General features: G+C 41.1%; 1 protein-coding gene across 5 annotated transcripts; it reads left to right on the top strand.

The window, feature by feature from the left end:
- Positions 1 to 34,533: 34,533 nt before the first annotated feature.
- Eed (embryonic ectoderm development) lies at positions 34,534 to 65,571 on the top strand. Of its 5 annotated transcripts, none has more exons than XM_076937702.1 (12): positions 34,534 to 35,668; positions 38,310 to 38,462; positions 42,888 to 42,980; positions 44,116 to 44,181; positions 47,602 to 47,727; positions 48,618 to 48,699; positions 50,719 to 50,810; positions 54,335 to 54,468; positions 56,730 to 56,835; positions 63,948 to 64,106; positions 64,766 to 64,839; positions 65,179 to 65,571. In XM_076937702.1, the coding sequence occupies exons 1-12, from the start codon at positions 35,660 to 35,662 to the stop codon at positions 65,303 to 65,305; spliced, it is 1,221 nt and encodes a 406-aa protein (XP_076793817.1). In that variant the 5' UTR covers positions 34,534 to 35,659; the 3' UTR covers positions 65,306 to 65,571. The 5 variants fall into 5 exon arrangements, 4 of the variants coding, with proteins under 4 accessions (XP_076793817.1, XP_034374918.1, XP_034374909.1 ...); XM_034519027.2 differs by having other exon boundaries at positions 34,774 to 35,330; positions 63,948 to 64,017; XM_034519018.2 differs by having other exon boundaries at positions 34,774 to 35,330.
- Positions 65,572 to 72,089: the final 6,518 nt, after the last annotated feature.

The raw sequence follows: 72,089 nt of genomic DNA, 5'->3' as shown, positions 1-72,089 counted from the left end.
CTACTCTCCCTTTGTATCAGAATTCCACAGAATGCCCTTTGAATCTTCGATCAGATGATCGTGGACACCCCCTGCATTAAGAATTTTTTGTTTGGTTTTGGTTAGGTTTCATTTGGTTTTGTACATAATTCTTTTATCCATGATATTCATACTAATAGTTGAATGGCAGGCAGTACACAGCGAGCATTGTTAACTATATTTTGATACTATATTGATACCATATTTTGATACTATATTTGATGCTATATTTTGAGAACCTGACTGCTAGTTTTAGTTACATTGAAGTATATCTTGGTCCACAATTACATGCATTAGATTTTTGCTTATATTCAGAAAAAAGAAATTTGCTTCAAATACATTAAAATACATTTTTTCTCATTACTTTTCTACTCATTTCTTGTGCTGTAGTATAGTCTTATTGTTTATAATTCATACCACACTAATCTTCTTCCTCTCCTTTTTCTTCTTCTTTTTCTCCTTCCTCCTCCTCCTCTTCCTCTTCTTCTTTGAATAGAACCCTTTTCTACTGAGATAGAATAACAACAAAAACAAATAATTTCCGGGGCTAGAGAGAAGGCTCAGTGGTTATGAGCATTGGCTGCTCTTCCAGAGGACTTAAGTTCAGTTCCTGGCACTCACATGGCGGCTCACAACAGAATGTAACTCAAACTCCAAGGATTCTGACACCCTCTCCTGGCCTACATAGGCACCAGGCATGCATGTAGTACACAGATATCCATGGAGGCAAAACATCCAAACATATGAAATTAAAAATTACAACAGACATGCAAATAACCTCAGTGATGCCTGTGCTAGGGACCTTCATTCTAATATTATGGAACTTAATCCTAGGAGAGAAAAACAAACAATTGTTTCCAGTCCAGTCTTGGGGAGGAGTAAGCAAGCTCAGAAGGTTGAGACCTCAACCAGTATGGGGTGTGTGTGTGTGTGTGTGTGTGTGTGTGTGTGTGTGTGTGTGATGTAGACCAGGTTTGCCTCTGCCTCCTGAGTGCTGGGATTGAATGCATGTGCCTCCATATTCCATTCCACATCAACCAGTGGACTACGCTTAGAATCTCCAAGAATGCCTGGTGAGATGGGAGAAGGTGGCACTCCAAAACCGTTTTATAAACCTGAAGAGTTCTGTGAATGACAAGAGAGTGATGTGGCTCTCATTTGAGACATCATTCACTTCTTCTCTTCCTCTTAGGACATCACGGAAGGACATTTTCATTTCCTGGTACTGTGGATCCTCAGAAAGTAGAATAATGCTGGCCAAACAGCTCAGTGAGTAAAGGTGCCTGTCCCAGGACCCACATGATTCAAGGAGAGAACCAGCTCACAAGTTGCCCTGTCTTCTCTTCATTTGATATAATGGTGAAGTGTTTAAACTGCTCTGAGCTCCTGATGAGTGGTCCCATGCTTAATGCAGCCTGCCCCAGATGCTCTGGAGCCGGATTAAAACAGAGAGAGAGAGAGAGAGAGAGAGAGAGAGAGAGAGAGAGAGAGAGAGAGAGAGAGAGAGAAACATTTGAAGTTCTGCTCCATGCTCCTGGAAGGTGTGTGTGCCTCTTCTGCATATGCCTAAGAGCTCCGGATTCAAGAATGGAACACACAACACACACACACACACACACACACACACATCGGCTTATTTTTAATATGCCTTAAGCTAGCTCAACGGCTGTGCCACTCCTGAACCTCCACATGGCTAACACATTCTCCTCAGGTATTCTTGAGTTACCCCAGACCTAAAAGGGGAAGGGGGCCGCTTATCCCTGATTCTTTCATGGTTGGTTCTCTTGAACACTATGTAGCACCGGCTTAATCCTGACTTGAAGCACACCCGATTGTCTTCCACAACTCTCATGTTTGTATCCTCTTCCTTCCTTCTGCCCTGGTGATTCTTCTTTCTGCTGTGTTTCCTCTGTGGGAATCCTCAAAGCCCTGCCTCTGTCCTCCTGCCCAACCATTGGCTGCTGGCTTTTTATTGGCCAGTCAAAAAACCAGTTTTTGGAAGGAACCTGCAGTGGACGTGTAAATTCCCATGTAAGCATAAATCAAATCCCCAACAGATGGTACACAGAGAGAGAGAGAGAGAGAGAGAGAGAGAGAGAGAGAGAGAGAGAGACATAAACACACACAGAGAGAGAAAGAAACACATAGCTATGCATACACACACATAGGCATGCACACACAAATAAATAATACATAAATGAAATTCATATATACATACATACATACACACATATATATAATATATAATATATATTATATATATATATGAGAGAGAGAGGGGCTCCTATTATTTTACTGCAACACCTTCTGGAAGACAGGAAAGTTTAGCCAAAGGATGAAAGCTGAAACCACCTCACCCTACACTACTTTGTAGAAACCGAAGTAAATGCTCTACAGTGCCTTATGTCCAGACTTTCATGGCCCTCTACCAGGATGCAAGTCTATACAAAGACAAGACAAAAAAAATGGCCACTCCTGATACTCTAGATTACCTCTGATGTGTTTTTTAAAAGATAAAGAGAGGGGGGACATGTTTTAGTGGAGATGTAGTCAGGTATGGGGGAAGGGGGTGCCTCCGTAAGCCCATGCTGAGGCATCCTTGCCCCATGAAGAACCAGCCACATGACAGTATAGTATAGAATAGAGTTTATTCAGGGCATGGGGAGGAGAGTTGAGAGGGTAGAAAGGCAGAGAGAGAGAGAGAGAGAGAGAGAGAGAGAGAGAGAGAGAGAGGAAGAAGAAGAGGAGGAGGAGGAAGAAGAGGAGGAAGAAGAGGAGGAGGAGGCAGGCCATAAGCATGTGGGGGGGGAGGGGAATGGGGAGAGAGAGGGGAAGGGGTGAGGAGACAGAGTGGGAGCAGGAAGGCAAGAGCCCCCTTGAGGAGGGGGCAAGCAGCCCTTTTTATAGTGAGTCAGGTATACCTGGCTGTTTCCAAGTAACTATGGTGTGGAGCTTAGACAAAATGCTAACAACCTCTGTATCCAAATCCTGTCCCCAGAGGAGAACAGGAGAAACCAGACTCAGAACATCAAATCTTTTTTTCCACTCAGTAAAGCTCCATGCCTACTCCACACACACCTACTTAACCAGGGAGACCAAGCCCTGAACTTCCTGCTATACTCCTATGCTTATAGGACTCCCTGTATGGGAAATGCTTAGACCCTTGAGGACATTTAGAATCCATATCCCTTTCTCAATGTTGTAACTTTGCAACACTAAGAGAAAATGGGAAGTTACTTTGAGGATATTTCTCAATTTACTAGTAACTTACAGACCTGAGCTTTGCCTTTTGATCTTCTGTGGGTGACCTAGTCTTAGTGCTAACTACTTGTTGAACTACTGAGAAGAAACACAAGACATGGAAGGAAACTTGCAAACACACACACACAAGCTATGCCCTTGGAATCCTACTGGGCTAGAGTGCAGACACTTTAAGACCAGAAAGCAGCTGATGGAGATAACATAGCAGGAATCTGCAGATGTAGGATGATGATACAGTCTCATCACAGGGGCAAAAAAAAATTGTATTCAGAAACCTGTTGGGCTAGAGAGATGGCTCTGTGCTTAAGGATATTTACTGAGCTTACTTGAGTGAAGGCTTTAAGGAAGTAGCAGTGGAAGGGTATGACTAGCCTGTCACAATGCTGCCATCATGAGACAAGCCCGTGAAATGTAAACACAGTGAGGGAGGAAACAGAAACTCCTAGTGAAGACCATATGGCCAAGAGCTGCAGAGCCCTGCGAGATTTCTCTTTATTTACAGCATGGACATCAAATGCACCTTGTGAAAGGGCCCACTTCTAGCCTGACTAGATGCACATCAAAAGTTGAAGCATAAATCTGTACTCTTCCATTCATATGAACTTACTCAGATTTTAAGTTGATTTCAGCAGCACTGACAAAATGTACACAATAGCTATTCTCCATGGAAGTATATAATAAGGATACATTTATATATTTTTGGTTCCTGGCACACAGCTCCTAAAATGCTAGGGACTGATGGAATTGTATGTATCTTTACTATGCTAATTAGATAGCTGGTAGTTGGGAGTCCTTCGGCAGCTTCTGGATAGGGACTAGCAGGTTAAAAGTCTTGAAGTGTGAAGCTTTCAGGCCTGTGCCTTATCTCTGGGGCAGAGAGGCTGGGGATTGAACTCAGTCACCAAAGACAAAATGATTTAGTGATCACATCTACTTAATGTAGATCAGATCTACAGAGCAAGTTCCAGGACAGCCAGGGCTACACAGTAAAACTCTTGTCTCAAAAAAACAAACCAAACCAAAAAAAAAAAAAAAAAAACTAAACCAAAACAAGCAAACAAAAAAAAAAGAAAGAAAGAAAAAAGAGAAAGAAAGAAAGAAGAAAAAAGAAAAACCCCGAGAAATATAAAGAATGAGCCTACCTAAGTTCTGTGAAACATTCTTGCAAATATCAAGCCCCACAACAAAGTGAAATAAAGAAAATGAGCCAAGGACACAACCAGATCAGGAACACACCTTCAGTGGCCCGTTTCTTCTGAGTGGACTCCATCTTCAAAAGTTTCTTCGATCTCTCAGTGATGCCACCTGTGACTCTGCCAGTGGATCAGCCCATATACGAAGGCATAATCTTCATGACCCAACACGTCCCAAAACCATACCTCTGAGCTCTGCACCAGAGACCACTGCAAGCATTGCACCATGAGGCTTCTAAGAGGAAAAGTAAGATCTAAACCATCAGATTACTTAACAGACTTCACAGAGATGTAAAAGTGGCCAACAGTTACATAAAAAAATTTCTCAACCTCACTAATCATCAGAGAAACGCAAAGTAAAACCACAATGATGGGCTGGAGAGGTGGCTCCATGATTAAGAGCACATGCTGGTCTTGCAGAGGACCTGGGTTCAGTTCCCAGCATCCATGTAGTAGTTCACAACTGTCTATTTCTCCAGCTTCAGGTGATCCAATGCCTCTTCTGGCCACTGTGGGCACAAGGCATGCATATGGCGCTTGTGCACGCACACATAGAGGCAAAGAGTTCCATAAAAATTTTTAAAAACTTAAAAAAATATAAATATTACCTCACACCTGTTAGAATAGCTATTATTAAGAAGGCAAAAACTAGTGTATGTGAGACTTACAAAAAAGGAAACTGCCATACACTGTTGGTCAGTGTGTGAATTGATGCAAGCAGTATAAAAAGATATGTAGAAGTGCCTCAAAAATTAAAATTAGAACTTCTATATGATCCAGAAATCTCACTACTGGCTATATACAGAACCAAAGGAAATGAGATCAATGTGCCAAAGAAATGCTTGTATTCACCTTTGCAGTATTATTTATAGTAGCCAAGATATGGAACCAAGTATCTGTCAACCGATGAAGAGATAGAAGAAATGTGATACAGTTACCATTTGTGACAGTTCACATTAAGTTGCAGGATATTATGCTAAGTAAAACCAGCCAGGTGTAGAAAGACAAACATGTAAGGTCTCTCTTATATGTGCAAATTGAAAAGGGTGAACTCAAGAAGCCACATGCAGCCGGGCGGTGGTGGCGCACGCCTTTGATCCCAGCACTTGGGAGGCAGAGGCAGGTGGATTTCTGAGTTCGAGGCCAGCCTGCTCTACAGAGTGAGTTCCAGGTCAGCCAGGGCTATACAGAGAAACCCTGTCTGGAAAAACAAAAAACAACAACAACAAAAAGAAGCCACATGTAGAATGATGGTTACCAGAGTCTAGAGGTGAAAGAAGAGGAATACAGAGATACTGGCCAGAATCCAGTTGTGTTGTTGTTATTGTTGTTGTTGTTGTTGTTTTGGTTTCTTTTTTTCCTGAGACAGGGTTTCTCTGTGTATCCCGGGCTGTCCTGAAACTCACTCTGTAGACCAGGCTGGCCTCGAACTTGGAAAACCGCCTGCCTCTGCCTCCCAAGTGCTGGGATTAAAGGTGTGTGCTACCACTGCCTGGCCAGAGTCCAGTTTTAACTGGACAGGGTGGTCAGGATCCTGAGTTCTATCATATAGCATGGTGACCATAGTTAATATGTTATATGCTTGAAAGTTTCTAAAAGAGTAGATCATAGTGTTCTTACCACACACAAAAATGTGTGATGGGTAGATCTGTCAGTGTGTACAATTCTCAAATCCTCAGTTTTCACTCATTACTTAGCCCCATGGTGGAGAATGGAGACGCCTCGGTGATCTAACCTGGTGACTGGCAGCTGAAATGAGGCCGATCTTGTGCAGCTGAGCTGTAACCTGGAGTCTCATGCTAACTCCTGGTAATTAACGTCAGACTTAAATGAATTGTTGGAGACACTGTTAGTGTCCAAAGAGCAGGGGGACTGGTTGCTATGAAGAGGGGAAGTGTGTATATTTGGTTAGTAAAAATAGATCACTCGTCTTGGAGGAAATATATCTGTTTGGTTAGGAAAACAAACAAAACCAACACTAGTACAAGAATTCCCAGAATTTCACAAACATTCTCTCCTCTCTCCCTCCCTTGCTCTCTTTGTGTGTGCGTGTGTGTGTGTGTGTGTGTGTGCGTGCGTGCGTGTGTGTGTGTGTGTGCGTGTGTGTGCGTGTGTGTGTGTGTGTGTGCGTGTGTGTGTGTGTGTGTGTGCGTGTGTGTGTGTGTGTGCGCGTGTGTGTGCGTGTGTGTGTGTGTGTCTGCGTGTGTGCGTGCGTGTGTGCGTGCGTGTGTGCGTGTGTGCGTGCGTGTGTGTGTGTGTGTGCGTGCGTGTGTGTGCGTGTGTGTGTGTGTGTGTATGTGTGTGTGTGTTTGTGTGTGTGTGTGTGTGTGTGTGCGTGTGTGTGTGTGCGTGTGTGCGCGTGTGTGCGTGTGTGTGTGTGTATGTGTGTGTGTTTGTGTGCGTGTGTGTGCGTGTGTGTGTGTGTATGTGTGTGTGTGTTTGTGTGCGTGTGTGTGCGTGTGTGTGTGTGTGCGTGTGCGTGCGCGTGCGTGTGCGTGTGCGTGTGCGTGCGCGTGCGCGTGCGTGTGCGTGTGCGCGTGTGCGTGTGTGTGTGTGTGCGTGCGTGTGTGCGTGCGTGTGTGTGTGTGTGTGTGTGTGTGTGTGTACATAAGGGCTTAGGAATAATGAATGCTTTTAGTAGATGTTGTGGTACACTGCATTACTTTTCCCCAAATATTCCAGGTCAAGATTTAATATTTGCTTTGTTTTTTCTACTCCATTTCTTTTATTTACTTCTCGCAAATGTCAAACAAACTCACTGTTGTTGGGAGCCGACTTTTAGCAGAAAGCGGCTATCAGCTTTGCAGCCATCTTGAGCCATATACCCTGACATGAGACTTGGATTACAATAGCCTACAACAGCTGAGCACACTCTGATAATCTTGGTTTAGATACCTTGAGATTAAAGGTGCGTGAGATTAAAGGTGTGTGAGATTAAAGGTGTGTGACTTAATAGTATACTTAGAAGTATAGAGATCAGAGTTAGAGACAAGACCTAAGGGCATGATTAAAGGTGTAACTTAGAGGCGTGGCTTAGAAGTGAGACATATAAAAGGCAGAGACAGAACAGATCAGAATTGAGACGATAGAAGACAGAACCAGAGATCAGAGAATATAGACTGAGATCAGAGACTATAGAGGGATCATCAGAGACGAATCTCAGACATTAGGTAGAATCTGCCGTCACCCTCGCTCTTGCTGAACCCCCGACCTGCAGACCGGAGCGGCAGCTTGGGCCGGGATACAGTGGCCGCCCAAACGTGGGTCGGCCCGGGCCTCAACATTTTGCTCAGGCCGAGACATTTTTTGGCCACCCCAACGTGGGACTAGTGCGGTCCCCAACACACTGTGTTAGAAAATCCACATTGACTCCATTCAACTCATCCACATCTCCTCTTAGTTCTATTATGTACTCCGTTTTCTAGTACATCCTTTATGGCAGTAATGGAAATTAAACTTTGAAAAAAATGGTGAACGTTGCCATGTGATTTGAGAAGGCCCCACAGAACACAAAATTGAAGACAGAATTCTCTAAAGTGTATATTTCCCATGGCTAGCCATGTTGATCTTTGATATCTACTTCTTTATTTCTTTTTAGACTTCCAAGGCCCCCACAAAGGTCACTCTAGACTTCCCTCTCTATACTCACATGTATTTGTCACCACACCATTCCTTCCCTGCCATCTAGAATGGTCCCTCATTGGAGTGGGAGGTGTTTTAGCTGCATGAATGTCTATGTACCACTTGCGTGCCTAACACCCATGGAGGCCAGAAAAGGGTGTTAGACCCCCTGAGACCTGACTTATAAATGGTTGTCAGTCTCCATGTGGGTACTAGGAATTGAACCTGGATCCTCTGGAAAAGCAGCCAGTGCTCTTAACTGAGCCATCTCTCAGCCCTATCTCATTGGTCTTTACTCTGCTGCATCATCTTCTTTCTTGCTCCATCTGCTTGCTATTTCACTCCACAGATCCAACTCTTTGGTTTTTTACAAAATACAAAACCCTGTGGAGCCATCTCAAGAGACATACATGTGTCTTAGCATTTGTAACCCTACAATTGATGTACAGTAGATTTTCTTTTCCTTTCCTTTCCTTTCCTGTCCTGTCCTGTCCTGTCCTGTCCTGTCCTGTCTTGTCTTGTCTTTTCTTTTAAGATGGGGTCTTACTGTGTATCCCTGGCTGGTTTAGAACTTGTTATAGACAGCAGACTGGCCTCAAGTTCACAGGGATCCAAACACTTCTGCCACTACACACAGGCTCTACAGTAGACTTTTAATCCACAGGTGTTGAAAGAATTAATGATAGTGTTAGTGTGATCATCTTAATAATGGCCACTCAAGCTAACTAAGAGAGCAGATACTTACAAGTGAGCAAGCCTTTAATTATACTTATAAAAAAATTCAAGGATGACATGTTATATGTCTATATGTTATGACCTTGTTTTGAAATATCGCAAAATGAGCCATTTTTTTTGACAATGGAGTATAATGAGTTTCCATTATATAGCAGACCATATAGTTGTATATGTTCTCAAAATGATATAAAGTAATTTTTATTGTGTGTATGATCCCTCTCCCATCATTAGTTTTTGTTGTTGTTTTACAGATAAAAAGATGGCTACTCAGAAGATACGATGTCCAAGTTCCTGTGGCCCATGGATAGGTGCATCAGGATCTGAACCTAGCTTTATCTTCTTTAAAAGCACAGGGCCATTTCTTCTCACTGTACTACTGTTGGGTTAATCCAAAGAACCTTTTATAAGACTAAGCAGGTTGTCAGAAAATCCTGTTAAATATACAAGTAAGGTCAGATCTGAATGATTAAAAATGATCCCATGACAAACTGAGCCTGTATGGTACACATCATCAAACTTTCGCTTTAAAGTACGTTAGGGCTGAAAGCACAGCTTAGTCTGTGAAGTGTTTATCTTGCAGGCATGAGTACTTAAGTTCTATAACTAGAATCTGTATAGTAAAGTTCAAAAGCCAGCTGTAGTGACACACACCTGTAATCCCAGCACTGGAGAATCGGAGAAAAGTGGATCCCAGGGCTCATTGGGCAACCAGTCCAACTCTCAAGGAGCACCAAGGCCAAATGAAAGACCATGTTTTCAAAAACAAGGTGGGCAGCACCTGAAGAGTGACACCCAGGATTATCCTCTGGCCTCTACCTGCACCCTACACCCTTACACATGTATACACACACACACACACACACACACACACACACACACACACACACACCCCTAATAGATGTTCTCTCAGTCTCTAGTTACTTGTTTGTTTGTTGTCCTGTTTTGAGCTGAGATCTCATGTAGCCCTGGTGGACCTCAAACTCACTATGTAATGTCAACTGGCCTTAAACTCCTAACCCTCCTGCTTCTGTCTGTCAAGTGCTTCCACGACAGGCCTGAGTCACAGTGCATTCTTCTGTTATTTCTGAAGAGCATAATTTAGAGGGCTAGCAACTCTGTGGCTAACTCAGCCAACCACACTGGGTAAGAATGTAGAGTTGAAGCCAAGCAGTGGTGACAGCACACGCCTTTAATCCAGCACTCAGGAGGCAGAGGCAGGCGGATCTCTGGGTTCCAGGCCAGCCTGGTCTACACAGAGAAAGCTATCTCACAAAACAAAACAAAAAGTTTAACAAGTAGACAACTAGAAAGTAAGCCAGGGCCAAATTCAAAATCCAATTCCAGAGTTATTAGGATGTGCTACAAGTAGGCCAGATGTCTTGAAAAAATATCCACATAACTCCATAACTTTATGGATAGATATGAGGATAAGAGTTAAGTAGTTATACACTCAGGAACAAGAGGCTTGGTTATTCCATATATACCATATTCTGTGTAGTATAGGCAACTTCTCCCAAACACCTAGACACTCTGCATTAGTGGCTGAGCTAATTAACCCATGGTGTCAGAAGGATGTTTCTGAGTGATTCAAATTTCCAGAGTCAATGTTGGATCCTTCTTTGCCCAATTGGCACAACATGCTCTCTACCCTAGTCTTAGATCTGCTTATTTCCTTGCTAATTTTTTTCAGGCAGGATCTTGCTCTGTCGCTTTGGTTACTTTGGAACTTGTGATCCTCCTGCCTCAGCCCCCTTGAGTGATGAGATTATGGGCATGCATTGCCACACCTGGTTTGGATCAGTTTCTTATGCATTAGCAGTGTGGGTGTTAGCAGTCTATAGAATGAAATATTGTCTGTACACCTTGAAAGGTTGGTGAAGAACATGTGGAAAGCAGTGAACAGTGAAAGGCAGCAGATATACCCTAAAATCCAGTGTAAAAGCTACTTAGAATTTTCTTCAAAATGATAATGGTATCAGATATGCTGATTTTGCCCTGAAACAGACATTGAACACTAATACATAGGAATTCTCTTTGACCAGACAGAGAGACAACTCAGATGTCTTCTAATTCTGGCTGGAGCAAAGGTTCCTTGAGGCCTTTAACAAAATGTTATTGTTGTTTTGTTTTGTTTTGTTTTGTTTTGTTTTGTTTTGTTTTGTTTTGTTTGTATAAGACAAGGTAGACAAGGCTTGCTTACTGGTCACTCTGTAGACCAAGCTGGCCTTGAATTTATAGAGATCCACTGGTCTCTGCCTTTCAACTGTTGAGATTAAAGATATATATCACCACATGCATCACAACAACATTCTTTAAGAAAGTATTAATTAAAGTTTGAATGGCGGTGGTTGGGGGGTTGCTGTTGAAGTCCAAGAGCAGGATCAATACACTGGCAAGAATGGCAACTATTAACTGTACCTTCTTAGGACCTACCACCCCTTCAGTGTGAACAAATACCTCAACAGAGGAACGCTGTGGAGAAAGAAGCCCTGAACCCTGGTGTCAAACTCCAGAAGTAGAGAGTATCTTTGGGTGCATCGGTAGAAAACAAAGAAGCAGAGATGGTAGAGTTGACAGGATGACCCGCCATGCAGGTTCTCTGAACCTGAGCTGAAGGGGGCTACACCAGGACCCTTCCAGGGAGTAGGCACTTGGGGGATCAGTGCTCTTCTTTGATCTGGGTACCAGTTTTTTTTCCCTTTAATGTCACTTTGTGTCGACCTTGTTCTTATCCATTACTTATTGGTTTGTTTTCCTCAAATCTGCATCTGCGGCTACAGTCTGTGTTCCACTCACATTTACATTTACTGAGTGAGATTAAAATAATCCACTCAACTGATACGTATCTGCCAAGGTGTGACAGCAAACGGTTAATGAGCAATTAGTAGTGTGAGTTATTTACCCTTATTTCCCTCAGTTTCAAGTTTTCTCCTTATAAAATGAGAACAATAAAACTGCAAATATTCATATTAAGTAAGCTGGATGCATGTGAAGTATTGCTTAAACCAGTGTCTATATGAGTAACCCTCATATTCTTACTTCCTTTGCCATCATTATAGCTTTAAATTTCATAAAGCACCGTCAGATATAGTTCTCACTGGAGAGATCCATCAGTACTTACACATAGTGCAAGAAGATGTAAAGATGTAGGCTGGTAAGGGAAGAAAATCAGAAAAAGAGATGTACCATCTTCTCCTTACTCTGGCATTGAATGCTCTGTCAAGTTTCTAAGCAATTCTAATACACTAGACCTCCTATGTCCTCCTCTTCTCTCTCAAGGACTTTTAGCTCCTCTCCTAAGTTCATGGTGGGACTGCCATGACACCACACTGCCATACATCACTGATCCACGACCTCACCTTAGCACTCATTTAGTCACTGAGGCCTTTTGCAGCTTAATCAGAAAAGGCTGGATCGCCTTCACCCACTCACTCTAGGCCAGCAAGGGCTTAGCCCACAGGGCTCGCCTTGCAAGCAAGGGCCTTTCTCTTGGGGAATGCCCAATGTAGTGGGAGGGCTGGGTGAGAGATTTGGTGTCACCCACAAGGTTTCTTCATCTTCTTTGCTCCATGTTTCCCTAGTGCTCTGGCTGGGGAACCCCAGCTAACTCATCTCTTATCATCTCTCAAGTAAGCTATCGATCTTACACCCGGGTTGCCTTGGGTGGGTAGAGAGAGCTGAAGTAAGTGTCCCCACCTACATCTAACATTTCACACTGATCTAAGGTTTCCCAGAGGTTTCAATCCTCTGTAAGGCCTGCCCTGTCATGCTCAAATTAGTCAGAACCATTATTGTGCAGGAATTCTCTTTCTCAAATAATGAGTAACAGAGCTCAAACGTCCTCTATGGCAGGATGAAGAGATGCTCCCTGCCCAAGTATATTAAAAAAAAAAAAAAATCTTTAAAGAACTTAGAAAACTGGCTCAATAAAACTTTTTAAGGAGGAGGGCTACGAAAGCCCAGAGCAAGATTAGTGGACTCGGGAGAGTAGCAGCTGCAGCTCTGCCTGTCAGGACCCCTCTGCCTACAGTAGGTCAGGTAAGCCAGTATTCCAGCTTCTTAGGAGGTCGGGACTTTAGGTTCACAAGTTCAAGGCCTGTCTGCGCTACAGAGTGAATTCAAGCACAGCCTGCACAAAGTAAAAGTCTGTCTCAATTTAAAAAGTAAGAAGAGGCCTGGAGAGATGGTTCAGTGTTTAAGAGCACTGACTCTTCTTCCTGAGGTTGTGAGTTCTATTCCCAGCCACCACATGGTGGCTCACAACTTATTATCTGTAATAAGATCTGATGTCTATTCTACCGTGTAAGCTGCCAGTTGCTTTTTAGCTCCCACAGGTGGGCTACTGTGTGCAGCACTTGTCTTTCTGTGCTTGTTAATGCGATGAAAGGCTGTGCTACAGCTTTGTGTTAAAATCTTTGCCTGGCTACACAAGGCCTGAGATCCCCAGAACCGAATGGTGGTGGAGGAGCAATGGTATCTATGAGGATCAGCGATGAGGGTTTTGAATCAAGCTAGCCAGATCAAGCCGTCAGGGTGATGAAGGGTCAAAAAAAGTATTTGTTTTTTGTTTTTGCATAAGGTAGGATGAATTAGAGAAATGAAAACAATATAAGGAGCTGCTAAATTTGTGGTTAAGGGATTAGTAATAGAATGTCAAAATAGCAGTTATCCATAAAGCCAAAAGCTAGTGTTCTCAGGGCCATTTTCAAAATCTTCTTCTCAAGCTGGGTGTGGTGGTGGCATGCCTTTGATCCCTGGAGAGGCAAAGGCAGAAGGGTAGAGGGGCACAGAGAGAGGCAGAGAGAGAGGAAGAGGGGCAGAGGGGCAGAGGGGTGGAGGGGCAGAGGGGCCGAGGCAGAGCTCTATGAGTTTTAGGACACCAGAGGCTACCTAGTAAGAGCCTGTCTCATACAACAATAAACAAACCAAAGCCCATTCTCAGTCCTTTCCTGCTTATGTATATATGGGTTTCCCTGGTGTGGTTCTGATACCTCTCTGCAGCCCACCACCAGACAAATCTTCCTTATGTTTGTTAGGAGGAGGTCACCACTGTCCTGATCAAAACCCTATAAGCAAAGTCAACACAGCTCTCCAGACAATAGTGGTGACTCAAGTCCCTCTCTTCTGTCCAGGGCTGAGTGCTTGCTTTCTGGGTATGCAGGAGCTCATATATTGCAAACTAGTCTCGGTTACAGGGGTACACATTCCTCAGTTTGAAAATACAATAAAAGCCATAGTAACCTGTTATATTTTCTTATGAGGTGTGAACACAGGAGAAGAAACTATGGATGGCCCAATTCGGCTTGTTTAGACTTTCTTCCTGTCTGCAATAGTCTTCAGGTCACATGTTCTAAGGATTCAGATATTTTTATTAAGAGATTATTTCTGGCCAGGCAGTGGTGGCGCATGCCTTTAATCCCAGCACTTGGGAGGCAGAGGCAAGCGGATTTCTGAGTTCGAGGCCAGCCTAGTCTACAGAGTGAGTTCCAGGACAGCCAGGACTACACAGGGAAACCCTGTCTTGAAAAACCAAAAAAAAAAAAAAAAAAAAAAAAAAACAGAGAGAGAGATTATTTCTGGTGACGTCAGGCAAACTGACTCATGGAGTAGAAAAAGCAACAACATATATCTTACTTTAAATTAAAAGATAAATCTTATAGAATTGAATTTACTTTCAATATATCTTAATCTCACAATCAATACTCCTTTGTGTTTACCCAAATTGAGTTAGAAATTTTAGAAATTAATGTCTCATCTGAGATCCCGCCTACAGACATTTACAGTATTTTATTCATAATTGGAAACTACCAAGATGCCCTTCAGGAGAATGAATAATTAAAGTGTGCTATAGCCAGACAATAGCACATTATTACTCAATAGAGGGAAATGACTGAAAGCAGGAAATGAGTAAGAACAATTGCATGTGTGTGTGTGTGTGTGTGTGTGTGTGTGTGCACAGGCATGTGAAAATGCCATGATGCCCATTGTTTTGCCTTTCTTTGTTTTAAAGATTGAAAGGTTCTAAAGATTTTAAAGGTTGCTGGGAATTGAACTCAGGACCTCTGGAAGAGCAGTTAGTGCTCTTAACCACTGAGCCATGTCTCCAGCCCCTTATTTTGACTTTCCATTGCTGTAATAAACACCTTGACCAAGACCTACTTGGGAAGAAACTGGGTTTATTTAATTTATACTTCTCAATCACAGCTGAACACTGAGAAAAGTCAGAGCAGAAACTCAACTTCCTGGATTCGGGAAGTGAAGCAGAGGTTTCACACGGGAAGATTGATTATTGGCTCTCTACTGTTTGCTCAGCTCACTTTCTTATACAACCCAGGACCACTGGCTTAGCTCCACCCACAGAGTCCCGGGCCTTCCCACACCAATCATTAATCAAGAAAATGCCCCACAGACTTGCTTTCAGGCCAGTCTGATGGGGGCTTCTTAATTGAGGTTCTCTCTTCCCAGATGACCTGCACTTGTGTCAAAGTGACAAAAAACTAATCTGCACATATGTTAACTTAAAACATTAACTAAAAGCAAGAGCAAGGTTTTCAAAAGTGGATGAGGCTGGATGTACTGGTGCACAGCTATCCTGAAGTGTACAGTTCTGGTATCTTACCTTCAGCAAATGCTGATCCAAGCACAAATGCTTCCCAGATTTTCATCTGCTCTGCCAAGATTCAGCGGCTTGAGAACAAACCTGTGGTCTTTGGGAAGGATGGTCATTCTGGATCCCAAAACAAGACCAGCAGGCAGACCACCGTGTCCGCCTGTGGACAGCCTAGAGCACCTGATTTGTGACCTTTCCTTGTGACCATTCCTTCCCTAGTTCAGGATCACCCATCTGCTCACAATATCCCATAATCTTTGCACCCTCACTGCAGTTCTGTGGGCTCCCTGTTTTTCTTATTTCCTTTGAAGTCTAGCTGGATTACAGAGTTAAATTTGTAATTATGAATTAAAAGTAAGTTTTTTAAAAAGCCAGTGTGAGAGGGCCGTATGAATCCAACGAACAATTTCAGGGCAGTTCAACTACTGTGAATGATGCTGTGTGAGTATGTACCACTGGGGACCTCTCAAACCTCAGAGAATGCATTTAAAAAAAAAATAATGAATTGCAGCGTGAAAATGAAATTTCAACTCATAATAATATAAAAATATTAACATATCAACTGTAATATCTACCACAGGGATAAGAGGAGTCTGGTGGCCCAAACCTGTGCTTCTTACTGTTTTGGAGGACAAGGCTGAAAGACTGAGAACTCAAGGCCAGTAAGGGCTACTGTGTGAGTTTAAGGCTAGCTTAGGCAACTTAGGGAGACACGGTCTAAAAAATAATAAAAATAAAAATGAATAAAACAAAATACGGAGTGTGACTCAAGGGTAGAGAATTTGATCTCCAGCACCAAGTCAAACAAACACATAAAATCTTGCTGATGCAGGAGAGTAGCAGAGGGACAGGGACAGGGACAGGGACAGGGACAGGGACAGGGACAGGTACTGTATAGGTATTATGTCGTTTTGGCTTTTTCTGGAAAACTAAAACTGCTTTTAAAATCTATTAATTAAAAATCAGACCTTCAAATTTAGACTCTGTTGGTTTATGACACAAAACGAGCTCTCCTCCAATAGATGAGGAAGCATAAATCTGGAAACTTCACAGCGAATTTCTATGTAAAATGGTAAAACAGAAGTATATCGGGAATGGAACAGTAGTCATACATTATGTGTTTTTAAATGAAAATGCTATGAGGTAAACAGCATAAAGTAAGGAAAACATATTTGTAAAGAGTAGACATTAAAATGAGCAAAGAGCAATGCAGGACTCCGCTTGGCTTGCGCAATGCACAGACCCTGTCCTAGTGAGGTACTTAGCAAACTAGGACCTGTAGACTGCATGGAGGGGCTGCTCCCTGATCCAAGCCATGAATAACTTTCATCTCCTTAACTACCTCTTGGACTAGTAAAACTGGGTATCTGCTCCTGGCATTTCTAATTCCTCTCTCCTAAATTAAATTATTTTTACCCAAGAACACATCTTGTTTGTAGATGAGGAGCCTACTTATGGCAGGCCTTGCCCTGCATTCATTAGAATGCCAGCCTAATGCTGGTAAGGTTATTCTAGACACTGAAGAAGTCAATTCTGTTTTGTCTTTGAGGAGCGGCTAGGTTTATCAACACTCCCCCCCCCTTTTTTTTTAATCTGCCCATCTTCTGCCCTCGTTTTTTATTGTTTGTTTTGTTTTTTAAAAACAGGTTCTCACTATGTCTGACTATGGCCGACCTGGAACTTGCCGTGTAGACCAGGCTGTCCTCGATCTCACATATCTGTGGTAGGATTAAACGTACGTGCCATTTCACTTGGCTTCCCAAGAGTACCACTCCCCACATTGGAAATTGGTTTCTTTCTCCGCCCTATTATCACTAATCAACGATTGGTTAAGGCTCCCTCATCAAGAATCATGCTCATCAATTCCCTGCTTCCAAAACTCGGTTCTCTCAGGGCCATGGTGGCGCACGCCTTTATTCCTAGCACTTGGGAGCCAGAGGCAGGTAGATTTCTGAGTTCGAGGCCAGCCTGATCTATAGAGTGAGTTCCAGGACAGCCAGGGCTACACAGAGAAACCCTGTCTACAGAACAAAACAAAACAAAACAAACAAACAAACAAAAACCCGAAATTTGGTTCTCTATGCCAGCCTCATACAATCAGCAAATGGAAAGAATCTGGCCAGGATCCTGAATCGTGCATGGTTCTCAATGCTCCTTCCGCAACAGTGAACAAAAGATGCTGGGATCAAAGGCTTATTCTTTCCTGCCAGCTCAAGCCAGGCCTCAACCCTAGCAAGACTCTGCCTCAGTATCTAGCAGTACGAAGAGTACAAAGACCTCTAAGGAGGATAAGGAGGATACTTTCTCACTAGTGACTTAATGTTCCAGCCATCAAAGACAGGGAAGAAATAAAATATAAAAGCATTAAAAGAGTCATCCAAAGGGTCCTGAGATTATTAATGAGGAATGTGTCTTGGTTCACTTCCATTAACCCCTGTACCTCGTCTAACACTCGTTCCTCCCCTTTTCATCTTGTTCTGGAGTCTTTATATACAGCTTTTATAATGAAGGATGGAGATCTTGAGCTCCCCCTTGAGGCAGAAGTGTGCTAGTATATCTCCTTGAACTGGTTTTTGAATTTTGGAAGCTGTTTTGTGCTTCCTATATTTTCAGGTACTATTTAAATCATCCTCGGATTTCTGACGAGATTGAAGACTGGATGTAGTCCCATAGTCAACTTTACCTGTTTAGTATTTGGAGAAATGATATAGATTTGATATAGATGGTAATACAAGCTAAAACCATGGCATAATTCAGGTATAGATTTGTAATGAGCCTTTTAAGTTAGGATAGATGGTAGAGTGCTTTATCTAAATTGACAAATACGATCGACTGGGTGTCAAGTGTATCTTATACTTCATAATTTGCAAATTGTAATAGTTGTACTCGATTTATATCTGAAAGTAAAGAGCCTTTTAATTGGACAAAAGGGGAATGCTGTGGGTTGCCCTGTGCTGTTTGTATTCTGATGTTAATCCTGCTTCCTGAAGCGGGGCTGTCCTGACAGGAGAGGATCACATACTCAGGTGACTTCCTGTGGACCTTCTTCCATTTTAACTGGCCAAATAAAGGCTAAAGCCTGTGATTGGGCAGTGGAAGGGAAAGGTGGGGCTGGAGGTTTTAGAGAGTGGGGGAAGAGAAGGAAGTAGAGAGGAAGAAGACAGAGGAAGAGGAAGTGGAAGGAAGGTGGAGCAGAACTACATGGCCCAGAGAAGTCACAAGTAGCAAGGGGTCTCATAGCTGGCTCATATAGTAGTGTAGTGGTAAATCTGCCCAATCTAGGCGTGCAGCTTGTAAGTTAAAAAAAAGGAGCAAGTACATACATGGTATACATTCATAGAGACACCTATATGTAAATAAAAATGAAAATACTAATATTACAGTGCGTGTGCATAATGTTAGTTCCTCTTTTTTACCCACATATTCTGTGACAGCCTCAATCACCCCATCAGGTTCCAGTGTATTGTCCAGATCAACTCATGCAGACATGGTTCTGGTTAAACTAAATGCTCACCAAACCAAACCAAGCATCATGAATCTGGGAAATGGGGTGATAGAGAAGAGCAGGATTGATAGTGGTGGAAGAAAGCTAAGAATGGATGAAGGAGAGAGAGAGAGAGACAGAGAGAGAGAGAGAGAGAGAGAGAGAGAGAGAGAGAGAGAACAGAATGTATTATGTACACATGAAATTGAAATTGACAAATAACTAAATTATCAAAAATAATTTTTAAAATATAGAAAACTTTGCCTCTATCTGTTGAGGGTGATGCATCAGAAATATTTGCTGACAGTGAGGTAATAAAGAATTATACATCTACTTTTTAATATATTAAAAACAATGTGTGGTGCTGGCAGTTAAAAGCAGGGCTCCCACTGTGCTAAGCAACACTACACCATGAAGTTACCGTCTCCAACTCTATATGACTTGATTGATAAAAATACTGTGGTTATTTTTCTTTTATGGGTAAATATTCTATGGCAGAATTATTCAAAGCTTGTATCGTTCATTAAACTGAACACTTTTTTCCTCCCAAGTCTTGCTAAATGCTGTTTCAAATGGAAGCTTCTGTTCTGATACTAACTACTTTTAAGTCAAATGAAGAACTGAAAAACAGCTATAGTTAAGCAAATCTCAGTCAGCCACCTCAACCTGGGATGTAAGTCACTTGTCAAAGATCATTGTAGAATCTAAGCAAGAAAAGAGACATCAGTTGGAAGCCAGTCAAAAATGGGAAGGAGGGACCTGTGAGACAGCTGAATGCTCGGTGGGTAAAGACAGTTGCCACTAAGCCAGAGGACCTGAGTTCAATTCCTAGGACCTACACTGTAGGAAGAGAGAAGCAACTCTTGGAGGTTGTCCTCCAACACTACCCACATGCCATGGCAAGCCCTCCTGCCCCAAATAAAATATGTTTTTTTTTTTAATGGGAAAGAATCTAAATAGAACACATTAGAAAAATATGTAAAACTTGGGGAATTAAACTGCAGCTTCTGGGAACTATGATGGGTATAGATAATCCATATCTTAAAGAAACAGGAGTTAAACATTTAGTGCTTTTCTTCTTCTTCTCCTTCTCCTTCTCCTTCTCCTTCTCCTTCTCCTTCTCCTTCTCCTTCTTCTTCTTCTTCTTCTTCTTCTTCTTCTTCTCTCCTCCTCCTCCTCCTCCTCCTCTTCCTCCTCCTCCTGGTATGTTTTTTAAAATGGTGCTCTGAAATTGCTATTTTTATAATGTTTTTCGTACTTCTTTTAGGCAATTTTTAAAAATATGTCTATGTGTCTGTGTGAGAGCCTGTGTGTGTATGAGCAGGTGCCCATGGAGGACAGAAAAGGGCACATCTCTTGGAGCTGGAGCTAGAGGTAGCTGTGAACCGCCTCATGTGGGTGCTGGGAACTGAACGTAAGTCCTCTGCAAAATCAGCAGGTACTCTTAACCACTGAGACAGCTCTCCTCCCCTCTTTCAGGGATTTCTAAACTACCCACTGTCCTTGCAAACAAGTGTTGCTGTTGCCCTTCTAAGCCTGGTGTGCTGCCCATTCCAGGAAACCACTTCTTTCCCACTCTTCACAGTTTGTTTTCAGCCTTTGTGATGATGCCAGCACAGTGACCTACTCTGCATGGTCTATCCACCTTGACACACGTGGCCCCATCACTTTCATCATCATGGTTTGCCATGGTTGGGTGAGCACCAGGCATACCCAGTTGGAGGTCAGTGAAGAGGGAATTGATTGGTTCAGTAGGACTCAAGAGTGAGAAACTACGACTTTTCCTTACACAGCATCAATGTCAGCAACTTCAGGAATAATTGCAACTCCATGCTGCCCAGTCTGTGGCCTAAGGACATTCTTTGTCATTTAGGGACCTTAACTCAGGTAAGATGAGGTCATTGGCTTTGAGAAAGACCAGAAGTTCAGGATTAGCCAATATGAAGCAAAACTGGGGTTTATCATACTCATGAATTGATGGTTATGGTTTTAGTATCAATTTTAATCATGGGGGTTAAAAAAAGGAGCTGAAGGAGAAAATAAGCCAGCCTTGAGCATGGGCATGGACTCCTTGGAAGCTAAAATTCATTGTCTTTACAAATTACATTTGCTTAGTTCCGTTTGCAAGTCCTGAGCCATCCATACTTCTGGTGAACCATGATGTGTGATATTTTACAGGAACGACTCACAGATCTCATGAGGGCAATGTGTTTATATTTACCAGTTTATTATAGATGATACAAGGTGAGATCTAGAGGGATGCAAGGAGCAGAAGCCTCTGTCTCCATGAAGTTAGGAAGTAAACACCACTCTCTCGTCACCTTGATGTGGTCACTGACTGGGAAGCTGCCCAGCTTCTTCATTTAGTGCTATTTATGGAGATTCTGTAACATAGACATGAATAGTCAAGTGACTGGCCAATAATGAAAGAACTTAATCTAACATTTCCAAACGAGGCTTAGACTTCCTGGTTGCTAATCTCCATCCTGAAGCTATCTAGGAGGCAAATCTAGGAAGCTATCTAGGTTGCTTCATTAGATTTAAAAAAAAAAAAATGCTCCCATCACCAATATAACTCAGGAAATTCCAGGGGTTTTAGAATCTCTGTGCCAGGAACTTGAACAAAGACCAAATATCTTTCTATGATACCACAAAGTGGCAATGGATTCAAGGACATAAATTCCAGGGTATATGCAGTTAATAAGTAGTTTGTAATGATGAAGCCAACAATGTTGTTAACTGGATTTCAAAGGTAATGATAAATCATTAGGTTGTACTTACGTTTCATGGCAATTTATTTCCCAGTAACTTCTTAAACTGACAAATTAATGACATCAGCATGTCTTTACTTAGTAATTACAAGCCAGCCCTGCCCACTTTCATCTAGTTCTAACGCTATCTTACTCTGGTTCATTTATTTGGTAATTAGATGTTACATGTACTCACGGGACTGTGTGGCTGAACTGGATATTCTGATGCTGTATTCCAGAGAGCTTTTTTTTTTTTTTACAATGGAAAGGTAGATGCTTTCAACCCGAGCCCATTCACAAAAACTAGGCATTTAAATCTAAACTTTGCTTCTATACCGACACTTACCCTATCAAAAACATGTGTTCTAACACAAACAACTAGACATAGCTAAGTACTTTTTAAAGATTTGTTTTATTTTTATGTGTGTGTGTGTGTGTGTGTGTGTGTGTGTGTGTGTGTGTATGTATGTATGTATGTGAGTGCCTGTGGAGGCCAGAAGTGTAGGCTTAGATTTTTCAAAACCTACTTTAATGAGGAATCTTCAATGCTTTAACCTCTCTTTTAATCAAAGGTTGTGGAAAGGAAAGGTTAATAGGGTAAAGGAGAATGTGTTCTTTTGAGCGATTCCAATCTTTATTGTCAGGATATCAGAAGTTTAGTTCACACAAATCAACAGCTTGCAAACACTATTCACCAATCAGCAACAGCATTACAATCCAGAAGAAACTTCAAGGTTCTACCAATGGCCCAAAGTCTGCAAAAGTGACAAGAAGCCGCTGGAACATCATGAGAACTTCTTTGGTGTGTTTCTCTCTATGAAGTCATGACAAACAATCATACGTGAAGAAGGCAAGGTAAACCAATGCCACAGTGTCATCAGCAGGAACCAGCATCAGCAAAGCCCAACCAAGACTAGCAAAGAGCGGCAAGACAAACCAGTGCCACACAACATCCTCCACTGTCTGTTGGGTTATATATGTACCCTTTCCAAACATCATGTTCTCTCAAGCGTCCACTTTAGCAAAACATCACATGCCTTTTTCCCAGGCAGCATCCAGAAAAATACCATGTGTCTGTTCTTAGCAAAACATCCTCACATGTGTCTGCTTCAGCAAAACCATCCTTTCAGAAGACAGTTTCCAGAAAAACATCACATGACACAATTGAGTCTCCAAAGAAACCAGAAATTTCCACTTTATAGAGGAGGGTATCTGGTGTGCTCCTCTGGAACTGAAGTTACAGGAAGTTGTAAGCCACTTGACATCAGTGCTGGTAACAAAACGTGGGTCCTCTGCAAGAACAGTTCACACTCTGAAGCACTGAGCCACCTCCCTAGCCTCAGTAAGTCAATAATTTAAAGGAATAAACCAGACCTCTCTGTTCCTGACAGTGTTATAGGAAGTAGAAAACTCCTTCTTTCTTCCACAGGAAGACAGCAAGCAGAAGGTTATGTCCAATCCAGAAAGAAAGCCCTTATTATAAACTACACTGAACAGAACCTGGGTCTTTACTTTCTTGGGTCCCAGAAAAACCAGAAAGCAAAACAGAAAGTAGAGATTCTCAAAATACCTGACAGTTTTCAACTCCCACATTTGTCCTTCAATTCTTGTTTCAGGGTCCTCAGTGCATCATAGGGGATGCAGGAGATGATACAAGTCGCCCTAGCAACTGTGGATAATGACTGCAAAGTCTGTAGAGACAAGCAGAAAATGGTATTAGAAATTAAAGATTATATTCATGAGAATCTCAAAGAGCACGGGCCTGGGATACCACAATCACACATGCAACTGGATCACTAACCTCAAGGACCCCTAGAACCCTGACCTAAAGTAGCATTTCAATCAGCAGGACCATCTCTGACAGTCTGTTAGCAAGATGAAAGTCCTGACCCTCTAACCAAGCACAGATGTATGTAAATACACTGTCGCTGTCTTCAGACACACCAGAGAAGAGGGCATCAGATCCCATTACAGATGGTTGTGAGCCATCATGTAGTTGCTGGGAATTGAACTCAGGACCTCTAGAAGAACAGTCGGTGCTCTTACCCGCTGAGCTATCTCTCCAGCCCTCAGAAGATCTCTTGATGAGACCACTCACCAGGACAGCATTGATCGAGGTGGGGAACAAAGAAGAAATGCTAAGCCATGTAAACTGCAGGGAAAATTAAAATGGAAACCAAACAAAACAGAAATTACATCAAATCACCTGTCAGGTACAGCAGCACATACCTGTAATCCCAGCACTTGGGAAGAGACCGCAGGATCAGGAGCTCAGAGTCAGCTTTGAAAAACAGAAAATTCAATGATAGTCTGAGCTAAGTTAAACCTCCCCAACAAAGACAAATTGTTGGCATGACAGCATACGGGGTAGAGGTCCTTGTGCACAAGCCTAATGAACCCAGTTCAATCTTTTTTTTTTTTTTTTTTTTTTTTTTTTTTTTTTTTTTTTTTTTTTTTTTTTTTTTTGGTTTTTCGAGACTGGGTTTCTCTGTGTAGTCCTAGCTGTCCTGGAACTCACTCTGTAGACTCTGTAGCCTCGAACTCAGAAATCCGCCTGCCTCTGCCTCCCAAGTGCTGGGATTAAAGGCGTGTGCCACCACCACCCAACCAGTTCAGTCTTCTGATCTCTGTCATGGATATAGCTTTAGAAAATGGGTAAGAATGTCTCCCTTTAGCCTGAATAGACAAAAGGCATTTAGAGATGTGTGTGTTCATGAGTTTTATAACAAAGGCCTCAGAAACTAAATAGTCTATTTTACCCTCTACTATATCATTAGAGAGAGGAGTATGGGGCTTCTTACCTTGTTTCTTAACCTTACACACAATTTGAATTTTTTAAACTGTGGATGCTGTCATTTTCAGTGGTATGAGTGGCACAGATAGTAGCCACCTTATAAAGATATTGACAACACTGCAATGACAGGCCTGTGACACCTTAGGAATGTTTTCAATTCAATCCATCTTGGGACAATGATAGTTGTTTAGTGGAATTTTACCTGAAATAACAGACCCTAGACATCAAGCAGCACACAACTCTTCTTCAAAGTGCAGTTTGAGGGCCGATATGAATAGGGGTTTTCTCTTCTTCTAGGCAGTATTAACAAAACATTGAGTGCTACAAGTGTGTCAAAATTGAGTAAATTCCTAATGCAGGTTTAGACAAGATTATTTTAAATCCTTTTACTTATATGGATTTTGAAACCTCTGGTAGCATTTGTGCAGAAACCCCAAACTATAAGAGTGTTTCTGTATTTGTTCAGCCAACTCTAAGAGCTTGTTATCTTTTTAATCCTCTAAAAACGTCAATACAAGTGAGGGTGGGAAGCAGAGCTACACTGCTGATGTCACGTAGTCAGCACGCTCCTGTTTGGTCTGAAGGCGCTGTGGGTGTGAAGACGAACCAGAACTGGAGTCTGTGTCACAGACAGGCTGGTCTGGGATTGAGGTTTAGTGAAGCAACTGAGTTTAAAAAGGGGTACTGAGATGCTGGGCAGCGGTGGCTCATGACTTTAATCCCAGCACTTGGGAGGCAGAGTCAAGTGGAATTCTGAGTCCAAGGCCAGCCTGGTTTACAGTAGTTCCAGGACAGACAGGACTACACAGAGAAACCCTGTCTCGGGGGGGGGGTGGGGGGGGGGGGGGGGGGAAGAGGTGGTACTGAGGATGTAGAGAATTTACCTAGTATGTACTAAACTCCTAGACATGAGAAGCTAGAAAGAGGTCTCACAGAGTAAAGATGAACACTGCCCGGCCGAGGTCATTGCTAATGACATGAGTTCAATCTCTGGGACCCACATGGTGGAAGGAGAGAACAGACTCACATTTCATATTAAATTTTACACACACACACACAGAGAGAGAGAGAGAGAGAGAGAGAGAGAGAGAGAGAGAGAGAGAGAGAGACTAAATAAATGTAATTACAAATAGAACAAATACATTTTTTTTAAAAAAACCAACAAATAAGCATGGTAGTGAAAGCCTTAGATACATATCAAACTCAAGGCCCAACCTGGAATTCAGGAAACTCAGTCTTTTAAAATAAGAAAGAGCTGGGTGTGGTGATATATGCCTGTAATCTCTGTACTCTGGAGGCAGAGGCAGGAGGCTCTCTTTGGGTGCTAGGCCAGCCTGGTCTACAGATAAAGTCCTAGACAGCCCTGATAACATAGAGAGCTTGTCTTAAAAACAAAGCAAAATAATAAGAGAGAGAGAAATAGAGAGAGAGAGAGAGAGAGAGAGAGAGAGAGAGAGAGAGACAGAGAGAGAGAGACAGAGAGAGAGAGACAGAGAGACAGACAGAGAGAGACAAAGAGAGAGAAATAGAGACAGAGAGAGACAGAGAAAGAGAGAGAGGTGTTTTGTGTTGTTGGTGTGTGGAGTTGGAAATATAAGCCAGTAGACACAAAATGTGGTAAAGATGACATTGAAGTGCTCGCTTGGGATTTTCTCAGTGTCACCTGGAGCTGTTGGTCATGTGCCTCCACTGACTTCTATCCCACATTTTTTCCAGCCCTTCCAGCACCTGGGCCCTTAGGGGATTATGGATCTTTTAATCACCTTATGGCAACCTGGCTGCACTGGGAACATTACCTGGTACAAGAAGAACAGTGTGAAATGCACCTTTGAATATTCAGTAATTTGATTTCTCTCCTTCCCTCCTTAAAAAAAAAAATAGTTGGGGACAAAAAAAAATCATGCATGGAACAGGACTCTGTATGACAAGCTCAAAAACTGCATAAAAACATTAAGGGTGAGGTTAAGCGATGGTCATCAACATGATGTAATATTGAGCATGTTTTAAAATATTGTGGAAAAAACACTATGTTCACTGTACGGTTGTCATAAGTGCTTACAAACTATACAAGGTTGGGGATGTAGCTCTGTGGATAAAATGCTCCACAGCATGCTGGAGCCTTCTTAGGTTTGATTCCCAGTACCATGTAAACCAGGGATAGCAGTGTATGCCTATAATCATAGGAGGAAGGGGAGACTGGAAGAGCACAAGTTCCAGGTCATCCTTTGCTACATAGCAAGTTATAGATTAGCCTGAACTATATACCCCCTGTGTCAAACATAAACATATATCAAAAATCCCATGTTATCAATGTTTCCAACTATGTGTGTATCCATGTCTCTGTGAACGTATAAAAAGACTAGATGGAAGCATCAATTATGGCTATCTCCAGACAGTGGAATTATGGGAGCATTTCTTTCTCTGTGCTTGTCTTCTAATTAACAAATTATCCAAAATATACACCTTACGATTGTCATTCCAAACAAATTCTATTTTAAGAAGAACCAAAAAGTAGCTTAGCTTTCATAAAATATGTCTTAACCAAATTCCCCAAGGGCAGAAACAGAAGGCTATTTCAGGATGCCAACTGTGCAGACACAAAACATTACTCAGAGAACTTCTATTTGGAGACAAAGAAGTTACTTCTTATCCTGCCTAGAACACTTACAGGAGCTGAGGGAATGGTTGAAGACCTTCTTTTTTTTTTTTTTTTTTTTTTTTTTTTTTGTTTGTTTGTTTGTTTGTTTGTTTGTTTTTCGAGACAGGGTTTCTCTGTGTAGTCCTGGCTGTCCTGGAACTCACTCTGTAGACCAGGCTGGCCTCGAACTCAGAAATCCGCCTGCCTCTGCCTCCCGAGTGCTGGGATTAAAGGCATGCGCCACCACCTCCCGGCATGGTTGAAGACCTTCATATCACTATAATAGTTGAATTTTTTAAAAAAGTATAATATGCATGTCTGGTGCCTTGAGTAATATCCTAGAATTTCTGAGGAAGTGGGGCAAGATAGATCTTATCAGAAGGTAGAATAGTATAGCCATTGTGGTGGTTTGAATATACTTGGCCGGTGGAAATGAGTGGTACTATTAGGCAGTGTGGCCTTGTTAGGGGAAATGTGTCACTGTGGGGATGGGCTTTGAGACCCTCCTCCTAGCTGCCTGGAAACCAGTCTTCTCATGGCTGCAGTTGCATCAAGATGTAGAACACTCAGTTCCATCTCTAGCACCATGCCTGCCTGGATGTTGCCATGCTTCCTGCCATGATGATAATGGACTGAACCTCTAAACCTGTAAGCCAGCCCCAATTAAGTGTTTTCCCTATAAGAGTTCCCTTGGTCATGGTGTCCCTTCTCAGCAATGGAAACCCTAACTAAGACAACTATTAAGAACTCAGACTCTGTAGCCAAACATACCTTAGAATTCTAACTTCAAAACTGGTAGTTGGTGTGACCTTAGATGCACTACTTAATCTCTGTGTGTCACAATTTCTTCATCTGTCAACGAAAGAATAATAACATCTATTTATAATGTTTCAGCAATGCCTAAAGTAGTACTGCATTTTAAATACTTACCACACTTTTGTATACTTTAAGTAGGAACATAGAGAAGCTATTGCTACGATAATAAGTAACACAAAAGAGATAAAATAAGCCTTATTTATTTCTTAGATCAAGAAAGGGCATTGTGGGGCTGGAGAGATGGCTCAGTGTTTAAGAGCACTGACTGTTCTTCCAGAGGTCCTGAGTTCAATTCCCAGCAACCACATGGTGGCTCACAACCATCTGTAATGGGATTGGATGCTCTCTTCTGGTGTGTCTGAAGACAGTGACGGTGTACTCATATAAATAAGAATAAATAAATCTTTTTAAAAAAAAAAAAGACAGGGCATTGTGGTTGGTTTGAATAAGAATGGCTACTGTAGATTCATATACTTAAATGTGTGGTCCTCAGTTGGCAGAACTGTTTGGGATAGATTAGGTGTGTCATTGAGGGTGGGCTTTGAGTTTTCAAAAGACTCATTCTGTTCCCAGTGTTTTCTCTCTGTCTTGTGGTTTTAGATCAAGATACGATCTTTCAGCTCTTCCTTTGCTCTGCCATCATGGTCTCTAACTTTGAAATCATAGGTAAATCAAAACTTACTATAAATTGCCTTGGTCATGGTGTTCTATCACAGCAACAGAAAAGTAATTAGGGGGCTGGAGAGATGGCTCATCGGATAAGTGCACTGACTGTTCTTCCAGAGGTCCAGAGTTCAATTCCCAGCAACCACATGGTAGCTCAAAACCATCTGTAATGGGATCTGATGCCTTCTTCTGGTGTGGTGTCTGAAAACATTGACAGTGGATTCACATACATTAAATAAATAAATAAATAAATAAATAATAGAAAAAGAAAAAAACAAAACCAGAAAAGTAATTAAGACAGGCATGCTCATTCTGATTGAAAAGATGATGAAAGTCTTCACACACAAAAAGAAAATGTAAAAATTCTTCTATGGAAGAGGAAGGCATTTCGGGAGGTGGAAACATCAGAGTGCAGAGTTGAGGCCATCACTGTGTGTGTGTTGTAGAGCTCACATGGAACATCGCCTCTGTGAAGACTGAGGAGACAAGAACAGCAGGATCGGGTTAGCTTAGCTCTCGGAAGTTAATGGATGTCCCGTCTATTTGTTCTAATCTTTATTCTCAAACAAGTTTTTTGTTTGTTTGTTTGTTTGTTTTTGGAGACAGTCTCTCTATGCAGCCTTGGGTGTCCTAGAACTTGACATATGGACTAAGCTGGTCTCAAGCTCATAGAGATCTGTCTGAATCTGTCTCCAGAGTCCTGATGCTTAAAGGGTATGCACCAGTATGCCTGACCCTCACTTTCTGTAAAATCACACTGGGTTTTTGGTTTTTTTTTAAATTTGTCTAATCTGAGCATGTACTGAAATGCCTCACCTGTTCTCTTCGTGATCTCTTAGATCACCAGATAAAACCAAATTTCAGCCAGTTTTAATTCAAAGACTTAATAGGAGACTATCCAAAGTACGAAATAGTCTCCAGAGACAAGAGAAAAAACTAAATATGGCCGGGCAGTGGTGGCTCATGCCTTTAATCCCAGCACTTGGGAGGCAGAGGCAGGTGGATTTCTGAGTTCGAGGACAGCCTGGCCTACAGAGTGAGTTCCAGGACAGCCAGGGCTACACAGAGAAACCCTGTCTCAAAAAACAAAACAAAACAAAAAGGGAGATATGCGCCCTCCTTTTCATAGCTATGTGGACACTTTAAGACATGGGAGGTGTCCTAGTTATTTTCTATTGCTAGGATACTACCCTATGACTAAAAGTGCTGTAAGGAGGAAGGGGTTAATTAGTTTAGAAGTTACAGTCCATCAGCGGGTGCCAAGGCTGGAACCCAAGCAAAATGTGAAAGAAAGTTTCTTACTAAGTTGCTCCTCTTGACTTGCTCAGCCTGCTTTGTTATACACCCCAGGGCCATCTGCTCAGGAGTGGCACCACCCACAACAGTGGGCCTTCCCACATCAGTCATTAGTTTAAAAATCCTACTGACACGTCCTTAGGCCAGTCTGGTGCAGGCATTTTCTCAACTGAGATTCTCAGTCTAAGATATGTCTAAGTTTGTGTCAAGTTGACAAGACAAAACAAAAGGGAAAAACAAACCAACAAAGACTGCATTGTGGCAGCAGAGAGCCCTTAGTCAATAACTACAGATTTTGGATTTTCCAGTCTCCATAATTGTATGATTCAATTATTTAAAAAATATGTGTGCATATGTGTGAATACATATATAATCATACATGTTTTATGTATGTATATATGTATATACACACATACATAATACATATGTACATGTATAAATGTTAGTTTTCTTCTATGAAGAACCTAATATACATCTTTGTTGTTTGGCATAAGATAAGAATAAATGAATGTAATAAACATTGTCTCTGCCATTTTCCCAGAATATAGAAAATGGGGTCATTTAGTGTGGACCCCAAGTTCATGAACTTTGGAGCATTTTACCCAGCATGCTCTCTTTTGCACTTTTAACTTGTGCATTCAGAGGAGCATACTCTGTGTTTCTTATTCAGTTATACTTTGAAACAGTCCCTGAATGGAGGAGGGAGGAGAGGTTTACCAGACTCAGAAAACTCCCAACAAATGTCCAAGGTTCTTCCCTGCCTCGTATGAACAGTAAACCACTACTGGAGAGGAGGAGAGTCTTGGATGGAGGAGGCTCAGATTGTTTTGTAAAATCTGTGTAATTTAACCTATATAATTATTTTTCACTATAAAAACTTCCCTGATGCCGTCCTACTCCAACAAAAACAGTGGTATCTGATCCAATAGGACAAGTCAGACATAATAGAACGACATGAACACAGGTGAAAAAAGGAGAAGCAAGCTTTACAAAGAACTGGAATCCCAGGTGTGCACTTTTCGGGCTAGTGTAGAGTTCCAGCTAACGGCAGTCACCACCTGTTAGCTGCTGACATTGACTGTCAGGCACCAGTGGCTTTCTCATGGCTGATTAACAAACTTTCCAGCACTGTAAAGACTGAAAGTCTTTTTTTTTTTTTTTTTTTTTTTTTTTAAATCTTCTAGTTTTTAGTTTGTCTGTGTAGCACTGGCTGTCCTGGAACTCACTCTGTAGACCAGGCTGGCCCAGAACTCACAGTAGTTAGCTGCCTTCCTCTGACTCCTGAGTGCTGGGATGAAAGCTGTGAGCCAGCACCTCCAGGCGAGATCAAAGGCTTAAAACAGTAATATCAAAATTCTTGCACATCCAGCATTAAATCCTAAACTTTTTTTTTCAGAACCTGGCACTTATCTAAAATATTCTAGGTCCTAAGATAAAGACCTTTGTTAATTTAGTAGTAATTGTAGTCTTCAAGAAATTAAGCACACATAGACTGTGTACCAGAAAGGACTTTCTCTTTAAAAGGCAACATATTTACTTCTTTTTCCCCCCTCCCTTTCCCCCTCTTGCTCCAGCCCCTGCTCACTCAAAGGTTTTTATTTATTTATTATATGTAAGTACACTGCAGCTGTCTTCAGACACCCATATGAGGGCATCAGATCTCATTACGGATGGTTGTGAGCCACCAAGTGATTGCTGGGATTTGAATAAGAGCAGTCAGTGCTCTTAACCTCCAAACCATCTCATCAGCCCTGTATTTACTTCTTAAAATCAGCACTAGGCATAGAGGTGGTTTTTTCAGTGAATGAAGGAGAACTTGGTTATTTAAAGTAAATTATTATAAGTGCTTTTGAAGTTAAAACAGTATTTTCTCTTACTTCAAATCAAATACATGCTTATTAACAGAAAGACAGCGAATCAGAAAGACAGACAGACATGACGGGCATGTGGCTCTATGGTACAGTACCTGCCTGGTGTGTATAAGGGACTCTGGGTAAGATCTCCAGCAAGGGAGGAAGTGAATGGGAAAAAAAGATGAACGTATTGGTAGCTTAGTGGGGAGCCATATGATACTGAGAAATGTTGGGAGCAGACTTTTAGCAGAAAGCAGCTATCAACTTTGCAGCCATCTCCAGCCATATATACCCTGATAAGAGATATGTTTTTCAACAGACTACAACAGCTGAAGCACACTCTGATAAACATCTTGTTTACCCCACATATCTTGTTTTGTTGTTTAGTGACCCCAGCTGCATGGTACACGTGGTAAAGTGTCTTCAGCTGTGTTCCCCTACTTGTGTTTATAAATACCCAGGATTTCCTTGCAATGAGAGGGACAATAAGAGAGGAGCGGGCAATAAGAGAGAGAGAATAAACGAGAAACGGGACTTGAACAGACTCTTTGTCTTGTCTCCATTCTTCGAGTCTCTTGCCCCTCCATCCCCACTCTCTCTCTTGACCAGAGCAAGTGTGGGGCAGTGTGGACAGCAACACTGTGGCCCCAAAGTGTGGGGCAGAGTAGACTCAACAGAGAAAGGAACAGGTCCCAGAGTTAAGGTGTGGATTCAGACCTCGCCATTCCACATGCTGCCCTTGTGGATCGAAGCTGTTTGATTTCTTTGCTTCAGCTTCCTTATCTATAAGTGAAATGATAATATAAAAAAATGAAAGATTAAATTAGATAAATTGTGTAACAGATCTTCAGTGAATATGACCTCTGGACACAACTTTCTGGGCCCTTTATGTCCTAGCATCTTAAAATAGGAATTGTTCTAATTTTGATACAGTTGAAAAGAACACCTTCCATCTTAAAGTCACCTTCAACAAAAATGTGTTTTCCTTCTATTTTTTTTCTTACTGCATAGGAGGAAATTTCTGATAAAATCTTATTCATAGAGTTCACCCTGGTGATGTGGGCACAGGGACACTGGTAGGCCGACCAACTCAGCCACCTCCCAGGCCCAGATCCAGAACACCCATGAGGATCCAGTATTGAGAGTGTAGCAGAAGCCAGAGGACCTCTCATTGTAGTAGACATCTTGTGTGGACAAGGGTACACTGTGTGACACCCTGTGACACACTACAGCTTCCACAATAAGATTATTTTTAATTTGATCTTATTTTCTTTGGGGGAGGAGGCTGCACGGGTGGAGGGCAAATACAAAGATGAATGGGACTGGGATGCATGATGTAAAATTCACAAAGAATCAATAAAAAGTTTATTTAAAATCTTAATCATAAAATTAATACTAATAATTGTAAAGCAAAGTAAACCTTTGTTACAAATTTCAAAGTTTTATCTCCCAGCAACTTTTCCAGAAATGATAAACATTTAAGCCTTTTCATCTAAATTGTCTCATTTAGCTTACATAAACTTCCTCTGAAAGACTAAGACACTGGAGGGCTAAAGGAAAATACATATATTATTAAGTGTCTGCCCAGCAAATGTCGTGTCTGTTTCTACCTCTTCATTTTACAGATGACAATATAGAAATAATTATGTCCTAAAATTGAGGTGAGAGGAAGCTCTTCATTCAGTCGTTCCCATGGCTTACCAATACACCCACCAACTTCACGAGGCTCACAAATTTATTACTTGTCTGTCAAGATTGGACCTGAGGGGCTAGTGAGATGGCTCAGTGGTTAAGATCACTGGCCACTCTTTTCTAGAAGACCCACAGGGTGGCTCACAACCATTAGTAACTCTAGTCCTCTTCTGACTTTGTGTATCAGGCACACATGAGGGGCACAGACATACATGCAGCTGAAACACTCATACACATTTTTGAAAAATCTAAAAAGGAAAGATTAAATTAGTTTTTAATATAATACAGGCAAATTTAGTTGCCTTTTCCTATATTAAAAAATTGCCTTTTACCTAAGTCTCACAAACTCATGCAGTTGCTCGAACTGATTCATAGATCTTGTCAGTTTCCTAGAGCCTCAGTTTTTAACAGCTAAAGCCAACACTCAGACTATAAATCATGGCAACTCAGAACCATATGATTTTATTTATTTATTTATTTTTGGAAACAAGGTCTATAATGAAGCCCAGGCTGTCTCGAAACTCCTTGTGTAGAACAAACTGTCCTCCAACACACTGCAATTCATCTGCCTCTGTCACCCTAGTGCTGGAATAAAAGGCATGCGCCCATACCCTGTCCGATCCATACAATTTTAAGATTTTTTTTCCAAACAGGTTTTTAATAAACAGCCCTTGATTGGCTAGAAACTTGTCATGTAGACCAGGATGATCTAAAGACTGAGGCAATCAGCCAGTGCTTCTGTTGTTTCCTTTCCGATGTTGGATTACTGGAATGTATCATGCATCACAAAGTATTTTTACTTAAATCTAAATATGTAATTTAAAATACAGGTTTACTTAAACCAATAGTGGCACCAACCGGTTGAATATAACCATTCATTGTAATAAGTATTTATTAGATAAAATATCTGGCCCGAATGTAGGCGTGTCCGTGGGCACTGATTTGATACCGTTTCGAAATCCTCCCCAACGGCTCAAACTGTAGTAGGACTACCTGGCTCGGCAAACGAGAACCGAGAGGAGGAGGGGCCAGGAGGCCGGTCTCCGTAACCCAGCGCGAGAATACGCCTCAGCGCATGCGCACCTCCAGGTGGGACCCTTCCATGTGCCAGATGGGGGAGGCGAGCGGAAAACAGCCTATAGATTTTGAATCTCTCCCTTCAAGAAAGAGTCGAGGCTGTGAGGAGTTCCGTGAACACTATCTCAATGTTGTTCTCCCAAACTCCGCATCAGGGACCGTAGACACAGACACCTAAAACAAGAAGTGACTTCTCTTTTCTCCCCCCTCCCTCTGCGGCAGTAGTGGTCTGATCCAGGCCACAGACTTTCGCTCGTTTGCAGCGGGTCGGAGAGCGAAGGATTGAGCCAATTGCGGATGAAACGTCTTGGCAAGGAAGGGGGTGAGGGAGCAGCCCGTTGAGTTCCGCCTCGTCTCTAGGCGCTGGTGGGGAAGGGGGACGTAGGAAACCCTGCCCCCTGAGCCAGCAGAACCGACGCCTCGGCGCAAAGTGCCGAGAGGGCGGCGGGAAAACCGCCCGCCGGGACCAGGGGACGGGAAGCAGCCAGGAAGCCGTGCGGGAGGGCGCGCGCGCGCGCGCCCCTTTTTCAGCAGTGTGGCGGGGTCGCACGCACGCCCGCCTCGGCGGCTGGGCGCGATTTGCGACAGTGGGGGGAGCGGCGGCGGCGGCAGTGCCGGCAGCTTTGCGGCAGGCTCGGGCCGGGCGTGCTTGACGGCGGTGTGGCGGAGGCCCCGCCCGAGGCGGCAAGAACCTGGAGGGAGGCGGAGGAATATGTCTGAGAGGGAAGTGTCGACTGCGCCGGCGGGAACAGACATGCCCGCAGCCAAGAAGCAGAAGTTGAGCAGCGATGAGAACAGCAACCCGGACCTCTCGGGAGACGAGAATGTGAGTGTAGCCCCGCCTGTCCCGGGACCGTGGCGTAGAAGTTTCAGGTTCTTTGGTAACTGCGGTCGGGGCGGGCGGGCGGCCGTGGGGGGAGGGAAAGGTGTCACCCCGCGCTCCGGAGAACGCAGGCGTGCGGGGAAGTTCAGTTTAGCTGCGGCTTTCGAGCTGGGACGGCGGCTGATAGCGAGCAGAAAGTTGGAGAAGAGCGGATTAAAGGACCCGAGGGTCTGCGAGGTCTGCTCAGATCGTCCCTGCGTGGGAGACGGAGTTTGTGCCTTTGGGGGACTTGACCGTGATTGCGAATCTGAGATTGTACTAGTTTAAAAGGCATGCTCGAGGTAAGAAATTCTGTTTCTCCTGGAAAGTTGGTAGGAGGAGACCTCCTAAGGGGTTGTGTCACTGTAGAGCACTACGGAATCTTCAGAATGGAAAGTATAGAACTCTGCCTTGGGTTTACGTGACCGTGCGGTTATGAATGCCCCTTTCCGTGAAAGTGCGGTGTGCCTTCGTTGTCGACTTTTCTGTGGAAGGAGCAGAATCGAGAAGATTGTAGAGGGGGACCCACTTTTGATTAAGGCAAGGGAGGGAACAATTTGAAAGTTTTTGCTTAGTGTAAAGGGATTGGAAGATTTCAGGCCACCGTGGCAAAGTTTGTATTTGAACCAAGTGTGAAAATTAAGTGAAGCCCGTGCTTAGAGAAATGCTGCCCCGTAAAAAATACTAGACACGTGTTCTAATAATTAGTTACTTATATTATGGTAGGGTAGTGTAGAGTCTTTTGTATAATAATTACTCAGAATTTAATGAAAATGTCAAATTTATTTATAATTAGGAAATTGTCAGGGAAAAAAATTAAGTGAAAGCTCATTTTATTTTTTCAGACCCCTAAGGTACATTTTTTTTTTGATGCTTTCTAAAGCTTTCCACAGCCTAATGATTGAGTTAGCCTCTGCTTTGATCCTTTCAAAGAGGGAGGAGACTAAATGTTTTGGTATGTGTGCCTTTGATACATTATTGAACCCTTTGGGGTCCGCTCAGAATAAAAGATTTTTTTGTCTGTCTGTTTGTTTGTTTGTTTGTTTGAGTCAGAGTCTCCCTGTGTAACACATAGAATCTCCCTAGGCCACCCTCACACCTGTTTCCGTCTTACTTTAACCCTCACAGTACCTAGAATACATCATGTACACCATCATGTCCTGCAGAATACTGTGGGTATATACAGATGAAGCACATAAGATTGCAAGCCAGACCAAGTATAAAACTTTAAAATATATGTAATATTTTTAAGGGCCAGAGACATAAAGGCTCATTTGTAAAGCACATGTCTAACATATAGGAGGCCCCAGGTTCTGTGCTCACCAAAAGATGTGCTTCCCCTGTTGTATTTTATTTCGTTTTATTTTTTAAGTTTTGCAACAGGGTGCTTTTTGTTGGCCTGGAGTCCAGAGATCACATGCACCTGCCCACTAAGTGTTATATCAAAGGTTCAAGGCACAGCTACTGGTACACATTTAGATGCAGTAATACATGTGTTTCCTAACACAGTAAGTTGCAGGTTCTGCCTTATTCTGATGGAACCATTGATAGAAGTGATTTTTACCACCTGCAACTTGGGATTTTTAACTGGAAAATCCAAAATTGGAACTTTTTGCATATAAGAGCAGTCGACAGGTGAGGAGAAACAGATAAAATGTGATTTTTCTTTCTTTCTTTTTTTAAAATCAGGACCTTGTTATTCCCAGGCTGGCTAAGATCCTTCTGCCTTTGCCTCACAATTGCTGGGGAAATGGATGCCTGGCTGAAAATGATTTCAATTTAGGAGGCCAATTTAAATTGTAACAGTTTAAATTTCCATTAAAAGCTAGTTGCACATTTACATCAAATTGCAATTCAATCACTTGTAAATCACATGCTTTGTGTTAAGTACTTCAGTCCTTGTTTTGGGGTTTTTTTGTTTTTGTTTTTGAGTCTCACAGGCAAAGACATTTTATTTTGGACCAGTGTGAAGAAATGGATATTTTTAAATGAATTGGTGGTTTTTAAATACTTTTTGACACTTTTGTTTATTTTTAACCTTTTATAATACAAAACCAACTTTAGGAAGCAGTAACTTAGACCATAAAAGCAGTGTAGACTTCATGGGCTTCACTCTGACGGCTGTTAGACACACTCTGACAAAATGGTTCCTCTGGAGTGGACCTGGGGACTACTGCTGCCCCATAGTAGTAGATGGAAGTCTTTGTATTCCAGAGAAGACTTAAGTATGGGTTCTGAACTGAAGATAAGAAGTCAGAAGGCTTCTCAGTATTTCCTTCGGCTATATCTATTTGGACAGATATGTAATAGTGTACAGAGTTCAAATATGTTTCGTAGTAGGATTCAAACTATTGAATTGCATTTACATATATTCTGGACTATGGAGGACTTCTTTAAAATTCTAAATGGTTTATGTTACAAATAAGTAGACTTTGCATAACAGATGCTTTCCAAAACTACATTGACTATAGGAAACATTAACACTCTCGCCCCCAAATGGCCAACCTGAGTAGCAGTCAAATAAATTATGAAGATAATAAATTAGTCAGATTTATTGAATTATGTGTTAGTGAAATGCTGAATCCTAGCAACTCCTTGCCAGCAAGAGAGCAGTTTTTCCCACATTTTCTTGTCTACTAGTGGCATTTTCCACAGAGCTGTGTAGGAGTGAATCATTGTATTGGTGTCATTGGTGTAGATCCCTGTCTTATTTAAAGCCTAGATCGCATATACCTTTCTTAGTACTGTTTTTACTTTGTCTGCAGTGTAAGTTGTCCACAAGTATTCAAACGCATAACTGGATTTTACATCCCCAACTGCGGCCAGGAGTATAAGTCTCATTTTTGTACACTTTTAATTCAGCCATCTTTTTAATAATGAAGACCCTTGCTTTTAAATACAGTGCACATCTGTTTGATGAAGTTCCTGATTTACTGCTCACAGGATGATGCTGTTAGTATCGAGAGTGGCACAAACACAGAACGCCCAGACACACCCACAAATACACCGAATGCACCGGGAAGGAAAAGCTGGGGAAAGGGAAAATGGAAGTCGAAGAAATGCAAATATTCTTTCAAATGTGTGAACAGCCTCAAGGTATGTACAGGAAGCTCTAGGCTACAGGCTTCTCTCAGGGACATGGGATACCCTTAGGTCCAAAGTATTTGAGAAGTACTGTGTTTTAAAGGGGGTTCTGTTTGTTTAAGCTGAGTATTATAATCTGTCACACAGTCAACTGAGCTTTGTTTGTCCTTTACTTTAAATGTGTAGTAGTAAATATTGTGGCCTGCTGTTGGTTTACTTATTGATCCAAATAAAGGACTTTAAGAAGTGTTACTCTTGATATTTCAGTAAACTATAACCAAAGCCACTTCTGATACATCAGTTACTAAAACAGAACTGAGTGTGATCTATTAACTGGACCCTAGCAAATGTGAACACATTTTAACTTTTACAGTTTTAAAGATATTCTAAACTTTTGCTTATACTTGTCTTTTAACAAAACAATGTGACATTTTAAAAACTTATGGGTTTTGGGTCCAGCCACATGGTTCAGTGGGTCAAGTCTGACAACCTAAGTTTAATCCTTGGAATCTAGATGATGAATCAAGAGAATTGATTCCTGAAGTCATGGAATTGTCAAGCAGATTGTCACCTGCTTGGTAAATGGGGTTTATACACGTGTATATATTTTTTTAATTATATTTTAATTTATTTGTATCTTGTGGACATGGTATTTTGCCTGTATGCTTCATGTTTGTCTGTGTGAGGGGGTTCCTACAGGTGTCAGATTGGGAAGCAAACTGTATGAAGAGATGAGAATGAACACTTGGTACAGGCTGACTTGGTTATCTTGGATCAGACTAGTCTGCCTGGATCAGGGAGTCTAACACCATGTGGTTTTATTGTAACCATATTCAAACAGTAGAATTTAGAAGAGGATCTCCAGGTAACAATAATTCCCATACTCATTTCAGTTCCAGGCACACAGTAAAGGTTAAGGTATGAGTACATAGAAACTCTTTCACAAAGTATATGTGACCATGAGGGTGGCTTCTGTAGCTAAAAGTCCTAGAATCTATTGTGTTCTCTGACAGATAGCATAGATGTTAGCAGGCCATAAAGTACATGTGACATCCACTAAGGATGGGTTTAGGGAGGAAAGAGTCTAATCATTGCAGGGAATTAGGGTGAGGTTTGTCCCTGCTGAGAGCAGGTTAGCAAGAAGCCACCATTCTCAGCTTTCTGGGCGGAATGCAGGTATTTGATTTTATCTCCAGTAGAGAGACACACCTGCCTAATTAACATTCCTGGTTCTGTTGGTGCTTATCTGAGTGCTAGGCCCCTGTGTTCTCTAGTGTGTTGCTGGGAATTGAACTCAGATCTTCTGGAAGAGCATACTGCTCTTAACCACTGAGTCATCTTTCCAGCCCAAAATCAGTGTGTTTTCTGTCCTGTTTTGTTTTGAGATAGTGTTTCTCTGTATAGCACTGGCTACACAGACCAAACTGGCCTTGAACTCACAGAGATCTCCCTGACTCTGCCTCCTGGGTACTGGGATTAAAAGGCATGTTCCACAGATGCCTGGCAATGTTTTTTTGTTTTGTTTTGTTTTTTTAAGATGGTGTCTCCCTGTGTAACCCAGGCTATCCTCAAACTAGTCATAGCTCAGTCTTCTGTGTGTTGTGACTATAGTTGTGAGTGCTGTGCCCAGTTTGATAATGTAAATATGCAAGATTTAGGGGAAAACAAGGAGTTGGAGTAAATTATTATTCTCAGCATGTATATATATATATACCAGACCACTATTGGTAAGGACTTTTAGTGTCTGCTTTAAATGGTTTATATATCTATTTACTACTTTCTAAATATTGTGGGTATTTTCCCCCTGAGGAAATATATGTATATTTAAATATATTATATTTATTATGTAACTTTATTATATATGTTTGTATATTCTCTCTTACAGATATAAGTTTAACTTTGTGAGAAAAACTTGGGGAATTAATATCTAAACTATACAAACAATTTTAAAAATTATCCTCCCCCCAAAAACCCCTCCCCAAATCTACTCAATAAACAGGCAATGAAATGAAGACACATTTCAAAAGATGAAGTAGGACTGTCCAGATGACTCAGTGGTTAAAGGCACTGGCCACATAAGCCTGGACACCTAACATCACCCTCAGACCCACATTACAACCAACTTCATAAGTTACCTCTGACCTCTGGGGTCTGTTTTCCCTCCTCTATCACCCATACACATGCACAATAATAATGAAGTTTTATAAAAACCATGAAGTACTATTGGTGATTATACACATGAAAATGTTCATCATCCTTAGCAGCCAGGGATATGAGAATCAAAATGACAGAGATTCTGTCTCTCCCCTGTCAGAGTAGTTACTGTTTTTTAAATGCAGTGAGGACAGCTGTAAATGCTGGGGGCAGAGGATACCTGCACACTCCTGGGGAGGATGTAAGATAGTGCAGCCGCACTGGAAGTCAGTGTGCGGATTCTCAGAAACTACAGGTAGAGCTACCATACCAGGTATGATCTTGCCACACCGCCTACATATCTTAGAGGATGTCTTTCCACATTTGTTGTAACTATTCGAAATAACCAGTCAGGTAAGCTTGGGTGCCCATCAACAGCTGAGTGAAGAAATGTAGATACAGGAAGGTATTTGATTCAGCCATGCAGGATAAGCTTTAGAAAGGAATTACTTGGGAAGAAAGGAACTAACGACGTTAAAGGGTAATACCTAAATTCAGTTAAAAATTCATGCTATATGGGGGGAAAATGTTATAAAACTCACTGCTTCTACTACATGCAAACATACACTAAAGTACCTTAAAGAGAAACGAAAACCTTTTCTCAATATAATTTTAGGTAAACGCTTAGCAAAGCATAAGAAATTGGCATTTTCCAGTCTGGAGCAAATTTTAAGTGTTCAGTATGGTTAACTGTACCCTGTAAGAGGTGAAAACTTCCCTTTAGTACATTAAGAAATAAAATGTCCATTATAGTTTGTTGATATTAATTATATTAATGTTTTACATATTGTCTCTAGAAGATGTTTTTATTGATGTATATAATTATGTGTATGGGCATGTCTTCCATAGGGATATGTGCATGCTATAGTGGAAGGTTGGGTTCCCCTGGGACTGTTTCAGCCTGTTGTGAGCCCCCCCCCCCAACCCCAACCTACAAACACAGGGTGCCAGAGATAGTCATCTCTCTAACTCTGGATGATGTTTTTAAGTGTCTTTAAAATAGTTCAAAGCCTGAAGCCCTGGATTTTCAGGAGATAAGAAAATAAAAGTTAGAAGACATTAAAAGTAGAAGCGAGTAAGTGAACTTAGAAGTCAGTGTTAAATACCAGGAGATTTAGGGCAATAAAGCCTTAAATCTGAACTGCAACTTGGAAAACTAGTGTGAACAACTCTGTGGTGTGCTTTTCTACTGCATGTAGAGTGAGCACCAAAAACAAATAAATCTCACAGATTGCTCTCCCTGTGTGTATTTGAAGGAACAGTTCATTCCCTCTGAGTCTCTACTGTTCAAATAGTCTTGAGGGGGTGATACTTTCCTATGATAATCCAAATCTAAGGTTATTTAAAGATTATTCAAGATAACTTACATTTGTTTGAATAGAACTGACTAATAAAAGCAGAGGCGGGAATGGAGTGTGATATGCTCTACTTTCCAAGGGAAAAGCCGAATACAATCCAAAACTGTTTGTTGGTCTGTTATACGAGAGAAATTACTGTGTCCTCTGGGCTCAAGAACTTAAAATACATCTACCAAAAGTTCTCAATTTATCATGATTCAGAAAGTGAAGGTTGGGTTTAAGAAAGCAGGGAGATACTAGAGTGTTTTCAGGATACATAGCTCTTTCCTAACTTGTGATGTAAGTCTTCGTTGGAAATCGTTCACATATTTTAAGATCTGGAAGTGTGTGTAGTGTTACAGTTTTAATGTCAGAAGTCAGTGTGTGTATGATATATGTCTTAGTCAGTGTTCTATTGCTATGAAGAGGCACCATAACCATCTTGTAAAAGAAAGCATTTAGTTGAGGCTTGCTTACATTTTCAGAGGTTTACTTATTATCATCATGGCTGGAAGCAAGGTGGCATGCAGGCAGACACAATGCTGGAGAGATAGCTGAGAGTTCCTCATTTGGATCTACAGACAGGAGGAGGAGAGACACACAGGGCCTGGCATGAGCTTTTGAAACCTCATGCCCACCCTAGCTAAACACTGCCACCAACTAGGCAATACCTACCTTAACAAGGCCACACCTCCTCCTCCTTTCAAATGGTGCCACTTCCTGAGCATTCAAATAAATGAGCCTATGGGGGCCGTTCTTAGTCAAACTACCACAGTATATAAGATAGTGAATGAACTGAATTGGGGAGGAGAGAAGGAAGGTTAAGTAAAGATTAGTTTGCTAATGGTTTTTGTTTTTAAAAATATGTTAAAATTTTCTTATTTCATGGTTATTTTATATTTTATAGGAAGATCATAACCAGCCACTGTTTGGAGTTCAGTTTAACTGGCACAGTAAAGAAGGAGATCCTCTGGTGTTTGCAACTGTGGGAAGCAACAGAGTGAGTGTTGTATGGGGGGAGGTTGGCAATAGTGATTATTTTGCATCTGTTACAATTAGAGTGTTAAAATGGAATGATTTTAAAATCAACTCTGGATACTGGGTTGACAGTATGATTCTTCTGTGTAAGAGGGGAGCTTTTGAGAAGTGATTGGGGTTAAAACTAATGACTAGAAAGTATATTTGTTATGAAGCAGGTTTTATAGTTTCCTATATAAATATTTTGAATGGCTGGAAAAAATGACCATTATTTGTCATTTAAATATGAAAGAAACCTATACTTTTAGAGTTTCATTTTATATGTTTCTATGGGTTCCTGCATGTTTATATGTGCACCATGTGCATGTGATGCTCATGAAGGCCATGAGGGTATCAGATCCCCTAGAATTAGAGTTGCAGAGGATTGTTAGCAGCCATGTACATGCTGGGAACAGAACCCTCTGGAAGAGTAAATACTCTTAACCACTAAACCATTTCTCTAGTCCCAGAAGTCTGTCATCTAAAAAGAGGTGTAATGAATTGTTTTATACCAAAAATAAATCAGTAGATTTAAGTAATAGTTTTAAAATATTATTAATTATACATAAAATCATAAAAAGTTGTATTTATGGGGGAATCAGGTGACATTTCAGTACATGTATACTTTATGTGACATTCTTTAATTAGTCATTGTTTCATGTTACCAAAGATGTTTTGTTACAGATTTAAAAGAGGATAAACCATAATTATTTTTAAAGGTTTTTTTTTTTTTTTTTTTTTTTTTGGTTTTTCGAGACAGGGTTCCAGGCTGGCCTCGAACTCAGAAATCTGCCTGCCTCTGCCTCCCAAGTGCTGGGATTAAAGGTGTGTGCCACCACCGCCGGGCTAAAGTTTTAGACATTAACTCACTTTGAAAAAGTTGTGATTACATGGATAAAATGTATATTTAAATGTTTGGAAATAGAAATTGTTATTACTAGGCTATTGAATATAGTCTAGTATAACATAAAATGTGTGCGGCTTTATAAGGCTTTGGTAAGTATACAGAGCTGTTTAAAGCAGTTTCTGTAATGTTAAATTATGATTGCAACTAGAATGTTTAAGAGATAAAGAGAATGTTTATCTGAGATGACATGTGTATATTTTTGTTTCTTTAGGTAACCTTATACGAATGCCATTCACAAGGGGAAATACGGTTATTGCAGTCCTATGTAGATGCTGATGTATCCTTTTCTGAGTGTTCTTTTTTGTTTGTTTTTTGAGACAGGGCTTCTCTGTGTAGCCCTAGCTGTCCTGAAACTCACTCGGTAGACCAGGCTTCTGAGTGGTTTTTTTTTTTGTTTTTTTTCAAGACAGGGTTTTTCTGTGTAGCCCTGGCTGTCCTGGAACTCACTCTGTAGACCAGGCTGGCCTTGAACTCAGAACTCAGAAATCCATCTGCCTCTGCCTCCCAAGTGCTGGGATTAAAGGCATGCTCCACCACCACCGCCCGGCCTGAGTGTTTTTATATCTCTGGTTCAAGACATTTATTTTGATAAGTATATCAAAACTTTTGAGAGCTAATTCTCTAAAGCTACTGACCCATCCTTCTTTAGCTAGGAGTTTGTCACTAGGGTATCCTGGCTACATGATGTTGAGTTTGTTAGGAGGTAGATGTTTATGAGATGGGTGGGTATAAGATGAGTGGAAGCTGGAGCATTAGAAATCCATGAGAGAAATGATGAGCAGAGACCAGCTAAAGCCTTGTGCTTACTGACTGTGCTTAGAGGTTTAGAATTTTACTACAGTTTTTGATGTGTTTATAAAAAGATAAAGAGAAGGAGGGGTATGTTCTGTGGAGATATGGTGAGGTATTGGGGAAGGGGGTGCCTCTGTGGGCCCATGCTGAGGCATTCCTTCCCCCTGAGGGACCATAGAATAGAGTTTATTCAGTGCATGGGGAGGGGAGTTAAGAGGCTAGTAGATGCAGAAGAGAGGGGCCTGGGAGGGAGAGAGAAAGAGAAAAAGGAGGGGGGGGGAAGGGGAGACACGAGGAGAGAGGGGAGAGAGCAAGAGAGAGAAGAGGGGCTATTGCCAGGTAACTGTGAAGCGGAGCTTAGACAGGATGCTGACAGTTTTAATGCTTAACTGAAGTCCTTCTATGGAATTGGTCAACAGAGCTGAGATGGAAAATGTGTATAGTTAAGGAAATAAAATATTGGAAAATGAGTTATGAAGAAGATCTTAAAGGCTGAAAGATTAGCTCACAGAAATTTAATTTTATTGTTTTTGTTTGTATCGATATTTCTTTTTTTTTTTAATTGGACATTTTATTTATTTACAATACAGATGTCATCCCATTTCCCCTCCCTAAAACCCCCTATCTTATACCCCTTCTTCCGCTATGCTTTTGTACCATTTTGATTACATGCATGCATTAAGGTCAGTTCTAGGTTGAGGGTCTAGCAATATAATAGATGCAAATAGTTGAGGAACAAGCAATACAATAAACACAAATAGTCAAAGAAAAAGCAAGACATTAAACTTAATTATGTAAACACTTCTGTGATCACTGTTTCTATAAAGGCTTATCAGGATGATTGAAGTATCTGAGCCTACTTCCATGTCCTAGCCCAAGGTCATTTTCATGTCGTCTGAAACCTACTTCCTTGTTCTAGCCTAAAATTTAGATTCCTGTCTGAAATTTCTTCTTTGTTCTGGCCTAATGTCAGATTCCTGCCTGAGATTACTTCTTTGTTGTAGCCTACAATTTAGATTCATAACTGAAATTACTTCTTTGTTCTAGTCTAATGTCAGATTTCTGCTTGAAGCCTATTTCCTTGTCCTTGGCCAGTGTCATTCCTGCCAGGCAGCCCCTTTCCTTATCCTTGGCTTATGTCAGCTTCTTTCCAAGCGGCCCCAAAGGCTCTCCACCTCTTTCCCTTTTTTATTTCATTAACAAGACCGAGCCTATCTTAGGTCATTCTGACGAGAATGCCTTCCTTACCCATCTTGGAATATGCATTATCAAAAAAAAAATTCTGTCTTAGGTTGATAAGACTCTGGGCAGAATCTTACCTGTCCTTGGTTTGCCAGCCTATTAATTTAATAGCTCTGTCTGGGGGTCCATTTTCAGGTTCAAGTCATATACTTTGGCTGTCAGCCTGTTGATGTAGTTAGAGACAGACTTTAACATGATGGGCAGGAATAAAAGCGTTCCCAGGACAAGAAGGGCTAGCCTGATCAAACTATATATGCCATTCCTGAGGTTTGAGCAAAATGGAAATACTGACCTCAGGCCATGGATAATTTTATCAGCATTATCTGCAGTATCAAAGGCCAACAGGGCAGCATTCTTTAAATTCATAATCTCACTATGCAACTTTAACACACCCAGAGAGGTGTTAGGATTGTGCCAAATATCCTACAGGTGTCTTTAAACTTTTTTCTAATTATAATGACAATCATTGTAAATTTCAAAAGTAACACTACTCCAATATTTGTCGTGACACTTGGGATGGCTCCTAACTCTTGAACCCTGAACCTCCTTCAGATAATTTGAATAGGTTATAGAGCATCATCCGTTGTTCCAGATACCTATATAAATCCTTTTGTATATTCAATACATTAGTAACACTTTTTTGCTAGATGGTTAACAAAAATTGTGTCAATACTATTGCAGAAGCAGTGGTGCTAGCAATTAATGAAATTAAAGCTGTTACACCAGCAATAATCAACACTGCTACCCTCTTGCTTCTGCTTAAAGCCTAACTCACTTCTTTCAGCACTTTCAAGCTTTTTACAGTGAACCAAGGTTTTCTAATACTCAGTGCAGTGAGATGAAAGCTGGTTGATAGACCCCTATAACAGACATGCCAGGTTTCAACACAATTGGAAATTATACAGTCAATGAAACTTAAAATAAATGTCTCAGCAACAGTATGTCCCACCAGTCTTTTTAAAGTTCCATGGACTTCTTCCACACTACCTTGTCCTTGAGGATTATACGAAATTCCTGTAATAAATTGTTGACAAAAAGTCTCGAGCCCACAGAAATTTTAAAAAGCTGAGTGTTAAGATGTTTTTTCAGATTCATTGGAAGAAATAAGACAAGGGAGGCAAGGTGACATCGAATCTGTAGATAACACAGAAGTGAGTGAATGGTTTCCATGTTAGGAAGGTGCAAAATGAACCATGTATAGGTTCATAGCATAGCAAGGAAAGCCTGAAGGTTTGCCACCTAGTTTTGTAAATAAAGTTTTACTGGAGAGCAGTCGTGCCTATGTGTTTGTGCTGTGTCTGCTGTTTGGGGAGTACACCAGTGGAGTAGAGTAGTCTACAGGTATTTAGAAGTGTGTGGAGGGAGGGACAGAGAAGGAGCTCAGTCGGGATGGATTCTAGCCTAAAGGTGACACTGGATATGCGTTTATTTTTTGGGAACAGGGCCTTGCTGAGTAACCCTAGCTGCCCTCTAACTTAAGAACATCCTTCTGCCTTTTAGTTCCTGTACACCTGGCTACCAGTATGCAAATTTTGTATAGAGAAAAATGAGCACTTAAATATCCAAACCCTTACCAGTTGTTTGTAAGGTTTCATGTATTGTAAACATTAACTCACTTATTTTTTCAAAATAAATTATGTTTCTTAACTGTGGCATTTCTCAGGCGGATGAAAACTTTTACACTTGTGCATGGACCTATGATAGCAACACCAGCCACCCTCTTCTAGCAGTTGCTGGATCTAGAGGCATAATAAGAATCATTAATCCTATAACAATGCAGTGTATAAAGGTGCGTCTTCCATCAAGTTGTACATAATACTTTTGAATACACATCTGGTAAAACTTCATAAAATGTCTTTAAAATGAATGCAATCACTAACTTGCATGCCCAATTTGATTTGTACCTTGCTTATAGTCTTCTTCATTACATTTACTTAAGTGTACAGAATGAGTGTATATGTGTTGTGTGTGTGTGCAGGTCAGAGGTGTTTGGTTCCCTCTTTCCAACATACAGGTTTTGAGGATTCAACACAGCTATCAGGCATGGCCACCAGCCCCTTTACATGCCGAGCCGGAGCCATCTAGCCAGCCCCCTTACTTTATTTAGATTAGTCCTTTGGAGTCCCTGTAACGGCTGGGTAATGAATGTGAATTAAGGAATACATAGGAAGGATTGATAGTCACACCTTTTTTGTTCTGTTTTTTTGATTTCTCTCCTTCCCTTGCTTTGAGAATCTTGAACTGAAGAGTAACAGCTTTTTCCAAGGGACCCGAACTGAGAGTTGTGGGCTGCAGGGCTCCCTGTAAGAAACAGGAAGGGAAAGCCAAGGAAGCTAATTATAGGAAGGCAGACTTTAGGCATTGCTGTTTTTAACCCTGGAGTTCATTGGCACCTCTTACACAATGCTATTAACTAAACCTTAGCTAACCGGTACCATTTTTGTGAATTTGTTGGGTGATTTTTGTTATATAGTCAAGGTTGAGTAAAAACTACTTGAAGTGAAATTTTTTGTTTGGGGGCAGAGGGCAGCAGAGCTGCACACTGAACCTGGGGCCTTGCATGTACTAGGCTATTGGTCTGTCACTAGTTGCATCCCCAGCCTTATGTTTCTCTTAAGGTTTCTGAAAGAAAATTGATTGGCTTTTGAGATGAAATAAAATGATTTAAATTTATTATAGCACTATGTTGGCCATGGAAATGCTATCAATGAGCTGAAATTCCACCCACGAGATCCAAATCTTCTCCTGTCAGTAAGTAAAGGTAAGCTCACAAGAAACAAATGTTCCCTTAGTTCAGTTTGTTTTGGAATAATTATTAGAAAGTGAAAGGTTGTATTATGAGGATAAATAATCAAAATTAAAAGAAGAAATTGGCTTTAGTAAGAAAAAAGTCTTTATTAGCATCTCATAAACCAAGACTTCAAAAATAGGTCTCTGCCTGTTGATGTCAGACATAGTGGGATTGTGTCATCCTCAACTCTTGTAATAGTTCTAGAACCTTATCCTCATGTGAGTAAGGATGTTACTGATAATGCTTTATCAGTAGTAAATGAATGCCAAAGTTAGGATTTTCAAACGTTTTTAGTAGCTCAGTTCCCACCAGTCTCTTCAATAATGTTAAAGAAATGTTGTATGTTAAATAAGACGAGACTGATGAGGTGGCACAGTAGATAAAGCCTGGCTATAATCAGAGCCCATGTGTAGGTGGAAGGAGAGAGCTAACCTCCACAGAGCTGACCTTTGACCTCCACATACATGCTGTGCCACCCCAGGACAAACCTCCTCCCCCCAAAATAATGAAGCACTGCAGTGAAGAGCCATACTTTTATTCTTAAAAGATTTTGTTGCCGGGCAGTGGTGGCGCACGCCTTTAATCCCAGCACTTGGAAGGCAGAGGCAGGTGGATTCTGAGTTTTGAGGCCAGCCTGGTCTACAGAGTGAGTTCCAGGACAGCTGGAGATACACAGAGAAACCCTGTCTCGAAAAACAAACAAAAAGATTTTGTTTTTGAATCCCTATAAATTTTCTTTAAATATACCCTGCCTTCCCTGCCTTCTTTTTTTTTTTTTGGTTTTTGAGACAGTTTCTTACTCCGTATACCAGAGTAGCCACAAAGCCACAGAGAACCTCGAATCCCACCCTTGTTGGTGCTGATGTTACAGACGTGAACCACTGTGCCTGCTTCCGCTTCCTTGAATGGCTATGTTCCCTGGCAACAGAGCATGGCATTGCTCCTTGTGCCTGCACTGCTGTTAAAAGTTTACCTGGATTTAGACAAACTTTTCAGCTCTTCTTCTTTTTGTTTTTTTGTTAATATGTATCAGTGTTTTGCCTACATGGATGTCTGCACTACATGCATATCTGGAGGCCAGAAGAGAGTTAGGTCCCTTAGAATTGGAGTTACAGTTATTTGCCATGTTGGTCCTTGGCCCTGGGAAGATCAACCAGTGTTCTTAACTTCTGAGCCATTTCTCAGTTCTCTCTGCTGTTTTTAACTGTTTCTGGGCTTTCTAAAATTCATTAACTTGTTTTTTTCTACACTATTATTTGCCTCATCTCTTTATATTTCTACTTCTAAGTATGTATTTTTTTAAAAAATTCCTTTATTATTATTTTTAATTTGGGTATATATATATAGTTGCATGTGGGTATGTGCTTGTGAGGGCAGATGCCTACAGAGACATTAGATGCTCTGGAGCTGGAGTTAGAAACTGTTGTGGCACTTGTTACAGATGCTGGGAACTGGACTGATCCTCGTAGAGCAGCAGCCGCTCTCTCTTGCTGAGTCATCTCTTCCTCTCTCCCATGTTTTTGTTGTTTATATAGACAGGATCTCCCTCTCTCCAGCCCAGATTGGCCTTGAAGTCAAGGCAGTCTTCTTGCTCAGTGTCACACACCCACCCCGACTCCCGAGTCCCTTAGGGCTGAGATTATAGGTATAAGGGGAGGAGACTTTTGCCATTTTATTTCAGTGCTGAAGCTTGAAGCTCAGGCCTTGGGTATTCTGGGTGAGTACTCTGAGCAGCATCTTCAGTGTCTACTGCAGTTTTCATTCATTTATCTGTTAATTTTTGAGGCAGTCTCAGTGTGTGGCTTGGAACTTACTTAACATTAATAATCTACATTTGACATATTTTAAGTTGTTATATATTATGGATAATATTCTTAGTTTTACTGTACATAATCTAAATCTTCATGGCTTTTACATGTTAAGGACATACTAAAAGTTTGCAGTAGGTGAGTGATAAAAGTCTATCTTAACTTTTTGTGTTTGCATTAGATCATGCTTTACGATTATGGAATATCCAAACAGACACTCTTGTGGCAATATTCGGAGGTGTGGAAGGGCACAGAGATGAAGTTCTGAGTGCTGTAAGTTGAATCTGGGTTAATGATCTTTGGTTTACATAGAGTGAATATCTCCCATTGAACTTTTTTCTTTGTAGGCAAGCATGTCTGCTTCATTTAGCCTGGCAGGCAGTCATTTCATCCGTACAAGGTGTAGAGCAAGTGGGCCTCTGTCAGTTTTGATCTTACAAAATGACATGGATGAGTGGAAGAATATTATAGTCACTCTCTGTAGAGGAGGAGGAGGTGGTGGTGGTCGAGGAGGAGGAGGAGGAGGAGGAGGAGGAGGAGGAGGAGGAGGAGGAGGAGGAGGAGGTGGTGGTGGTGGTGGTGGTGGTGGTGGTGGTGGTGGTGGTGGTGGTGGTGGTGGTGGTGGTGGTGGTGATTTCGGAGATAAGGTTTCACCATATAATTCAGCCTGCTGTTGAAATCCCTATCCTTCTCTCAGCTTCCTGGGTGCTAGTGCTAGGATTGCAGGCGTGCTCCACTAGACTCAACCTTTTTTTCTTTTTAATCCAAAATCACCAATTGAATTTTCCTTGTTCTTGTTAAAGAAAAAGTTTCTGTAACTATCCTTAAATTTTTTTGTTTGAAGTAGGAGTAAGTGATTCACTTTGAACAAGTCTTCTGATGTGCTTACCATTGCATTTTAGAGTGCTTCTTCTCTAGGTAGCATGGAAAACCAGTAGTTTGTGGGGATTGTTTGTCTGTCTGTTTTTAAATGTTGTTAGTGCTCTGGCAGAAAGGCTTCACTATACTCCCTCTGGCCTGGAACTTGCTATGTAGAGCAGATTGGCATCTGAGTCACAGATACCCTACCTCAGTGATGAGAATAAAGCCTGGGCCACTCGTTTTGCCTTTCTTTTTTTTTTTTTTTTTTTTTTTTTTTTTTTTTTTGGTTTTTTTCGAGACAGGGTTTCTCTGTATAGCCCTGGCTGTCCTGGAACTCACTCTGTAGACCAGGCTGGCCTCGAACTCAGAAATCTGCCTGCCTCTGCCTCCCAAGTGCTGGGGTTAAAGGCGTGTGCCACCACTGCCCGGCGCCTTTCTTTTTTTAAAACCTTTCTTTATTGTGTATATATGTGTGAATAGGTGGATGTGCACCTGCTGCAGTACTCCCCCATGTCTAGATCATAGGATAACTTAATGGAGTCTCTTCTCTGTTTCTGCCAGGAATAAAACCAAACTCTGGTCTTTAGGCTTTGTAACCTACTGGGGGAGCTGTCCTGGTTATGTTAGAGATAAGGCTGCACTGTCTTTATGCTGATACACTGTAATCAGGGACCTGTCAGCTTTATGGCAGCCTTGCATGGTAACTCAATTTTTTTTTTTATAATTTTGTTTCTCTTCAACTTTTTTCTAATTTAACTACTTAAAGATGAATCACTTTGAACCATATATGAGTGTGCCAAAATACTGTATTAGTTCAAGTTTATCTGCTTTTGAGAATCATGACTACCTAATGCTACCTACTGTATCAGCTTGGATATTTCTACAAGTCATGGTATCATTCTACACCAGGCTTTGTATGGGAGTCATCCAGAGAAGTCTGACTTAGAGGAGCTGGAGCGATGGCTGCTCTTCCAGAGAGAGGGCCTGGGTTCAGGACTCCAATTGAAGAGCATCTAATATCCTCTTCTGTCCTCCATGGGCTCAGCACACATGGTACACAGATGCACATGCAAAACACCAATAAACATAAAAATAAATGGATCTTTAAGAGGTTTTTTTTGTTTTTTGTTTTTTGTTTTTTTTTTTGTTTTGTTTTGTTTTTTTAAGCTAACACAGAGCCATAGATTCTTAAGGGTAGTTTGTTGATAATGAAATTATTAAAAATAGTAACACGTAGGTTTGTTTTGTTTTGTTGTTTTGTTTTTTGGGTTTTTTTGTGTGTTTTTTTTTTTTTTTTAATTATTTATATACTGTATATGAGTATACTTTAGCTGTCTGCAAACACACCAGAAGAGGGCATTGGATCCCATTACAGATGGTTGTAAGCCACCATGTGGTAGCTGGGAATTGAACTCTGGAAGAGCAGTCAGTGCTCTCAACAACTGAACCATCTTGCCAGCCCACAAGTAGATTAATAAAATCAGTAAACACTAAAGCTAATGTTTTGGTAAAATGGTTTCAGGTTCCAGTCGCTGTATAATGTCTAGGTTGGTGGAAGATGCGTTCCTGAATAGAACTATTTGCCATTGCTCCTTTTCCCTTTTCCTTTTCCCTTTGAGACAGGATCTCTCCATAGCACTGTTGTCCTGGAACTCACTTTGTAGGCCAGGTACGCCTCAAACTCACAGAGAGCCAGTTGCCTCTGCCTCCTGAGTTCTGGGATTAAACGTGTGCACCACCGTGTACCTTACTGATACTTAAAATGTCAGCAGGAAAGACTCATCCCTTTTTTCTATAACAAGGGAGAGTATGTGAGAGTTTTGTGAACTCTTTTGAGTGCTTTGTACTAAATTAAATAGCATATCTGGACTGTGTCCTCTTGTGAAATGAGATTGTAATTGCATAATATTCATACATTAGAAATTAGTAAGCATTACAAGGTGGTATTATATACTTGTAATCTCATGGGATGCTGATATAAGGGGATTCTGAGTTCAAGGCCTGCCGAAATTATTTCTTCTTTTAGACTTTTACTCATTTAAAAAGTGAGCCCTTAAAACAATACAGATTTGGCTGGGCAGTGGTGGCACACGCCTTTAATCCCAGCACTTGGGAGGCAGAGGCAGGTGGATTTCTGAGTTCGAGGCCAGCCTGGTCTACAGAGTGAGTTCCAGGACAGCCAGGGCTACACAGAGAAACCATGTCTCAAAAAACCAAAAAACAATATAGGTTTGAAATAAAGTACATGGGAGTGGGGAACACTATTGGATGGCTTTGCAAGTAAAGATCCTTGCTGCCCAAGCTGGACCCTTATGCGTAGTCCCCTGGGGGAACTCTGGCCATTTGTCCTCCAACCTTTATGTATGTGCCATGGCTCATGTGTGTCACCTTCCCCCAACACATGCAACAAGTACATTCTTTTTTTTTCTTTTTTAATGTTCTTAATGTGATATTTTGTTGTGTATTTTGTTTATATTCACCCCTATCCTCGACTCCTCCCAGAGCCTGTCCACCCTCCCTTCCCTCCTTCCCTTCCTCCCTTCTCCATGCCCAGTCCAGTTTGGGTGAGCTGACGACTCCTGGGCATGGGGCCTGCCCTGAAGTGAGGTAAATATGCCAGTGTCACACCACTCAAGAAGGTTACAGTATAATTTAAATTATATTTTAATTTAAAATTAAGGAAGATATTTCGATATAGTTGAGTAGATAAATGTAAGTTCAAGTAACTTGCCTTCCATTTTGCATTCTAGTGATGACAAATTAAAAATTTGAACAGAGTATACTAGAGTCTTTTACTTATGATATACTGAGGTGATGCCGGGAATGTGGTTAGTGTTCTGGATTGAAATGTAGTACTCATGGGCACTAGGTAAAAAACAGAAAATAGTGTTTGAGGCTATAAATTACTTATTTGCACTTTTCTGCTTTATTCCTAGGATTATGATCTTTTGGGTGAAAAAATAATGTCCTGTGGTATGGATCACTCTCTTAAACTGTGGAGAATCAACTCAAAGAGAATGATGAATGCGATTAAAGAGTCTTATGATTATAACCCAAACAAAACTAACAGGTGACGGTTACTCTGTGTGTACTGAGTAGATATGCTTTCCTTCCCTCCAGTGCTGTGAAATAGTTCCTGCTGCTGCTTTAGTAGTCCTTTTAATGTCCTCAGGTATCATGTAGCTGCTATCAGATCTTTCAGATGGAAACCCTTATTTAAATTTTTTTTCAGTCTTTGATTGTTTTCATCTAATTTATTGGCACATTTCAGTTACTTTGATTTATGTGTACATGTTCTTAACTCATTATGTTGGAAGTATAAACATTTTAAATCACCTGAACCTACTGTGGAATAGAGAAGGGAAAAGACATAATAGTAAATTCTAATTCAATATAGTAAACTATAATCTCAAACTGGTTTCTAGCTATAAATAGTTCCTAGTTCCTGATAATAAAATATTGTCCTGCTAGGCGTGGTGGCAAACACCTTTAGTCCCAGCACTGAGGAGGCAGAGGCAAGGGCATTTCTGTCATTTGGAAAATTGGATGCCACTCTGGTCTACAGAGCAAGTTTCAGGGCACTTAGGGCTACTACCTACATAGAGAGACCCCTGGATTTGTAAATAGGTAGGTAGGTAGGTAGGTAGGTAGGTAGGTAGGCAGACAGACAGACAGACAGACAGATGTTGATATTTTCTTGTAAATGATGTTTCCTTCATTCAATAGAAAAGTCACATTGTGGAGTCTTGTTCCATAATACCACGGTGAAGAGTCTGTATTACTGTGATGCTTCCCTTGCTTCTCTTTTGAAGTGCTACAGGTCTTAGTGTAACTGCCTTCTTAGTGCTCACTTGGTCGTCAGAGATACCTGACTATAAACATGTATACATGTGTTAAACTTTCACTATAAGCATTATATGTTTAAATATGTTAACTTTGCATTTTTATTTTAGCGAAGAGTTTCTTTTTGGGTTTCCAAATAAGTTTATTAGTAGGTTGGTTTTGCTTTTGTAAGCTTTAGTAAATATTGGAGTGCATTTATCATACTTTACTGACTTTTAAGAATTAGTAAAACTTAGTTTCAACCTTTCAATATCAGATGCAGTGGTAAATTTATGTTTTAAAATAGTTGTTAGATTTCTGAAATAAATATAAATTACATTTCAGACTTGCTCTGGTCTTTTTGTAAGGGTTTTAACTAGTAATATAATATGCATTTAATTTAAAAACAACTGAGATTGTAACAGTTATGAATTCATGTCAGCATAGATTGGTGGGATGGATAAGAGCACTTGCTGTAAAGGCAGAAAGACCTGAGTTCAGGACCCCAGCACCCATGAAAAAGCCTGGTGTGGTTTTGACTTACCTATAAACCCAGGGTTGGGGAATGGAGCTTACTAGCTAGCTTTAGTTTCAGTGAAAGACCTTGCTTCAGAAACAAGGTGGAGATGGAGATAGGAAGATGCCTGAGGTTCTCCTTTGACCTCTGCATGCACATTCATGGACATGTGTGTACACGTGTTTTTTATTTTGTTTTTTGCTTTTGTCGTTGATAGATACCATCTTAACATGAGATCCTAGACTTTGAATTGGAGAGAGTTTGAGGTGATGAGCTTAACCTGGATTTTTATATATGAGAGAAAAGGAAAATGTGATTGCCTCAGGCCATTATCTCATTCAATCACAGATCGATAATCAATATAAAATGAATCAAGGGTGGGATGTGGCTATAGTTATATACTTGTCCAACAACGGTGATGTTTTGGTTGTGGACCCCTAAACAGAGAAAGAAAGACAAGACAAACAACATAGAATCACTTCCCAGATTAGAATGTACCAGCTCCAGAATATCTTGTTAATTTTCTCACAAATACATTTTAGCAAAAAATGGAGGTTAGGGGACAGCTTTATGTAGTAACTTGTCATCTTCCTCCTGATAGGGGTTCCTGACACTGAGCTCAGGTCAGGCTTGTGTGGCAAGTGCTTTTACCATCTCACCTACCCCAAACTTAGAATCCTGAACTTAAAAAGGAAAGGAAAACATTATATTGGAAAACTGATAATGAAAAAAAAACATAAATGAAAAATGGGCACATTAGCTCTTTAGAACAGGTTGACAGACAGAAGTCAGTGGTCATGTTTATGCTGTGGAGTTTTAGAAACTGAACTGGAGATGCAGCTCAGTAGGCAGAGTGCTTGCCTGATTGGTGGGAAGCCCTAGGTTTGGTCCTCACTGAGCAGTACAGAGTTTATAAATTCTGAACTGAGAAAACAGTATGATCCTACTACACTTTTTTTCTTTTAACTTTTACATTTCCATTCTTCCTTCAGGCCATTTATTTCCCAGAAAATCCACTTTCCTGACTTTTCTACCAGAGACATACATAGGAATTATGTTGACTGTGTGCGATGGTTAGGCGATTTGATACTGTCCAAGGTACGGAACACTAGAGCTAAGCTGTCCGTGTGTGTGTGTGTGTGTGTGTGTGTGTGTGTACGTACACTGCAGGAAACAGTTACTTATGAAATTTATTAAAATCAATAGCAGATAATAAACGTTTAAAGTCTTATATTTTGGTAGATTTGTAGACATATTTAAGGAAAAAGACGTTTGCTAGATGTTCTTTAAACTCTAGTGAGAGAAGAAGTAAGCTGCCTGGGAACCAGTGATGTTGAAAATAATAATTAAACCCATTAGGAATGTTTTTTTGTTTCTTTCAGTAAATCCTTATTTGCAAGAACAGGTGGCTGGAGTTGATTGGCTTACAGGCTGCAGTTTGGTCTACCTTGTTGGTGGCTATAGATACACAGCCCTCGCCGGGCAGTGGTGGCTCACGCCTTTAATCCCAGCACTTGGGAGGCAGAAGCAGGCGGATTTCTGAGTTCGAGGCCAGCCTGGTCTACAGAGTGAGTTCCAGGACAGCCAGGGCTACACAGAGAAACCCTTTCTCGAAAAAACAAAAAACAAACAAACAGATACACAGCCCTCTGTCTCCGTGGATTCCACATTTTCTAATTCAATCTATGAGTGATCAGAAGTATTTGAACAAAAAGAATTGCATCTGTACTGAACGTGTGCAGTGAACTTCTCTTGTTATTGACTAAACATAATACAATACAACTACAATATACACATGTGTTGCATTGAGTTTCATGAATGTAATCATGACTGAAAGTATGTAGGAGGGTTTGCACATATGAAGCTATTTCAGGAAAGTACTTGAACCTGTAACCTGTAATCTTAGGTGTCCGCAGCCAGTTCTTGTGTCTTGCTTTGTTTAGCTTGTTGGTTTTTTTTTTTTTCCAAGTCATCTAGTTATCATCTAGAGGAGTGATTGATTGGTGATGTTAACTGAACATACAGGCTCATATAAGGAGTGGGAGCCTGGCTTCTTGATGTGAATGTCAAGGTGGCTTTCATTTCCTTTCGTATTTAAACTTACTGTTGTTGGTTTCATTTTCCTCTCCTTAAACTCTTCTTTTTGAGATAAACTACAGGAAGTTTTAAAGGTAGTTTAGAGAGATTTAGTATTACATTACCCACTTTCAGTAGGTATGCTGCTGCTGCTGCTGCTGTTGTAGATTTTTGTATTTTATAGGTATGAGTGCTGCTTTGTCTGCATGGGTGTTTAATGTACCGTGTGTGTGTGTGTGTGTGTGTGTGTGTGTGTGTGTGTGTGTGTGTGTGTCTGCTGTCCTTAGAGGCCAGAAGAGAGCTTAGATCACCTGGAACTGGAGTTAAAAATCAGTAGTTATGCTGTTGTGCTCTCAAAACCTAGACAGTGAACATTGGTATATTGTGTGTTTAGTGCCTTGTCGTTTTGTCACGTAACATGAATTTTGTTATTTCGAGAATGCTACATACAGTTGGGGGCCTTTAAGATTATTTTCCTCAATAGGAGTCACTGGAGATCCATCCAAGTTGTTGCCTATAAAGTAGTTCTTATTTTCCATTGCTAAGTATCCATGATGTTGCTGTACTGTCACAGTTAATCAGTTATTTTTTTTATGTATTTATTTATTTTCATTATAGTCTTGATTTACATTCACTGGTAGTAATGCTGTTGAACATCTTTTTTCATGTGCTTAGATTTAGTGAAGCCTTAGCCTCCCAACTACTGGGATTAAAGGTGTATGCCATCATTCTCAAGTTTCATCACAGTTAATTTAATACCATGTTGTTGACTGTGTTTGTTGTTTCTGGTTTGGAGCTGCAGCACACTTGCAGATGAACAGTTGTGTACAGGATTTTATGTGGGCTTAACTTTTTGTTTCTCTAGGATAAATGTTTAGAGTAGTTGTTGAAAAGTGGTTAAATGTTTAAGAATCTACCAAGCTGTCTTCCAGAGTGCCGTTTTACAGTCTTCACCAGCAATGTACACACAGTCCAGTGTCTCTGTATCATTAGTACCATTTAGTACTGCCATTATTTTTAGTCGTTCCAATAGATGTGTAGGGAAACCTCATCATAGTCTTGAATTACATTCACTGGTGGTAATGCTGTTGAACATCTGTTTTTCATGTGCTTATTTACCATCTATATTAGGGTTCTCTAGAGGAACAGAACTTACAGAATGAATATATATATGAATAAGAATAGCTTCAGGCTGTGGTCTAGCTAACCCAACACTGGCTGCTAATGAGTGAAAGGTCCAAGAATCCAGTAGTTGGTTAGTACACAAGGCTAGATACCTCAGCTGATCTTAAGTGCACAACACAGTTTCAAAGAATGCCAGTGAAGAAATGGAGTTGCTATCAAGAGCAAGCAAGCAAAGAGTCCATCCTTCTTCTTTGTCCTTTATGTGGGCTGCTAGCATAAAGTATCACCCAGATTAAAGATGGATCTTCCCACCTCAATGACTCTAATGAGAACTTCTACTTCAAACGATTTGAGAGAGAGAAATGAAAAAATCTCTCACAGGTGTGCCCAGCCATTTAGGTTTTAGTTAATTCCAGCTAGTCAAGTTGACAAGTATAGCCACCAGACAATCCATGTCCTTTTAGGGTTATTTCTTGGAATCTTTAGCTGGTTTTCTAATGGATTAGGCTTTTTATTTCTTTTTATTGTTGAATTCTGAATGTTCTGTCAGAAACATGCAGATATTTTCTCTAGCCAGTGGCTAATCTTTTCATGTCCTTTGGCCCTAATAAGTAGCCTTTTTTTTTTTTTTTTTTTAAATTAGGGGTGTGTGTGTGTTTACCGTGCAAGTGGAACTTAGAGGGCAGTTTTAGGGAATCAGTTCTCACCTTATACTGTGTGGGTCTCAAGGATATCAAGGATAGAACTTGGGTCATCAGGCTTAGTGGCAACTACTTTTACCCATGGAGCCATCTTACTAGTGCCAGAAAATTTTTAGTTTTTATTAAATATAATTTGATTTTTTGAAGAAAATCTTTTTATGAATTTTCTACCAAGCCCCACATTGTAAGGATTTCTCTCTCTTCCCTCCCTCCCTCCTTTTCTTTTCTCTCTCTTTTCTTTCTTTTTTCTTTTGTTTTTTGAGATGAGGTTTCTTTGTGTTGTCCTGGAAGTCTACGTAGGCTGGCCTTGGATGACTCTGTTGCTTTCTGCATCCTGAGGCCTAGGGTTAAAGAAACGTGAGTAGTCCAGGCTGTCCTCAACTCAGCAATTCTCTTGACTCAGCCTCCTGAGTGCTGGAGTGGCAGGTATGAGTCATGTTTGTAATCGTTTTCCAACCTTTTACTATGGTTTGGGTGTTAAGTGACTGAGACTAAATCTAAGCAAGTGCTCTGCCACCAAGCTACATCCCCAACCCTTTATTTATATGAATGAGTACACTGCAGCTATCTTCAGACACACACTCACACACTAGAAGAGTGCACTGGATCCCATTACAGATGGTTGTGAGCCACCATGTGGTTGCTGGGAATTGAACTCCTGACCTCTGGAAGAGCAGTCAGTGCTCTTAACCGCTGAGCCATCCCTCCAGCCCCCAATGTGGACCATATTTTTATAAGCCCTTTCTGCCAGTTTATATTTATTTATGTTTTTAGCTACTCAAAAAGGTGTACATTAAATCTATTTTCTTTATTCTATCCATTTCTTAAGTTTGCCCCTGTACTTCCTATAAGTCATTGGAACTTTTTGTTTTGGGCTATTCTTCCTCCTCCTCTTCCTTTTATAATTCTTTTTGTTGAGACACCCTTCTTTTTGTTAAGAACGGGGTGTCTTAACCATATACCCAAGCCAGCTTTACACTTGTTATAGCCCAGGCCTACTTCAGACTTGTTCTCCTCGGTGTCCTGAGTACAGAAATTACATAATACTTTTTAGGATCCCCTTTATTTGTGTGTAGCTTATGTGGCTTACTTTTTACTAATGTGCATGTGTGTCTGAGCATGCAGGTGCTTGTGTATATCCACTGCACTGTGTGAATGTCAGAAGATACCTTCAAGGATCTTCTCTCTTTTTGCGTAGAATCTGGGCATTGTACCTTAAGTACGATGCTTGTAAGGCTTGTGCATTGAGGACTTTGACCTGTGGAGCCATCTTGCTGGCCCGTGTGTAGCATTGTTATGTGTATTTCTTTGTGTAGCCGCTTTGGGGGTTGCTTTGCTTTAGATGTTTTATTTTGAATATGTAACTTTTCAGGCTACCATATGTTGGCATATTGGTAATCAAAGGGAGTGCAGTACCCTTTCCTTGTCATTGCTTTGTCCGCCGTTACTGTCTAATTGTCTTAAGTATTTCACTTATAGTTGAGAGCCATGTTGGATAGTGTAATTTTTGCAGTGACGTAAATTAGGAGAGTGAACATCACATTTACTCCCTTTGCTTTTTTGTTTTTTCCTTCCTAATTTCAGGTGCCATCCTAAGCCATTTCCTTTCTGTCCAGGAAACTTTCTGCAGCCATTCATTAGAGATCTACTCGTGATGGATTCTCTTGGGTTTTTTTTTTCTCCTCCTCCTCTTCCTCCTCCTCCTCCTTCTCTTCTTTTTTTTTTCTTCTTCTTCTTCCTTCATTTTTCTCTTTACTCTAAAAAAATATATTCTGTAAATAAGTATTTTTGGCTTTACAATGCCACCCCTCCCCCAATACTTGAAAAATATTTGCCCTTCTCTGGCCTGCCTAGCTTCTAATGTGGAATATTCTGTCAGTAACCTCACACACACACCCCACCCTTTTCTGTATTACTGTAACTAGGTTCTTCTGTCTTAACTGCTTTCAAAGTTTTTCCTTTAGTTTTCAGATTGAATAGGACTCAGTTTTAGTTTAGTTTGAGGGTTTCTTTTAAGATTCCTTTATTTTATTTATATGAGTACACTGTAGCTGTCTTCAGATGCACCAGAAGAAGGCATCGGATCCCAATACAGATGGTTGTGAGTCACCATGTGGTTGCTGGGAATTGAACTCAGGACCTTTGGAAGTGCAGTCAGTGCTCTTAACCACTGAGCCATCCCTCCAGCCTTTAGTTTGAGGTTTAAGTGTGATTTGATTTAACTTATTTGTAGCTCATTGATCTGGAATCTGTGGTAAATTGTATTTTGTCTCACACTTTATAACACTAAAGATGTTTTCTTCCCTCACTATGAGACACTAATTCTCACTATTATTACTATATTAGATATTTTTGACACACAGTGCTGATCTTCTTTTATCCCTACTCTAGTACTGAGATTTTTGTCACAGATTTTGTCGGTTGGCTCCTGAAATGACTGTCTTCCTCCTCCATCTGTTTCTTTTTTTTTTGTTGGATAATATTGTTGATTCTCCTCTTTTCTCATTGAGCCTGTCAATTAAGTTTTCATTGTGTTTACTGCATTAGTTACTTTGTAGTGAGACAGAATGCCTGGCAAGGCAATTTAAGAGTTTATTTTGGCTCCAGTTTGATGGGCAGTCTCATGGTACGGAAGTCCTGGCAGAAAGGAGTGAGAGGAAGCTAGTTACATGCATTCTTGTTCAGAAGCAGCAGTGAATTCTGTTGCCTGTTCTCCCTCTCCTTCTCCCTCTCCTCCTCTCTCCCCACCCCCTACCTCTGCTTTTTATTCAGTCCAGGATTCAAGCTTGTGGATTGGTGCCCCACATACTGGTAGGGTCTTCTCGCCTCAGTCACCTAATCTAGAAAATCTCTCACAGATATGTGAGAGGTTTTGTTTCCATAATGATTAAGTCCCACAAAATAAGTTGGTAATCAAGATTAGGTATCACAGTTATATTTTTACTGGACCTGAATGTGTCAGTATTGTTAGACTCTGGAAACTTCCTTTTTGCCATTCACCCAGTCATTTGGTTTTTTGTTTGTTTGTTTGTTTTTTGTCATTTGATGGATATCAACCCCCCGGGCCTCACACCTGCTAGACAAGCACTCTTCCACTAAGCTAGCCCTCGAATCTTAGGATCCTCTCTTGTTAGCAGGCTTTCTTTATTAGCTACTTAGCTGTGGAAGGGAGCAATTCAGAGCGGCCTTGCAATTTGCCAGGTGAAGGTAGTAATTCAGGCTTTTTCCACTAGACCTCAGCTGATACCACCTTAAGGAGGTGAGGGCGATTCCTTTTCACTGCTTACCTAATAACCTCCACTGACACTGGGGATAGTACTCTTAACTTCTTGGTCAGTCTTTGTAATGTCCTGGCTGCCAGTCTTCTAATACTAGCCAGGCCAGAGAATTAGCACATTACTACAAAGGGTGAAGAGAGTCCAGGATGGACTTGTAGGACCTAAGGAATGGTTTTACAAGAGCAGATTTAAATATCACTTAGCATTAGAATTTTTAAATCTGAAGAAGGTAGAGAAGAAAAACGTTGCTCTTCTCATTCCAATCTTTCTGTGGTGTTGTGGTTAAATTGTTTAAATGCACAGACCCCTATAGGCTGCCATCTGTGACTGAATGGGCTCTCCTGAAAAACTCTAGGGGCAGGGTTGTTAATCTCAGTACTGTTGAGGTTGGACAGGCATGGAGGATAGGTTGTTGATGAGATGTTTAGCAGCATCTCTGACTTCTGTCGACTAGGGGCCAGAGAATGTGTCAAACATTTGGACTACTGGCTAAGACAGTAATTGGAATAATGGCCACAGGGAGATTGTTTTAAGTAGAAGTGTTAAAAGACACAATGTTACAGGTTAGGGAGTGTGTAATTCTTATAGCCTATGGTCCTTTCAGTGAACTAACCAATTTCCTGTGATGTCATTCTCAGTCATCTACTATATGGTCCCCACACAGAGTATAAAGCCTCAGTAGTTAACAAGGTACAAGTAGCTGCTCCTGGTTATGTGTGGATTGGGAAACTGATGGCCAGATTTTAAAAGCCTTCTGATTTTCTATAGCATTCCCCAAGTCTCTGGGTATGAATGTATCTAAAGCTGAAATTAATTTGTTCTGGAGGAGAAACTCACATTTCAAGAATCACAATTCTTCTGAATTGTTTAATTCTATTGCTAGTTAGATTCCTTGTCCTTAGGTGTAAACCTTGACTTACTAAGCAGTTTATACTCTTGGAAAGCAGGCTCTCTGAACTATTCTAAAATGGTAACGGTTTTATTTTTTTGAAATTCAGTTCTAATAATGTGTCTCTCATTTCTCTTTTAGTCTTGTGAAAATGCCATTGTATGCTGGAAACCTGGCAAAATGGAGGATGATATAGATAAAATTAAACCTAGTGAGTCTAATGTGACTATTCTTGGGCGATTTGATTACAGCCAGTGTGACATTTGGTACATGAGGTTTTCTATGGATTTCTGGCAAAAGGTAGCACATAATTTTACATTTGGAATTGTCTTCTGAAACACTATAATTCTAGCCTTTCCTGCCCTGTCTCCCTCTTCATCCTCTCAACGTTGGTTGTTCCAATTCTGTGGCTTGCTTTGGCTACCTATCTGGGTACTACAAATTATCTGCAGTGTTACAAAAGGAAGGAAAGGAAGGAGCAGTTAGCTGTCAGCTGTGTCACTTTCCTAATACCTGTTCCTAAGATACAATGTTTTAATGTGTTTATCATACACAGCTTTTTTTTTTAAACTTAGAGGAAAATCAGCATGGAAGATAAAATAACTAAACATAAAGTGTTAAAGGAATCCCCTGCAGCAATTTTGTCAGATTAACTGACCATTCTCTACCAGAGCTTTGGAAAAACGTCTCACTCTTTCTGTAACTCTGAGGTAGAGGAAAAATACCACACTTGTAGTAAAGCAGTAATGCCATCCATGAACTGTCTTAGAGCCTTACTTTGTCAAGATTCCAGGGAAATATTCTTACTTTTTCCTATAAATCAGTAACATTAGATGCAAAAATTAGTCAGATGGGCCATCTACGCCGGAGCTTAGGCTTCTCTAAGCAAGGAGGCTGTCCTAGGATACCTTAGAGCCTGGTGCTGTACTAATTTTATGTTTTCAATTCTGTTTACACAGATGCTTGCATTGGGCAATCAGGTTGGCAAACTGTATGTTTGGGATTTAGAAGTAGAAGATCCTCATAAAGCCAAGTAAGTATGGAAATTTCTAAAATGTTCTAAATTGTAGCCGCCTTGTGCCATCCTTAAATCGTTAATTTTTTCAGTGCTGGGGGTCAAACTCAGGGCCTTCCTTATACATGCTAAGCAAGTACATTTCCACTGAGCTGTGTCATAGCCTAATTTCAAATTTTTTAATATTTCAATTAACTTATTTATACTGTAGTGACAAGATAAATATATCAAGCGTGATGAAATTTGAGAATGAATTCTTAATGAAGATAGGCTGGTTTTAAACTACACGCTTTCTCCTTCACTCTTTAAGGTAAATGCTGTTCTGTGTGATGTTTAACTCTTGTCATGTTCCCCTAGATGCACAACACTGACTCATCATAAATGTGGCGCTGCTATTCGACAAACCAGTTTTAGCAGGGATAGCAGCATCCTAATAGCTGTCTGCGATGATGCCAGCATTTGGCGTTGGGATCGACTTCGATAAACTATTTTTTCCTAGTAAAAATTAGAATATGTTGTCTATGTATAATAGAGTTAATGTATCTTGCTAGTAAGGACACATAAAGCATTTAGACTTGTTTTTCAACGTTTGATCAGGCTGAGCTGAATGTAGTGATGTTTACATTGTTTACATTCTTTGTACTGTCTTCCTGCTCAGACTTTACTGCTTTTAATAAAAATTTATTTTTGTAAAGTTGTGTTATTTTTATTGTGATGGAAACAAACTGGAAGAAATAAAGTTATACCATATCTTTTTGTATTGTTTACTTTAACTTGAGAAAGCTATTTACTATGAAGTCTTAAGTGTAAATTGTATACCTAAACTAAAATCTTGGCTCTGCCACCATGTAGCCTTGGGTATTGTCTTGTTTGTTTGTTTGCTTGTTTTGTTGTTGTTGTTGTTGTTGGTTTTTTTTTGTTTGTTTGTTTGTTTTTTTGAGACAGTGTTTCTCTGTGTAGCCCTGGCTGTCCTGGAACTCACTCTGTAGACCAGGCTGGCCTCGAACTCAGAAATCCGCCTGCCTCTGCCTCCCAAGTGCTGGGATGGATATTGTCTTAGTTATTGTTCTTGGTCATGTTCTGTGAAGAGACATATGACCAAGGCAACTCTTATAAAAGAGAGCAACATGAAAGCCCACCCCCAGTGACACACTTCCTCCAACAAGGCCACACCTCCTAACCCTTTCAAATACTGACATTCTGGTTATTAAGCATTCACATATATGAACCTATGGGGGCCATTCTTACTCAAACCACCATAGATATGTAATTTTGTGACATTCTACTTTTCTTATGTTTAAAACAAGCATACCTTATTTAATGATGTTTGAGGCATTTTGAACATTATTTTTTGAGTAATAAGTTCTGGGCTGCAGGGACACAGTTCAGTAGTTAAGAGCACTCACTGGCTATTCCTCCGGGGGACCTGGATTTGATTCTTAGCACCCACATGGTAGTTCACAACTGTGTGTAACTCCAGTCTCAATGGTCACTTGCCTCTTTTGCCCTCTAAAAGGACCAGACATGAAAAACCTGGAAAGCCATGCAAGGCACCCATACACAAAAATTAATTTTAAGCTCAAGGTTACTGAAATTGGGGTTTACAGACTCATCAGACTTGGGAGAGGGGCTGGTGAAATGGTTCAGTTGTCAAGCCTGGTGACCTGAGTTCAATCCCCAGGATGTTGAGAACCACACTGCCCCATGCTTCTATGTTGAGGCCCACACTGCCCGCCTTGGGGGCTACTGTGTCCCAGCCTGAGCTGCTGCTTTGGTCTGCAGGTCAGGGTCTAGCAAGAGAGAGAGGATGGAGGGGGAGAGAAGGGAAGAATGGAGACAAGACGGTCTGATCAAGTCTCATTTATTGAAAGGAAATCCCAGGGTATTTATACTCTTTGCCACGTGCCTTGTAGGCCTGGATTCCACGTGCACCTTGCAGCTGGGGTCACTAAACAGCAAAAACAAGTCTCTTGTCTGGGTATATGGCTCGAGATGGCTGTGAAGATGATAGCTGCTTTCTGCTACGAGTTGGCTCCCAACAGAAGGAAAGAATAGACCACTGAAAGTGGAGATGGCCTCAATAGAACAGAGGAGGAGGTTACAGAAAGAAATGGCTATGTAGTGCCACCTTTTCTAGAAGATAATGGCTTAGCGAGACAAATAGGTCTCATAGGAGTATATCCTAAGAACTTCAATGCTACAACTCTGGGGACAAGAAGACATGGAAGTCATAGAGTTTGTTTTGTTTGCAGACACTTAATCAAGGGTACCATTGCACAGCGTGGGTCGACCTAGAACATAACTTGATCTAAACTCCGTCTTCCTGGCTAGGGAGTGCTGTTCACTAGTAAATGTTTGCCTGGCAGTCACAGCATCTTAAATTCAGCTTTCTCATGCATGCATATACATACCATGTAGCCAGGTGATGCAGTGATCTCTGAGTTCTACATTTTGTTACACAACAGAGAGCCATTTCTTTACTGGATTACACCTTCAATAGTGAAGGTGCCTTTTTTAGAAATTACATTTATGTTGTGGACCAGTGTGGGCATGTTTGCATGCTACTATGCCCATGTAGAGGTCAGATGACAACTTGTGGGAACTGGCTCTCTCCTAGTCATAATAGGTCTTGAAGACTGCACTTAAATTAGCAACAGGCTTGTTGACAAGTGCCTTAGCCCACTGAACCATCTCACTGGCTCCAAGGAATATTCTCTTACAACTTTTTGTTTCTTTCTTTGTTTTGACGGTATGTAGCCTGAACTTGCCCCAAACACTCCTGCCTCAGCCTCCTTCTTGTTGAGAATGGAGGTGAATGTCACCGGCTTAGTCATGGAACCTTTGAAACTATACAAATGAGAAACATGGACATCTCAAAAATAGATAAAATTTAACTGTCAGAGGTTTCAGGTATCCCTACATTGTCAATGTCATTTTGAGCTGAGAGCATGTGCTTTCTTCCCACAGGCATGAAGGACATGGTGACAAATGTTGGGCAAGATAAGAAACACAGTAAGATTCTGACCTTTGAATTGCAGAACAAGGCCTTCGAGACCCTCTGATCTACATGCACTCCATGCCCAGCTACAAAATGGCAAGAATGCAAAATGAAAACACAGCTCCTGTTTTAAAATGTGAATGTAAAATTATGATAGTACTTAATGTCAACTTGAAGGGCCTAGAATCACCAAAGAAAAATCTGGGCCTGTCTGTGAGGGATTATTTAGATTAGGTTAACTGAGTTCTAAAACCAGTCCTAAGTATGTTTTACCATTCCTAGAGCCAGGGTCCTGAACTTCAGAAAAGAGAAAGCGGGCTGGCCATAAACATTATGTTTGCTTTTCCTGATGGCTGATGTGATATGAACTACCCTCTTTTGTTCTGGCTGCGGTTCCTTTCCGAGCACTGACAGACTGCATCCCCTCAAACTAAGTCGAAATAGACCTTTCTTAAGTTGCCATTTATTTTGCCATAGCAACACGAAAGGTAACACAAGGTTCTAAACAAAAAACCTTTCCTTTCCATTTTTTAAAGAAGTTGCTATTTAGTGCCATTCCAAGTAAAGTTAAGATCTTATGTAATTAGGGCGCAGTTGAGCACTAGCCCTCAGATTGTATCAATCAAACAATCACAGAAATTAAACAAGTGATATTTTGTGTTCTATACATATGTGTGCATTTTGTTCTTACTAGTAACAATGCTCAGAAATAACGAAGTGGAGGATAACAGTCAACAGTCCACACTAGTGAAAAAGGCTGTGCTCTTTCTGTGTTCAAGGTAAGTTCTGTTTGTAACTGAGAGCATGGCCTCTTGGGGCTGTCATCGCACCTGCCTGCCCTGCTGTACATGTGACTTGCTTACCATGCACTTGTTTGGAAACTTTCTGAATTCTACACTTTATGAGTTCATTGACTTGTCTGTGTTCTTGAGGATCTGGGAGTGCCATATACCAATGGATGGGCAAGAAACAGCTGAGGTATTGTCTCCCGTCTCAACACACTTGTCCCAGTGAACTTTGGAAATGCAAGTCCAATGATAAAATTAGTAAGAATGTCTAGATTCAGACAGCAGCATTGTGGGGGAAAAAAAGGCTTGGGGATCCCGCGGTTCCTCCTGCCATGCTGTGGGTAGTCGGCTGGGAACGCTCTGGGTTTCTCCAGCTGGAAGTTGGGCCCGGCTGTTCATTAACTAAAAGTCTCTCCCTGGCTCCTCACGGTTCCTCATAGCGGCGCAGCCCCAACACACGAGGAAGCCCTTGGGTTTCCAAAACTGGTTTATTCACATGGCGGATCGTGGATGGATCTGGATGCATACCCCCTCAAACCCAGGATCGACCTGAGTTAAAAAGGGGAGGGGAGAAGGGGGGAGGGGCTGGGGAGGAATGTTTAATTGGCTCCACCTCTGGCTTTCAGGTATGTAAATCTCTTTAGGGCCTGTTCACGCCCTCCACCTGTGTACATGACTGAAGGGTGGAGGTGAAATGGAGATTAGACCTTGTGTTAGGCCCAACACAGCATTAAACAAAACATAGGCCTTTTCTGAGGAACAGAGAGATACAGTGCCTCAAGACAGCACTAGACACTTCATGGGTGAGACCTAGACAGTTAAGTCTCAGAGCTCAAAAAAGCTCCTTGACCAAGCCAGCTCAACCATTCAACAGGTTCTCCAGGAAGGGAACGAAGATTAAAAAGAAAAAGACAAATAGACAACACAGTAGCATGACCCCAGCCAGTTCTGAGCCAGTTTTTTCTTAGTCTGCCTTTTTACCATTTTAAGTACATGGAAATAAGGTCAGTTTTAGGTTAAGGAACAAACAAAGCAAACAAACGAAGTCCCAGGATCAATGTTTCTGGGGGCTTATCAGGATGACCAAGAATGTGGAATGCCACATTCTACACACACACACACACACACACACACACACACACACACACACACAGTTTACCGTGAGCTTTATGTTAGCCCAAATGTAAACATTCTTATCTGAGCCTACTTTCTTATCCTAGCCCAAAGTCAAACTCCTGCCAAGTTTCTAAGCAGCCTCAACAATTCTCCACATGCCCTATATTCTTTTCTTCTTGTGTTCTGTAGTACTGACTGCTAAAACCTGTTAAACTGCAAATTTATACAGCTACACACAACACAAAACAGCCCAAGAGGCTAAAGGGGGAGTCTTGAGAGTAGGACCAAGTTGGTTGTGAGCCTATCCTTTAACGGCTGAGCTATCTCTATCTCTCCAGCCCTTACTTTCTTTTCTCTTCCTCTCTCTCTCTCTCTCTCTCTCTCTCTCTCTCTCTCTCTCTCTCTCTCTCTCTCTCTCTCTCTCTCTCTCTCCCTGTAGCCCTGGCTGTCCTGGAACTCACTCTGTAGACTAGGCTGGCCTTGAACTCAGAAATCCACCTGTCTCTGCCTCCCAAGTGCTGGGATCAAAGGCGTGCGCCACCACTGCCCGGCAGCCCTTATTTTCTTAAAATAAAAAATAAAGAGAATTTAAAAATGCCCTGGAGATAGTGGCCAGTGGTAGAGAACTTGCCTTAGATGTTCTGAGGTGGGGCTAGGTTCAATCCCTGTATCCTCAAAAGACGGACTTGGAGGAAATGAATGTCAAATATATACTTACTTTCTATAGTGAAGGAAAAATTAAAAGTCAATATAAATTATGAAAAAACTACATAAAATTAGCTTTTGCTGCTTATCAAAACATAACAAAGAGCGGCTAGAGAGATGGCTCAGCATTTAAGAGCACTTGCTGGGCTTCCAGAGGACCCAGGTTTAATTTCCAGCACTCACATGGTGGCTCATAAACATCTGTAACTCTAGTTCCAAAGGATCTGATACTCTCCTCTGTCCTCCTTGGGCACTTGTACCCCTGTGGTACACAGATAGCCATACATCTAAAAAGTAAGATATTTTTTAAAATTAACAGATTAAAACATGACTATGTAACTCATGATTTTATTTGTGCTGAGTTCAGCTAGGTGACTCCTCCGGCTTTGACTAAGCTTTCATATGCCTGCTCAGATGCAAGTTAGCTCCTGAGGTTTGACTGCTGATATAAAACCAGGTATCTTTCATCATCTGCAGGCATTCTTTGGTTTAGTCCTTAAATAGCTTGGCCAAGTTCCAAATGCTATAGCAGAAGTTTGCAAATATTTTGGAGTTTGGAACTGGTACAGTATCACTTCTTTTAGTCAGATCAGAACCAAGAGGAAGAAACAGATTATCCCCTCTGCAATGTCACAGTTCATGAGCTTGGATACAGGTAAAGATCTGATGTGTTTGCAACTGGCTCCAGGTGATGAGACTCAGATCTGCCTTCAAGAAAGAACTATCATTTGGAAAGTTTCAAATTATCAACATTATCTTCTCTGAGTTAAAAATCTTACAATAGCATAGTGTTACTTCTCTCCTTGTCATGGAGAGAACTTAAGAAAGGAAGGCTTTATTTGAGCTTGTTCTTTGAGAGAATACATCCTATCACAGTGAGAAAAGCATGGAAACAGGAACTTGCTCATATCTAGGTGGATGAAAGAGAAGACAGCAGGCCCGAAGCAAAGTTGGGCTATAACCTCATGACCGGATGCTACTGACTCACTGCTCCAAGGCAGACCCACTTCCTCAAACTTCCCACTTCAGCACTAGTATAAGGGGTCCAGAGGGTTAAGCACACAATCCTGTGAGGATAGTTTACATTGAAATGCTAACACTCTCTCCTTGTCCTCCATTAGCTTATGCTATTGCCATGCAAAATACACTCAGCTTAACTTCAGAAGGCCCCAGGGCTTTACAATTCTAACAAATTCTAATATGTTTTCACAGTCTCTCTGTGTGTGTGTGTGTCTGTGTGTGTGTGTGTGTGTCTGTGTGTCTGTGTGCGTGTGCGCGCCGGCATGCTTAATTCTTCCAGACAGCGATGCTCTCCATAGTCCTGGCTATTCTGGAACTCACTCAGTAGACCAGACTGGCCTTTAATTCAGGCCTTTGCCTCCCAAGTGGTAGGATTGCAGGCAAGTACCACCACCCCTCCAGCAAGGTGAATACTCTTAACACACAATGGCATCAGGTAAAACAGTGCCATCCCACAAGGAAGGAATGAGGACAGCAGGAAAGATTATTCCAAGTTCAAGACCAGCATGATCTACACACAATGAATTCAAGGCTAGCCTAACCTGCATGGGTGAGACCCTGTCTCAACACAAAACAACACAACACAAAACAAAACAAAGAAACAACAAACCAATAAGGTTTGAAAGGTGAGCAATACCTTT

Source organism: Arvicanthis niloticus, chromosome 1 (genome assembly GCF_011762505.2).
Source record: "Arvicanthis niloticus isolate mArvNil1 chromosome 1, mArvNil1.pat.X, whole genome shotgun sequence".
Taxonomy (NCBI): domain Eukaryota; kingdom Metazoa; phylum Chordata; class Mammalia; order Rodentia; family Muridae; genus Arvicanthis; species Arvicanthis niloticus.
The sequence above is the reverse complement of the archived record's forward strand: the minus strand, read 5'-3'. Positions and strand labels throughout refer to the sequence as shown.

Bases quoted from the DNA above. Each gene is read 5' to 3' on its own strand.
- Eed (XM_034519018.2), top strand. From the start codon at position 35,217: ATGTCTGAGAGGGAAGTGTCGACTGCGCCGGCGGGAACAGACATGCCC. The intron at 47,728-48,617 runs GTGCGTCTTCCA...AATTTATTATAG, and splicing joins TAACAATGCAGTGTATAAAG to CACTATGTTGGCCATGGAAA. The intron at 48,700-50,718 runs GTAAGCTCACAA...TGTTTGCATTAG, and splicing joins TCTCCTGTCAGTAAGTAAAG to ATCATGCTTTACGATTATGG.